This window comes from Vombatus ursinus, unplaced genomic scaffold, assembly GCF_900497805.2.
Source record: "Vombatus ursinus unplaced genomic scaffold, bare-nosed wombat genome assembly UNPS02015255.1, whole genome shotgun sequence".
Lineage (NCBI taxonomy): Eukaryota > Metazoa > Chordata > Mammalia > Diprotodontia > Vombatidae > Vombatus > Vombatus ursinus.
The window spans coordinates 14,312,681-14,373,628 of NW_020955033.1; the positions used below are offsets into that span (position 1 = coordinate 14,312,681).

Consider the following 60,948-nt stretch of genomic DNA (forward strand, 5'->3'; position numbering starts at 1 on the left):
ACTTGACACTTATTAGCTGTGTGACTCTGAGCAAGTCACTTAACCCTGATTACCTCACCAAAAAAAGCAAATATATATATGTAAATACATGAAACCTAGGTGAAGACCTCTGTTGCATTAATATGCTGAAAGGCATCATGGCACTGTGGCTACAGAGCCTAACTAGGGGTTAGGAAAATACAAGTTCACATCCCACCTGTGACACATACTGCTGGTATCTCTGATTTGATCCTTTAACCTCTCAGGGCCTGAAGAAATCTCAGAGACTCTTAAGTTGTAGAATAACTGATGATCTGCAGGGGTAGGGGAGTTTCCTCAGACACATAAAATCCTTACACTGATGAACTCTACATCAAAGACTACCCCCTCCTCCCACTAGGTTTCTTGTGCCACTTCCAGGGGACGGAGATGAGGAGTGGAAAGAGTTTTGGTTCTAGATTTAGGAAATCTGAGAAGTTGCTGCCATCTGTGCTGAGAGATGGAGTAAGTGTTAGTGAGACAGTTTCTCCTCTTTCTCTCACTGCCTTTTTTTTTTTTTTAACAGCAGAACTTCCTCTGGTTTATTCCTCAAATACAAAAGCAAAGATTTGGCACCACATTTTTCTCTAATTTCTTGCTTTCAATGTGGTCAATTTTTCTGTCTATTCTAATGTGAAACCCTCGTCCTGGTTTCATCAATCCCTCAGAATCTCTCTACTATAGGACCCTAAGGGATAGGCCTGATCTAAGAAGAGATTTCAACAGGCTAAATCTTGGGCATCCTAAATGACCCTCCTTTTCAACGTGTGTTGGAATAGAAGTAGTCTTCTTGAGGGATGCCTCCATGAACTCAAACTGAGCTAGTTTTCAGGCCTCCTCTCGGGTCAGCCAGCATTAAGCCTGTTGTTTATGGGACAATCAACTTTCTATATTGCAATCCTTAGTTTCCTCTAGCCAGTAATAATAATACTTAGCATTTATATAATGCTTTAAGGTTTCTAAAGTGCTTCACAAACATCATCTCATTTTATTTTCACATCAACCATGGTGAGTGCTATTATTAATCTCCATTTTATAGGTGAGGAAACTGAGGCAGAGGTTAAGTGACTTGCCCAAGCTCAAACAGCAAGTAACTGTCTGAGGCTAAATTTGAACTCAGATCTTCCTGAATCTAGCTACTAGCCTCTATCCATTGTGCCACCTAGCTGCTGCCCCAGGAGATAACTAATTTTTTTGGCTTACTCTCGACCACATAGTTCAGCTCTTTCTTGGATCTTTCAGTTTCCTTCTGGGTGTCTCTGAAGTCTATCTCTCTCATTCTCTCCCAGGATGACATAACCTTTGGACAAGGATTCAGCTCAGGCAAACTCCTGGATGTGCCAGCAGCAGCTCAGCACTTCCACCTGCCACTTCCTGCTTTTTCCTCCTTTCAATCTTTCCTTCTCTTTAACAGTTCAATGACAAACTCTACAAAATGCCTATAGCAAGAGAAGCTCGATAGTGCTGTTGTCTGCTTTGAGAATACAGGGTCTTCAGAAGATTATCAGATCATACGCTCTTAGAGCCATAATCCACCTAGTCAATCTTGTCACATACTAGTTCCCTTGGCAAAGTTTATATTCTAACCTAACTGGACGTTTCTCCCTCAGGGTTAATCTCCCACTTACTTTGAAACTGGACCACTGGAATAGACTTTCCTAAAAGGTCACACGGATGTAAAGGGATACTTAGTTAAAGATGGAGGAGAAGTGGAGATTTTTTCCTTCTTTACTTGAGAGATGATGCAGTGGAGAGTTTTAATACTTAAACTTTTCATTTCCAATGGCTTTCAATAAGTGTACTCTGATCCTTAATGTGAGCATGTACTTTTAGGTGATGTGAAGTTAAGAAGGATATTCAAATTTTAATGAGAGATAGGGGCCCAAGCCAATCTTTAAAAACTTATGAAATGTTGGCTGATCATGATTTTAATATTTTAAACTTTAGGAATCTAGGCAGGTCTTGGGTGCCGTGAGTGCTGCACAGAGATTTAGGCAGAAAACCTGTGTTTGTGATTGTGGGAAAGAGGCCTGGGACTGGTTGCCCAATTAAAAATAACAAAAAAACACCTGGTCCCATATACTGAGTTCACAATCTGGGGGACTGTACCAGACCTCACTTGTGGGAAGCACATGAGCATTGATAGTTCACCTACTTGTTTTCTTCCTTCCAGTGTCCATGTGAGGGGGAGATACACTGATATAGAGGGAAACTACCTGGTAGCAGCAGAAACCTCCCTTGAATTAGATTTAATATATCATAGCAAAGTAGTTTTACCTATAGTTTGTCACAAAATGACTGTTCCCTATTTGTGGGAATTGTTTCTTATTAGTGCTTAATCTGCATTTTTAAAAATCGCTTATATAACATGATTGGTTCTGGCCCCACCTTTTCAAGGCCAGGCCTGTTATATTTCCCCCTCAGGGTTCTCTGAGAGGTGTGTCCGCATGTTTGCATGTATGCGTGTGTGTGTGTGTGTGTGTGTGTGTGTGTGTGTTTTTACTCTGCTATATGTTTCCATCCCCCACTGGCTGTGTTCCTCTCATTTCTAGGGACTTAGCCTTTCAAAACTCCCAAGATAGAGACTGTGTTTCCTTCACAGGAAGATATGAGTAAAGGAATTGCCAAATTCCCTAAGAAAGAAATGAAGCAGAGAGTGTAGATAAAGCTAATAAGCTTTTTTGAATGGTCCCACAGCCAATCAAACAACTTCCTCCGCAGTGAAAGGTTAGCTGACTGGAACCTGAAATAGAAATGTTCCATGTCGAGATATTATCTTAGCAAGTTTATAGCATCTACACATGCACAAGACCCCCATTACACTTGCCATCATCATCTTTATAAGTGTATCAGCACCAAATTCTGAATTCCAAACAAGGCAATGAACGTTTCAACTCTTTTAGTTTTAAAAAGTTATTTCTTACCAAATTACTATGGGATTCTGCAGAAGGTTTCCAATTTCTCCTTCCATTACAATTTGCTGATCTTTGCAGGTCTTCATCAGTTCATTGTAATGATTTCCTTAATTGTGAATTTTTGTCAATAAATTCTTCCAGGTTTTGTTTTTATTTTTTAATTTTCCAAATTTATTTTGTTTTCAACATTCATTTCCACAAGATTTTGAGCTCCAAATTTTCTCCCCATCTCATCCCTCTCCCCACTCTCTTCTATCTCTCCCCCCTCTTCTCTTATCCTCTTCCCCTTCTATTTTCCTGTAGGGCAGGATAGATTTCTAAACCCATTTCCTGTATTTCTTATTTCCCAGTTGCACGTGAAAACAATTTTTTTAACATGTGTTTTTAAAACTTTGGGTTCCAAATTTTCTCCCTTCCTCCCTCCCTATCCACCCTCATTGAAAAGGCAAGAAACTTGATATAGGTTATACATGTGTAGTCATGCAAAGCACTTCCCTAGTAGTCAAGTTGTGAAAAATTAAGTATATTTCCTTTCATTCTATCCTGTCCCCCATTTATTATATTTTCTCTTTTGACCCTGTCCCTCCTCAGAAGTGTTTGCTTCTGATTACTCCCTCCTCTAATATGCTCTCCCCTCTATCATCCCCGTGTTCTCTTGTCCCCCCTGCCCACTATTTTCCTGTTGGGTAAGATAGATTTCCATACCCAATTGAGTGGGTATGTTATTCCCTTCTTAAGCCAAATCCTATGAGAATAAGATTCACTCATTCCCTCTCACCTTCCCCCATTTCCCCTCTGCTGTAAAAGCCTTTTCTTGTCTGTTCAATGTGAAATAATTTACCCTGTTCTACCTCTCCCTTTCTCCTTCTCCCAGTATAATCACCTCTCACCCCTTAATTTTATTTTCCAGATATCACCCCTTCATCTTCAACTCACCCTATACTCTCTATCTATCTATCTATCTATCTATCTATCTATCTATCTATCTATCTATCTATCTATCTAATCTACATATTTTTTTCCCTCCAACTACCTTAAGACTGACAAAGGACTCATGAGTTACAAATATCATCTTTCCATGCAGGAATGTAAACAGTTAAACCTTAATAAGTCCCTTATGATTTCTCTTTCCTTTTTAACTCTTCATGTCCCACTTGAGTCTTGTATTTGAAAGTCAAACTTTCTATTCAGCTCTGGTCTTGTCATCACAAATGCTTGAAAGTCTCCTATTTCACTGAATGGTCATTTTTTCCTCTGAAGGATTATACTCAGTTTTGCTGGGTAGGTGATTCTTGGTTGTAATCCTAGCTCCTTTGCCCTCTGGAATATTATATTCCATGCCCTCCAGTCCCTTAATGTAGAAGCTGCTAAATCTTGTGCTATCCTGATTGTGTTTCCACAATACTTGAATTGTTTCTTTCTGGCTGCTTGCAATATTTTCTCCTTGACTTGGGAACTCTGGAACTTGGCTACAATATTCCTAGGAGTTTTCCTTTGGGGATCTCTTTCAGGAGGTGATTGGTAGATTCTTTCAATTTTTATTTTGCTCTCTGGTTCTAAAATATCAGAGCAGTTTTCCTTAATAATTTCTTGACAGATGATGTCTAGGCTCCTTTTTTGATCATGGCTTTCAGATAGTCCAATTCTTTTTAAAATTCTCTCTCCTAGAGATCCAGGAGATTTTCCAGGTCAGTTGTTTTTCCAGTGAAATATTTCACATTGTTTTCTATTTTTTCATTCTTTTGGATTTGTTTTACAGTGTCTTGATTTCTTATAAAGTCACTAGCTTCCAATTGTTCCATTCTAATTTTTAAGGAAGTATTTTCTTCAGTAAGCTTTTGGACTTCCTTTTCCATTTGGCCAATTTTGCTTTTTAGGGCATCCTTCTCCTCATTGACTTTTTGGACCTCTTTTGCCATTTGTGTTAGGCTATTTTTAAGGTGTTATTTTCTTCAGTATTTTTTGGGGTCTCCTTTAGCAAGCTGTTGACTTGTTTTTCATGATCTTCTTGCATCACTCTCAGTTTTTCCTCTACTTCTCTTACTTGCTTCTCAAAATCCCTTTTGAGCTCTTCCAAGGGCTGGGACTGATTCATATTTTTCTTGGAGGCTTTGGATGTAGGAGCTTTGACTTTGTTGTCTTCTTCTGGTTGTAAGTTTTGATCTTCTTTATCACCAAAGTAAGATACTATGGTCTGACTCTTTTTACTCTGCTTGCTCATGATCCCAGCCAATTACTTGAGTTATAAACTCTTTGTTAAGGTAGGGGTTTGTTTCCAGCATGGAGAATGTACTGTCCCAAGCTTTGGGGATTTTGTACAGCTATTTTAAGAGATACTCCTAGGGACCTGTAAATTTTCAGTTCTTCCAAGGTGATATGATTAAGGGTGAAGTGTTTACTCCTTTCCTGGCCTGTGCTCTGGACTATGAGTGACCACAAGCACTGTTTTCTTTTTTTGGAACTGTGAGGAGGATTTCCTCTCCACTGCCACTACAAGCTCCACCATGCCAGTGCTCTTTCTTGTCCTAGTACCACCAGCCAGAACTGAGACTCAGATCCAAGTATGGGCAAAGCAAGAGAATTCTGCACCAGCAAAGAGATCCCTGCAATCTCCCTCTGATCAGTCACCTGATTCCCCCTCAGTCTGTGGGCCAGAAGCTCCGGAGGGAGCCACTGCCCTGGGCCAACCTCAGGGACTGGGGCTGGGACTGTACTTCCATTTCACTGCAGACACAGACTTTTCCTACTGACCTTCTAAGTTATCTTGGGTGTATGTGGGTTGAGAAGTCTGGAAACTGCCACAACTGCCTGTGATTCAGTCCTCTGAGGCCTGCTCCAGGTTTGCTGAGGACTACATGCCCACACCAAGTAGCTCTCCTCTCCCGCCTGGCGTGATGTACCTTTCTGATCAATCATTCAGGTTGTCTTGGGATGAAAATTTGTTTCACTCTGTCTTTTTGTGGGTTCTGCTGCTTTAGAATCTTTTAGAGCCATTTTTCATAGGTATTTAGAGGGGTTTGGTGGAGAGTTCAAGCAGGTCACTGCTTTTACTCTGCCATCTTGGCTCTGTCCCCCAGGTTTTGTTTTTAAAGCAAATTCTTTTGTTTTCAAACCATACAGTTCTGTTTACAGGATATGTACTGGGAGAGGGATGGAGAAGAGAATGGTGGAATTTCTGTCTGCCCCCCAGTGATACCTTAGAACAGGTTAATAGAAAACCTCACTTGATAACTGAGCATTAGATTAGAACTAGAACAATGGACAGAAAACAACTCAAGAAGACAACAGAAAATACCAAAACAAAACCAAAAGATTGAAAGAAAAACAGAAGAAAGTCTAAGAAATATTATACCAGAAAGAAATGACTTGGGAAATATTTTAAGGAGAAAAAAACAATTTAAACATTACCAGACTATCTAAAAACTATGTTCAGAAAAAAAATGTGGTTACCATAATTCAGGAAATTGAAAAATGAAAATTTCTTATAACTCTTAGAACCAGGAGGCAAAGTGAAAAGAAAGAATTTACCAGTCACTTTTGGAAAGAAATCCTAAAATGAAAACCCCAATATTATAGCCAAAATCAAGACCTTTCAGGTCAAAGAAAAAAAAATTAGAAAGAGCCAAAATGAAGGTGTTCCTATATTAAACAGTGACAAAAAGGATTACACAAGATTTAGCAAATGATGTTATAAAGAAGATAGCTTAGAATATGATATTTCAAAAGGTAAGAGATAAAGGTTAACAACCAAGGATTAAACTATCCCAAAGAATTAAGTAAAATCATACTAGGAAAAAATGGACCTTTTATGGAACACCAGATTTCCAAGCATTTTTAATGAGACAGAAATGAGTAGACATTTTGAAATGAAAATTCAGTTACCAAGAGAATCATACAAACATTATCACCAAGAGGAACACCAAAACATTTGTTTCATTGAAAAAAAATGTGGGATGCATTGTTCTGTTTTAATGGTCTTTGGACAAGACACAGATGGGAGACACAGGAATATACTAGAGAAAAAAGAAGGAAGAAAAGAAAGGAAGTCATTATTGCATAATAGAGGTACATTCAGTGAATAGTATGTAGTCTTGGAAGGAGTGGAGGGAATGGATATCCCATGAACCTCACTTTTTCACTTGAATCAGATATGTAGAGACTCACAATTACATACATCTACCTTCCCACACCTCATCCTTGAAATTTCAGTACAGAAATACCTTAAATTCAGAACGCAAATAGGGAAGGAAGAGAAACAAGGGAGGGAGTAGAGTGGTCTAAGAAAAAGGGCATGATATGTAAGAGAATAGTCCTAAGCAAAACAACTCAAATGTTTAAGGGAAGAATGTAAAGGAACCAGTACAAGAAAAGAAGAAAAGAGTAAAAACTTATTTAATGAATATGTAAGACAAAAGAACTGAAGCTAGAATTGGAGTCAGAGGATATATGTGCAAGATGACTTGTAAGGTCCTTTCTGCCTCTAGATCTATGACTCCGGCTACTCTGGAAAGTTTTGTCTAATTAGATTATTGAATTCAATGTCTTACTCCACATCCCCCTGCCCCACCCCCCTCTCAGTTAATTAGATTTCAGTTAATCTAATGTTTGTATTCCTTGCTTTCTCTTCCAGATCTGTTATTTTGTCCTGCATATTCATTAGGTGACGGTTTAGTTCTCTTAAATCCTGGGGTTGTTATTCAATTTTATTTTTGTCATTCCCTGATATTTGTTCAACTCCATTTATTCTCTCATTTTCCATACCACTGATGTTTTAAATCCTTGAATGCTACTTTGTAATTTACCTAATCATTTCTTTCTCTTATTCTGCGACTTTGAAAACACATTTATCATCCAATAGTGTTCATCTTTTGTATTTCTTCTGCACTATCCATTATTGAATCCATTTGCATAACTGAAGGAATTTTATCCTTTGAACATTTCATATTACAGAACATTTTATTGTGTTATAATGCAAGTATGTTCATTACAGGATTGTAGAAAGCATGCTGGGATTGGAGTCAGAGGACCTAGATTCAAATCCCAGGTTTGCCACCTGCTATCTATCACCTTGGGCATTGATAGCCTCTTTGGGCCTCATTTTCCCAATTTATAAAGTAAGGGGATTGGACTATATGGCTTTTAAGGTCCTATGCAGCTGTGTTTATCACCTTAAATGTTATTTTAAAATTCACTACCACTAATAAATATACTTTTTCTGTTTATTGATAGGAAAGGGTAGAAGGGGATAGCCTGGAATATTGTCCCTCCAAATCATAATTCTTAGAATCCCAGATTTCCTTTAAGACTCAGTTCCAAGAACCACCTCCTGCAGTCGGACTTGTCTGCCACTCCCACACCCAAACTTTACCCCAGCTCCTAGTGACTTCCCCTCTAAGGTTACCTACCATTCATTTATTCTGTTTATATTACATATCTATCTTACATACTCTATTTTACATATATATAATATACATGTGTGTGTGTTATAGGTGTATATTGTTTCTTTCGTTAGAATGTAAGTTCCTTGAGGGCAGAAACTTTTTTTCTTCTTCTTTGTATCTATGTCACTTAGCATACTGTGTGACACATAGTAAGTGCTTATTAAATGTTTGCAGATTGATTGCTTTCAGAAAGTTTACTGATAGAGGTGAAGAGTGGGGGTTATATCCAGGATCTAGGATTGGAAGATCCAGGGAAAGATCCTTCCAATCCAGTCAATGCTCTTTCTACAGCTTTCAACCTGGGTGGGGAACAGTGGTCTAAGAATTCCTTGGACTTTGGCCAGAGCAAAGGATTGTGGCAGAATTTATTTATTTATTTATTTATTAGGCAATTGGGGTTAAGTGACTTGCCCAGGGTCACACAGCTGGTAAGTGTCAAGTGTCTAGTCTGAGGCCGGATTTGAACTTAGGTCCTCCTGACTTCAGGGGCAGTGCTCTATCCACTGTGCCACCTAGCTGCCCCATGGCAGAATTTAGAAGGCAGGTAGATGGTCCTCCTGCTCAAGTCTGACACTAGGGAGGAGGAACCTAAGGAAATCTTCACTCTTCTTGTAAGATGGTAGGTGGCTAGCACTGAGGCTAGTCACACCTGGAGTCTTCACCTTTGTGCAGGTCCCAGACCCAATCTCCACTGAAGTCATGCTAGCCCCATATGCTCTTTAAACTGTGCTTTGCTGCCTTCTGGAGGAAGAGGTGAGGTGGTAGATAGTCTCCCACTGGTTGGAGATGGGGTAGTCCTGAAGAAATTAAAACACAGTCATTGCCACATGATTTCAGAGTCAGGGCAAACTCTGACTCCAGAGTAGCAGGCTAGCATGATTTCAGAGACAAAATCTATACTTTTATCTTTTCATTTCTACGTGACTGTACCTAGGGATACAGACAAGGGCATATTTTCTTTTTCAGTTCTTTTCCTTCTTTTTCTGTGGTATTGCAAGGTGGTTGGGAGAGCAATTCTAAATTGTTGAGGGGAACAGGACATAGCTAGAATCTTCTGGACTTTTATTATGCTGTCATCTTAGAGGAATTTCCAATATAATCACTTCATCTCCGGGGTTTTTACATCTTTTGCTTTTATCAACCAGTCAGTTTTTAGTCAAATTGAATTTATTTTCCTCCTACCCTTCTGCAAAGATTTAGGTCTTTCACCTGAAGACTTTGGTATCTCTGATAAATATCACTGCTCTATTTTGGAACTGTGCTAAAAGGTGACCAAAAGATTCACGAGAGGCAGCTAGCTGGTGCAGTGGATAGAGCACCAGCCCTGGATTCAGGACCACCTGAGTTCAAATCTGGCCTCAGACACATAACACTTACTAGCTGTGTGACCCCTGGCAAGTCACTTAACCCCCATTGCCCAACTAAAAAAAAAAAGAAGATTCATGAGACATTTGGAACCCAGAGATCTCACTGCCAGGCCTATTACTCAAAGGAGACTAAAGACAGAAAAAATAAAAAGGCTCCTTAGGTAGTACAGTGGGTAGAGTACAGAGCCTGAAGTCATTTTCCTGAGTTCAAATCTGGCTTCAGACCCTTACTAACTGTGTGACCCTGGGCAAATCACAATCCTGTTTGACTCAGTTCTTCATGTGTAAAATGAGCTGAAGAAGGAAATAGCAAATCACTCCAGTAACTTTGCCAAGAAAACTTCAAGTGGGGTCATGAATACTCAGACAAGGGATTTCCCATTGATTGGAGAATGGTCAAACAAATTGTAGCAACTTAATTCTAATGGAATATTACTAAACATTTAGAAAGGACAGGTATGACATTCAGATTCAGAGTCAGTAAACACTTATTAAGTGCCTATTATGTGCCAGACACTATGCTAAGTGCTGGGGATACAGACAAAGGCATAAGACAGTCCCTGCCCTCAAAGGACTCACAATCTAATAGGGGAAGAAAACACATTAAAAAAGAAGCTGAAAGGGGAGGAGCTACCTCTTAATAAGGCACCTGACCATAATAGTAGGGCATTACTGCATTATTATGCTAAAATTAAAAAAAAAATACTATGAGCTTCACAAGATTGTTGGGAGAAAAAATTAATTAAGCACTATGTAAATATGAAGTATAATTATTATTATTGTTCTTCTCCCTCTCCTACGGCTAAATGATTATTGCTACCCTCTCCCCATTAAAGAATGCAGTTGACTAATTTATAAATACATACATGTTTGACAAAGATACCTTAATCTGAAATCCTGTAAAAACAATACAAATAATTAGAGATATTTTTGAGATATACTCTGGCACTTTTTGTACTTGTCAAAATCAACATGGAAGCAAAACGGAAAACAAGTGGAAGTAGGAAAAAGAAACTGTCTAATGAGGACCAGAAAGCTTTGCAGTTGCCAAATGTACAGGATGGAAAAACGTGAGGAAATATTAGCTTTAATTTATATAGTTTACTTATTGACTAAGCACTTCAAGGGGCAACCTGATGAAAAATATAGGTACATTCTTATTCTGAAAATTGTATGAGATATATGGCATTGTTTTCACATAAAGCAAGGTGATTTTGTGTAATTTAGTGTACTTAAAGAATCATAGATTTATAACTGGAAAGGATCTTAGACATCATTGTGTCCAACACTTCATTTTCCAGATGAGGAGACTGGGAATCTGAGAGGTTAAGATGCCCAGGATCACATAATTAAAGTGTTAAAGTGGGATTTGAAAACAAGTTTTCCTGATTTCTAGTACAATTCCTTAATCACTACTTCAGTCAAAGGGGACTTATAAAAAAAAGAATCTAGTCATTTTATATTAAAATAAATCTTTATTTTACTCATCTCTAAAATGATGATATTAATGCCTACAGTGACCTACCTTTCAGGGTTGATATGAGGTTTAAATCAAGCAATCAACCCACAGATATTTATTGAGCACCTATGAAGTGCCAACCATGCTAGTCACTAGAGATACAAAAGCAAAAATGAAACATTCCCTGCAGGAACATTCTGGAGAGTTATGTAAATAAGTTTATGCAAAATATATGCATGTAAATATTTTGCATGAAGGTCACTAGCAGCTGTGGGGGCAGTGAGGGCATGGATCACGTACAGTTTCATGTCAAAAGTAATATTTTAGCATATTTTTTGAAGGAAACAAGGAATTCTAAGAGACAGCAGCCCTCTCAGGTACGAAGAGGAGCCTAACCTTTCACAGACTGAACCCTGTCTATCCATCTCTTGCTGGGCACCTTCCTGAGGGAAGGTGGCAAAGGGCCAGGTATCTTTTATCTCACCCAAAGCCATAAACTCCAGTGGTTCCCCACTACTTCCAGGATCATATACAAAATCCTCTGTTTAGCATTCAAAACCCTTCATAACCCAGGCCCCTCCTACCTTTCCTGTTTTCTTACTCCTTACTTCTGAGAATGTACTCTTTGATCCAGTGACACTGGCCTACTTGTTATTCTACTCTATTTCTTGGTTCCAGGCATTTTCTAAGGCTGTCTCTCAACCCTGGAATGCTTTTCCTCCACATCTTTGACTACTGGGTTTCCCTGACTTCCTTTAAGTCCCAGATAAAACCCTGTCTTTTATAGGAAGCTTTCCCCAAATCATCTTAATTCTTAGTGCCTTCCCTCTGTTAATTATTTCCTATTTATCCTGTATATAGCTAGTTTGTATATGTTTGTTTGTTTGTTGTCTGCACCCTTAGGTCATAAGCTCCTTGAGGGCAGGGACTGTCTTTTACCTTTTTTTTGCATCCCTAGCACTTAGCACAGTGCCTGGCACCTAATAAATATTTATTGATTAATTCCAGATATAAAAGACAACTAGTACGAAGATGGGGAGATAGAAGATAGGGTATGTTGTGTACAGGGAACATTAAGAAGGTAGGATTATAAAGTGTGGGAAGATGTGTAATATAAAATGAGGAAAAATAACTGGCAGTTGCATCTAAGATGAATTAGTGAGGGGAATCGATTTAGGGCAGAGAGACCAATTCTGATTCCACTGCAACAATCCAAGTAAGAGGTGATGAGGTCCTGGGCTAGGGTGTGAGAAGGCGTTGGATAGCAAGGATGTTGTAGGGATAGAAACAATAAGTTTTGGTAATTGATTGGATATATCAGGTGAGGGAGAGTGAGGAGTTAAGGATAAAAAGGCGATTATGTTATAGAGTGGGTATAGTGCTGGATCTGGAATCAAGCCCTCAGTTAAAATTCTCTATCAAGCAGTGTGTCTGTGCAAGTCACAAAAACTCTTTGTACCTCAGTTTCCTCATCTGTCAAATGAGGGGATTGGACTAGGTGTCCTTCAACATTCTTTCCAGCTTTAAATCTGTGGTCCTATGATAAGCACTGAGGTTGTATACCTAAGAGTCTGGAAGCTTGGTTATGCCTTTTTAGAAGAGGAGTGGGTTCTGGGGCAAAGATAATGAGTTCAGTGTGGAATATGATGACTTTGAGATGCCCACAAGCCATTTCAGTTTCAAGAATTTAATAGGGAGTTGGAGATGTGGACTGAAGCTTGAGACAATACTAGATTTATAGATTTGGGAGCCAGTTGTATGATGATTAAATTCATGGAGTTGATGATGTCACCAAGTGAGAGAGTGTAGAGAAAGAATAGAAGATGACCTAGGTCAGAGCCTGGGGAAAAAGATATAGGGGGCTTGATGGCAATGAAGAACCAGTGAAGGAAACTGAAAAAAATCAGTCAGATAGGTAGAACAACCAATATAGGACAGTGTCATGAACGCCCATAGAGGGGAGGATATCCAGAAGAAGCTGCTCAGTAGAGTATATGCAAAATAAATGCTTGGTAATTCTGATGGGGAAGGTCCTAGCAACTGCAGCGATCAGGAAAGATTTCATGAAGAAGACCCCACTTGAGCAAGTATTGATGGAGTCTTGAAATTCTAAGAGGTAGAGAGGAGGAGGAGGGAATGTATTTTAGACATGAGGACTGAGCAGGGCAAAGGCACGGAAATGGGAGATGGGACATCTTGTATGAGAACAATGAGGAGAACAACTGGGTTGGACTATTGCATGCAATAAGGGGGAATATTTGCAATAAGGTTGGAAAAGTAGGTTAAAGGTCAGGTGTGAAGGGTTTTAAATATCAAACAGTGAAGTTCACATTTTATCCAAGAAGCAATAGGGAGCCATTGGAGGTTATTAAGAAGACCTGCCCTTTAGAAAAATCACTTTGGTAAATGGATTAGAGTGGAGGCAGTGAAATAATTGTATGAAAAATCTTTATAAACTTAAAATAAGTTTGCTTTGTAAATAAAAAAAACCAACTGTAAATGTGATTATTATTGATTCAACATATTTTCATATGGCCACCTATTTCAATGTGTAACACGTATAAAACCACTACAGCAGGTTAAGTGAATTTGTTTCATACTCTGGTTCTTAAATTTTTTTTTTTTACTTGATTTCAGAGAATAGAGGAGGGGATACAACAATGACAGCAACAAAAGGCCTGAATTAACTCAGCCTGAAAAGTATAACTATATACCCAAGACAAATTCTTTGGAAATTACTCTCCACCCTTTCTGCAATAAGAAAAAAAAAAACATGATACATCTTTGAGGCATTGGAGAGCTAGCAAGAGTTTGCAAGTGTCCTATTGTCAGAGAATTATGACAACAGTCTGAATCGGTTTCTAGAATTTGGTGTTAGCAAAGTTGCTCTGTGTGTTTCTGTTGAATAGTCACTCAAGATAATGATGTCATTGTTACCTAGATGGGGTGTGCCCCTGAGAGCAAGCCTTTAGCTTCACAGTCATTAAAAAAAGCACAAAAAGAAAAGACTCAGCAGAGAATGTCAAGCTGTGCCTTACACTAATGTCTAATACCATAATTATTTACAAGCAAAGTATTGATTCTAGCTTTTGAAATATACCAAGAAAACAGAGTATGGGACTATAACATGAAATGAATGACATATCCAATTGTAGATTATTTTAATTTTTAAGTTTAACAGTACACTCATTGCTAACAGGGCAGCTAGGTGGTGCAAATGGATTGAGTGCTAGGCCTGGAGTCAGAAAGACTCATCTTCCTGAGTTCAAATCTGGCCTCAGATACTAGTTGTGTGAGCTTGGGCAAGTTACTTAACCCTGTTTCCCTCAGTTCTTCATCTATAAAAATGAGCTGGAGAAGGAAATAGCAAACTACTTCAGTATCTTTGCCAAGAAACCCCCAAATGGAGTCAAGAAGAGTTGAACAGACTCAACAATAAACATTGCTAACGTATTTTGGTCAAGAATATGTCAATTTTCATGCTAAATGAAATGTTTCCAAATGGTGGTCACCATTCCAGACTTGCAATTGTTGTTGTTGTTGTTTTCCCAATAGGTTTCTTCCTCTACCCTTGTTAGAGCCAAGCCAAACAAAGCCGAACTGCAAGTTTCTGCCTTAGTGGCTTAGGTCGTTGTTTGCAGTCACAGAAGAGTAAAAGGAGGTAGAACAGACACCTGGCCACTACTTTTCAGGATCTGAAAATCTGTCTGACTCCCTTCCTCCCCCATCCCATCTTCCCACATCCTGCCTTGAAGTAAACCACACTGCTTCTTCCTGTCATCCTCAGTTTCAAATGACAATCAGTCTGATTCTACTATGTTCTCTCCCTTTAATCACTGGATTTGGTAGGAATAGAGAAAGGAAAACATTCAGTTTTCAGGAGTCTAATATAGATCAACTCTGATTGATCATAACTGATCTTAACTGTAACATGGGACCCTTGATTTCCAAGGAAATAAGATCACATAGTAAGATGTTTAACAGGTTCAAGGTATGACAGAAGAGAATTATGCTGAGTTCTATCTTTGGCATGGCAGCTAAATTAAAGAAGTTGTTCCATTTCTCTGGGTTTTAGTTTCCTTAGCTGCAAAATGAGGGTTGAATTAAGTAGATGATCAAGGTGAAGCTAAAAAAAAATCAATTTGATTAATCTAACTAAATCTAATTGATTGAGTGGAATGAACCCTGGCTTTGGATGGAGGAGGCCCTAAGTTCAGATCCCTCCCACTCCCCCCCCCACTTCACTACCTTTTACTGTTTGTTAGCAATCTTATCCTCTCTTGGCCTCTGTAAAATGGAGGGGCTGAACTAGATGCCTTTAAGATTTAAATCTATAACCCTTTGATGTAATTTGCAAAACATTACCCTATATATATGTATATATAGCGGTATATAGATATAGATATAAACCACTGGAGATACAATGACAAAATAAACAACAGCCACTGTCCTCTGAGAACTCCTAGAGAGCAGGAATTATTATTTTTTTTAACTTTCTTTGTATTCCAAGCTTATTTTTATTGGCTCATAGAGGACAAAAGTTTACTTCCTACTAAAAAAAAAACCCAAAACTGATCAAGGAAGTCGAGGTGCGCTCCAATGCTGGCTCTACTATTAGCTGTGTCAATTTGGACAAGCTATTTCATTTTTCTGCCTCAGTTTGCCCATTTGTAAAGTGAAAACGTTGGTCCAGGGGTGGGGAACCTGTGGCCTCGAGGCCACATGTGGCTCTCTAGGCCCTCAAGTTGACTGTCCTTTGTCCTCCAAACTTTACTGAACAAATCCCCTTAATGAAAGGATTTGTTCTATAGAACTTGGACTCAGTCAAAAGGCCACACCCAGGGACCTACATGATTCTCCAATGCCCTTTCCGAATCTGAACATTTAGTTATGAATTACAGAAATCTCTGATGTCCTTTTTTAACCTTCAAGTTCCAAGAGCAGGAACTGCACCCGGAAGCGCAAGGTGAGAAGACGGGCTCCAGCCAGCACCAGAATCGAGTGTTCCACAGCTGGTAGCTAGGACAGAAAGTCCCTTTACCTAAGGGAACTTGAACCTGTGAACTTGAAGCCTGTGAACTAAGACACACTTAGGTGAACTTAAAGGATAGGGAGTTAAACAATGGAAGGAGAAAGGGGGAAGGGAACAGCAAAGAAAAAAGTGGATCACCGCAAGATTGTGAGCCAGCTAGCCAGCTTTAGTGACCGCCTCAACTCCACTCCTTTACCACCTGAATGAGTCTCTTCTACAAGTTGGTATCTCTGCTTGGAGCAGGGCGTCTTAATAATCCTTAGCTCGGGAACGAGTGGGGTGTGTGTGTGTGTGTGTGTGTGTGTGTGTGTGTCTGTGTAAAGTAGGTGGCGTTTGCTCTTCAGAGGAAGAAAAAACCATAGCAGGTTAAAAAACTTTTTTTTTTTTTTTTGCAAGGTGAGTGGCAGCAAAAGGGAGTTCCCACCTGTGGCTTTCTCAGTGTCAGGAAGAGTTGACTAAATGCAAAGGAGGGGCCATTCTGTTTTACAGAAGCTCTGAGGCCCCACCCCTGGGTCGGAGAGAAAAGCCCCTTGGGCAGAAAGGCCGGAGATGCTTGGTAGCTTAAGAGAAACAAGGAAGAAAACCTACACCCCTGTTGCTCCTCCTCCAGCAGCAACTGCCACTTCTTGCTTCCTGGGCTCACTCTCACCTGGGCAGCAGCCGTGGCAGCAGCAGCACCTACACCTGCACCAGGCCAGGCTCCCACCCTCTGCTGCCTGGCTGCCACCGCTCGACCCTAATTTTCCCCACCTGCCTGCCCTCTCCAGCCTGTCCCCTCCGCCTCAGAGTCCTCTTTGCCCCTGGATCCCGCCCCGATGGCCGCAAACGGGCCGGAGCACTTCCGAATTACAGCAGGCTTCCGACTGCTCCTGCTGACCCTTTTGGTGAGTTCGGCTGCGGGTCACCCCGCTCCTGGGAGGATGCGAACACCGCTCCCAGCGAGCCAGCCGGGGAGCCCTACCAGAGGATGGATGTGTAGCGCTGGGGTCGGGGACCCGTGAAGGAATTGGGGAGGAGGGACGGGGTGAGACTTGGACAAGATCCGAGGAGAGGTGAGCCAGGGTAAGTAGAGGAATTAGAACCGGGTTTCTGGATCTGGAGGCAAACGGATATCTTTATTAGATTTTAATCAGTTTAAGTAGCTGGAGATAAAAGCATCTGACTGACTCCCAAATTGTGGCCTCTAGGTATAGGGTGTGGATGAGCGCGTGTCAGAGCCTAGATGCTGGAAGGGGCCTTAGAAGCCATTTTGTACTCTGTTCTTTGTACAGATGGGGAAACTGAGAGCCAGGGAGGTTAAATGACTTGCCTAAGGTCATCCAACTACTAATTGTCAAGAGTCAAAGTTTAAACTCAGGAACTCTGACTCTGGAGAGAGTTCTGACTCATTCTATTGTACCAATATACACTGCCCTTTGCTGTTTGACTTCCTTCCTCTACTGCTTTGGTACTAAATCACCCCTTGAGTCGGGGCGCAGGATTGGGGGTCAGGGACTGCTGCTTGAGGTGTTTGGCTGGTATCAGAGCGATTGCTGTTTTTATACCTCTTCCCAAGAGTGCAGCAGTGTTTCTGGGAGCTTCTCCCTCCAGGTCACTTCTAAACCCCAGGTAAAAGAAAGCTGGGGTGGGAGAAGGGAGGGAGTAGTTGTGGAGATTTTGATGTTCCTTTCGGAAGTGAGGTTATCACCCATCTCTTCCCCTGAACTTCAACTAGTGATTCTCCTCTCTTGCAGTTTTGGAAAGGGGTTGGCAGATGCTGGGGTGAGCTGATCTGAAGGTGACTTGGAGAGCCTGTGGGAAGAGGAAGGAGACCGGCTGGTAGAATTAGTTGGGGCTAGAGGACAAATGAGAAGAGAAAAGCTCAGCGGAAAGATGTGGAGTTTGGCAGCGTCCTAGATTTAGTCTCAGGAAATGCTTTTTCTGGTGGAGCTTCAGGCTTTGAGGCCAATGTCATCCTGAAAGGGGAGTGAATCCAGAAGCATTCACAGGGCCTTTGGTAACTGACCTGAGTGATTTTATCTGGAGAACAGAGTAGACTTGTATTAAATTTAGACCATCTGAAGAGCTCTGTGGATAATTTTGGAAAAGAGGCAATTATTGAGAAAACCAAGTGGAGAATAGGTGTAGGAGTAACCATTCAACATCTGAATTACTCAGCTACTTCTCTGCCTTTTTTTTTTGTTGTTGTTGTTTTTATTTTTTATACAAGTAGATATGAGTCTACTTATGACTTAATAAAGTGTCCACATCACCATTTTTTGAGTCTTGAAATAAGAATATTTGTGTGACCTGTTAGGAGCTTGTTAGTAGCTCTAGAATGGTTAGGGAAAGTTACCTAAATAATAAATGATTTTCCTATGTGTAACTATTTGTATGGATCATATATTTCACCTTTGCAGTAAAATTTGTGTTAACTCTCAACTTTTACACCTTAGAGTGGTTATTACATGTGCAGAAATGTCATCAGATCTCAATGAATGTTTTTGATATGTTCATAAAAATGTCACACATATTGGCAACATGCAATATTTGTCAAACTGTTATCTTAATCTCCATACCCTCTCTACATTATATAATAATTTAGAAGAATTGTCCATGGTTAAAGGTAGTGCATTTGGCATTATGTTATATTATGTTATATTTGGCAAATGGAGAGTAATTTAGTTATATGTGAACATTGTGGGTTTTCACTTATCCATAAGAATTCAAATCAGTGTTTCATAAACTTTGGGTTCAATTCAATTTCAATTCAACAAATATTTCTCTATACAGTAGGCACTGTGCAAGGCAATGATGATATAAAGAAAAAAAATCCCTATGAATAAAAAGGATTTTACATTCTACTGGGTGGGTACAACAGGGATGTAAATAAGAAAAATATAAGGAAAACAGAAGAGAGAGAATGAAAACTCCAGATATATGGAGGAATTCATATGCAACCAGATTGCTTATGTGAGCAACTGTGAGCAAAGCCTAGTGTCTGTTACTTCTTTCTAGACAAAGCTCAGGAGAATTCTTTTTTGATGGCTTCTAGTTTGAACCCTGGATTTCCTAAAGCATACATATAATCACAGTCTCAATCATTTGTTGAGCATTCAAAAGCTGGCTATTGGCCAAGTATGAACTACTTGAATAGGCTAGATTTATCTGTTCTCCTCCACCCCTGAATTCTTCCCACAAACTCTGTTCCCTTTCTAATCTTTGAGGTTTTGTGGCTTTGACAAGGATGAGTTGAACTATGACAGGTTTTGTTATTAGAAGAGTAATATGAATAGCAAAAGAATGGCCACACCTCATTCTCCACCTTGGTTTGGTGGTGTTCTCTAATGGGAAACTAGTGTCCTTTCCATTACTCAGGATTTCTCTGTCAAGGATTAAACCACCCAAAAATCTCAAGGCAAAATGAAAAGTAACTCCTGACAAAAAGGTCAGGGACCTTATAAGCAAAGAAACAAAAGAGCACCCAAACCCAAACCAAGAAGCTCCAAACAAACACTCCCCCCCACCAAAGTTACTCTTAATTGTTGCTCTACTTAAATATATATATATATATATTTTTTTTTTTTACAAAGTTACAATATCTATCCAGAATCAAGAGAATATCATCAAAATCATAACATTTTAGAGTCGGAAGGGATCTTGGAGATCATCCAGGGGCGGGGAACCTGTGGCCTCAAGTCCACATGTTGCCATCTAGGTCCTCAAGTGTGGCCCTTTGACTGAATCCAAACTTCACAGAACAAATCCCCTTAATGAAAGGCTTTGTTCTGTAAAACTTGGACTTAGTCAAAGCTGCACTCAAGGACCTAGAAGAACACATGGGACCTTGAGGCTGCAGGTTCCCTACCCTTGATTGTTCTAGTTCAACCCCTGCAGGGGAACTGATGCCCAGAAAGTCTCAGTTAACCCAGGAAGGTTATATGATTTGCCCTAGGTCACATAGCTAAGTGCTTGACCTAAGGTGATTCCTCTGCTCTCTGGAGCCCAAATCAAATGTTCTTTCCATTACATCCAGGTTGGCTCTGAAAAAAACTTAATTCTTAAATTTATAAAATAACATTAATTACTAATTATATGGTACCTTTTCCAAGGAGCTCAAACTGCTTTGAAAACTTACTTTTAAAAATATACCTTTAAAATAAGAGACAGTTATTGTAAATAAAACTCTTTCTTTTTAATGGTTGAGGAAACTGAAGTATTAAGAGTACAAAAGATTTTGTGCAAGTTTGTTTAAAAATTGAGCCCAAAGGAGATCCCTTGAGTTTTTGATTCTCAGTTAGAGTTAATGTGTAATTACTGTTTTTCAGTGATTCAGTTGTGTCCAATTCTTTGTGACTCCTGGCTCAGAATATACTGTCCATATTTTGTCCATTGTTTTGTTTTGTTTTTGCAAAAATACTACAGTATTTTGCCATGTGGATTAAGACAAATAGAGGTTAAGTGATTTGCTCAGGGTCATACAACTATTACATGTCTGAGGCTAGATTTGAACTCAGCTCTTCTTGACTCCAAGCCCAGTGCTTTATCCACTGAGTCACCTAGCTGCCTACAATTTTATAACTGTAAACTTATATAAATGTGAGAGATTGTTTCACTTTTTCTGAAATATTTTTGCCCTTCAAAGAAGATATATGCATACATAGCTCTGAATACTATAGGGTACACTTATGCAGTTATATATTGGATAGTAAACTCACTCCATCATAGATGAGTTATAAATACTAAAAAGTTGCCTGAGGCCATTAGATGTTAACTAATGACTTAGGATCACTATGCTATTCAAATATCAGAATGGGGATTTTAATCCAGGTCATCTTGATTCTGAACATAATACTTTTTTACTTCTAAGCTGAACCTATTATATGCATAATGAATGATGCCCAAACAATTGCTATGCTTTGTTTTTTGGGTTAATTTTGCTTTGTGTACTGAGAGGTAGAAATGCTTCACATAATTTAAATTGATATATGGCTAAATTATGGTAGAGTTAGGACTATAAAATATAGCTTTTTAAAAATCCACAGAAATGTACTTTGCTGAGATTTTATATGGCGAGTTTTGTGTGGGAAAAGCGTCCTTTATTTCTATTCTTAACATCCATGAGACATTTCAGACCTGAAGATTTCATTGTGAGACCTATAGCAAAAGGAGGCTAAAGACAGGAAAAAAAATACCCCATAGGTGGTGAAGTGGATAGAGTGCCAGGCCTGAAGTCAAGAATACTCATCTTCCTGAGTTCATATCTGGCCTCAGACATTTACTAGCTGTGTGACCTTAGGCAAGCTACTTAACTCTGTTTGCCTATAAAATGAGCTGGAGAAAGAAATGACAAACCACTCCAGTGTCTTTGCCAAGAAAACCTTATATGGGGTCACGAAGAGTTGGACACAACTGAAGAACAACAGTAATTTTGCAAATACACCAATGAGGATACTATATAATCTTGAGAGGTAAAAATGTAAGACAAAGTTAGATCTGTTTATAATATACATTGTAGGTTTGTGGTATATGAGAATTTGGAAGGAAAACTCATTTGATTTTGTTGAAAAGCCAATTTTGAACCAAATAATTTTCTAAAGTATTGATCTATATTTATGAACTTTATAAAATGTTTATAATTTCTTTACTAAACATTGTGTCAACTTGGCACAGTAGATACAGAGCTAGCCTCCCCAGTCAAGTTGACTTGTGTTCAAGGTCAGACTCTGCTCCATACTGGCTGTGTGATGCTTGCTGGGTAAGTCACTTAACCTCTCACTGCCCACTAAGGCTGTAAGTTAAGGAATAATTTAAAATCTTCATTAGTGGAGGATATTTCTTTACAAGGGAACACTCTGTATACTAATGAAATCATGAGTCTAGGTTAAACACTAAAGTATTCCCGACTCTCTAAGAAATAGAACAGATAACTTTATTTAGAACCAGAAGAGCTTTATACCCCTTTATTGTACATTTGAGGAATCAGAGTCCCAGAGAGGTAGAATAATGCACCCAAGTCACCCAGTTCTCCTGACTCCTGTTCCACTATACCACACTGCTCTTGTGATCAGATCGAAGTCAATTCAACAAGGATTTGGTGAATGTCTTCTGGGGGCAACGTACTATGCTACAAGTTGGGGCTGCAAAGACAAGGTGGTAAACAGTCCCTGCCCTTGTTGCTGTTACAAAACTTTCAAAACAAAGAAAACTTTTGAAAAAAGTCGGAAAGGACTAGACAGAACAAAATTCAGTAAATTTCTGAATATACTTTCAACTTTCAAAATATTTGAAGCTTATCTGTCTTGTTTTATCCCTATGTGTGTATTCAATGTAACATTAGTTCTGATTTTTGAGGCAGCTCATACAAATGGAGAGATTGAAAGTGACATTGTATGTCTATATCTGGCAGCAAGCAGCCACTAAACCATGTTAGTGTTGGCTGCCATCCTTGGCACATTATTTTCTTCAAGATCATATTCAATAATTTTTTAAATTAGCCATGGAAGGAATCCAATTATAAATAAAGAACTATTATATGGATTTTTGTTCTTCCACATTCATCCTGTTTTTAAACATGCACCACATTTTACTGTACACTTGTGTAACACTTTACATTTTTGGACATGCTTTCATGATTCTTGTAACACTTTAAGGTATTCAGGACAAACATCTCTACATTACAAATGAGAATATTCAGAGGTTGTGAATAGCTAGAGGTCAAATGGCTACTAAGTAGAAGAGGGGACCAGAATTTAGGGCTTCCTTTTATTATTCCATATACCTTTTCCAGGTATGTCCCTTCCAAATACTGTCCTTCCATTTTAGTTTGCTCAAGTGATTGAATTGGGCAGCTAGGTGGCCCACTGGATAGAGTGGTGGGCCTGAAGTCAGGAAGACTCATCTTCCTGAGTTCAAATCTGACCTCAGATACTTACTAGCTATATGACTCTGGGCAAGTTACTTAACCCTATTTGTCTGAGTTTCTCATCTGTAAAATGAGTTGGCAAAGGAAATGGCAAACCATTCCAGTATCTTTGCCAAGAAAATCCCAAATGAGATCATGAACAATCAGACACAACTGAACAATAATGAAAGACCTCTCCTTGGATAGTTGCAAACAATAGTTAATTTTGATTTTCTTTATAGGTCTTGAGTTTTTCCTGTGAAGCCTGCAAAAGGGTGACACTTTCTGTTCCTTCTAAACTTGAAGCTGAGACTTTTGTTGGTAGAGGTAAGAAAATGAAAGAGAAATTTTTCCTGACCTGTAATTTGATATATTTTCTTTAACTGTGATGTTTGAAGTCAGGGAAACTGTTAGGTGATAGATCTTTGGAGTTAGCATGGGAATCAGTTAGAAGTAGATTTAAATGAGTATAATTTTCACAAAACTTTTGTGCTTCATAGTGTAAGGATTCATTTTTGGGGTGGTGAATACTCTTTTAGATATTGTATGTCTCCTAGGTGAGCTACTTTCCCTCCATCCCCTAACTTTTAAAAGAATTACAGGTCTCTAGATACTTGGGTTTTTTTATGGGGGGGAAGGCACTATTCTGAATTTTTAATAAAATAGAATTTTTGTAGTAAAATATTTCCTTGTAAATGAGATCTGGAAAAATGACTTTGCCTTTCAAAAATTTTGTTTTGAAGATGAAAAACATTACTTTTAAAACTTTTGATTGGCATGGAGAGGGTGTCTAAAATACATATATGATTTAGGTCAGTGACTGCAAACTCAAATTACACTTTATATAACATGTTAGATGATTTCCTGTAAGGCTTCACTAGATTTAGGGGTCAGAAGACCTGAGTTTGAGTTCTGACTCAGGTTTTTACTAACCATATGACTTTGGACAAGTCACTTAAATTTTCAGAACCTCAGTTTCTTCATCTGTAAAATGTACGATAATATTATTTGTACATTCTACCTTGCCATGTTGCTGGAAGAAGTGTGTTTTATAACTCAAAGGCTATGCAATGTGAGGATGTTTTTTTATTTTTGAGGGGGAAGATAGGATTGAATTCTGACCTGCGAATTTTTATCAGTACAGAGAACTCTTAATTTGGAAACTCCCTTTACTAAACAGATAAGCAACTGTTCTATAACTTATATTCTTAGCTGTCTGGGACAATGAGAGGTCAAGGACAGGGCTGGTTTAAGTTAAAAATGAGTCTTGTGTCCTGGTCTTTTGGACTTTGAGGCCAGTGTTACATACACTGGGCTTATTTATTTATTTTTACTTATTTTTGTTGTACATGTAGTTTTATGGCATTGTAAAGGTAATTTGAGTTCAAATATGTTATCCTAGCGGAAAAAATCACTTCTCTAAAAGGCTATTAAATATTATTGGTTCATTATTTTTTCTATTCCAAAGGACAGTGGTGCCTAACACTTCACCTAGACTATAATGTAATAGTTCAACCACATTTTTTTTCCTTTTTGTGACACAAATGAATAAAACAGTTATTAAGTGCTTTCTATATGCAAAGCACTGTGCTTTGCTGTCACTGAGGATATAAATAGAAAAGCTAAACATGAGGACAGTCATTTTTTTTTTTTTGAGATCCTTATGGGCTGCAAGGCGTTAGGATAATGTTTCCTACTATATTAGAAATCCTCAGTGAATAACCCCAAGTGCTAAGTCTCTTTTGGGGAGACTCACACCTCTTTGGAGCTTTTTACAGTTTATTTTCCTTTAAGCTAACCTGTTTGCCTTAGTGAGATGAGTTCAGAAATCCATTTAGATTGATCTATGTGCTGTAAGGATTCACTGAGGAGATTTTGGATGCTCTCTGTGTTTCTTGAACTCTTTGGAAATTTTCCCCCAGACATTCAGTCAGAGTTCCCTATGTATTAGAGGAATCCAGAGATTCCTCAGAACTGAACTCAGCCTGCACACATGGGTCTAGAGGAGAGGGGCTGCTTATATGGAAAGTCAAAACCCTATCTTCTTACTTCTATCCCCAGCCCTTCCAAGTAGGTCTGTGTTTTTACATAAGAGCCAAGACAAAGCAGATTAGTTTCTCTCCTAATTATGAGGACTAGCTTTTGTCAACCTAGGTCTCTTCTCTCTTTTGGGTACTCTGTTGGAACCAGACATCCTCTGAGTGGAGAAGTTTGGTTTTTCTTTTTTCCTCTTTTCTTTATTGTCATTGGGTCAGGTCCTTTGCAAGGCCCAAAATGGGCCATAACCTATTAGGTATGACTAATCTTTGGAATTAAGAATAGAAATGAATTAGAAGCTATCTTAAATGAAAAACAATTCAGTTATCCTTCAAAACTTGCCTTTAAAAATCAGTCATTGTTAGTGATTTTCCTTAGTAATACATAAGTGAAGGTTATGTACAGATATTCAACATTTAGATATTGAAGTAGTGGGAAGACAGAATTGTGGTGGAGTAGCTGACCTCAGCTAGCTGACCTCAGAACCAGCAAGTCCTTGGTCCAGGTCCAACTTTTGGCACATACAATCTGTGACCCTGGGCAAGCCCACTGACTTATTAGTGTAACAGACAACTCCCTATGACTATAATACGTGCTTGTCTACATTGATAGAGGAAATTGCTTACCAGGGAGTCCCCTACATTAATTAAATAACAGGTCCATATTAAAAAAAGAAAGTAAAGTGAGACTTCAACGAATCTCCCACTCAAATACCTCACTATGTGACTTGGAAGTTTTGATTTTGTTTCCTCAAAGACTCTGTCAGCAGAACCCAAGGTAAAGTGGAACTTTAGGCATGGTCCTGTGGGTAAACAGGTGTCCAAGAATCTGCCTAGCTTAATGTGGAGAGGCCAATCACCAACCTGGCAGCTAGATGATGAACTTTTTGTTCATAATAACCTTTTAAACTAATAAAAATACAAATCAGCCCTAAATCCCTTTTCCTATGTTTGCAGTTAAAGTGTCACAGTGATAGATAATGGAGAAGAGAGTACCAAGAATCACAGTTATTTAGGATAGCTACCAATATTAATTTAACTGTTGGTTCTCTAAATATAGGATATTTGTTCTGTGACCAGTGAATTAACATTCTAACAGTGGAACTAAATAACAACTTGTCACTATAAATAAATATAACAATATGTCACTATAAATAAAACCAGAAAGACCTAAGTAAATTGGAATTGTATGGATGGACACAATGTGGGAAGTAAATAGATTTAGATGAAAGAGTCAATGTTTGCCAACAGGGAACAAAAAGAATCATTTCATGTAACACTTGGTCATCTTACTTCAGAGTACTCGTAAATAAGCAGACCACCATGAAGATCATGAAAACTTATAGATTAACATCTGTTGGAAATAGGGGCAAGGCGGGTAGTTTTTGTGAAGAATTTGACCTTGCCTTTTCAAATGTCAGAATTTACCTTGATGCATATGACTTCCTTGTGAAGTTGGGCATTGAGCAAGACTGTGAAATCTATGTGGTCCAAACATGTAGTGAGAGTGAGGGTTAACAAGACGGCCCAAGTGTTGTACTAGTCCCCACCAAATATTTAAAAGAATTTGAAGAAGGCTTTAGATTTTTCCTTTATGAAGAATTTATAGAAATATGGGGAAAATATTAGCATAGGGTGGAAGGGTTTTTTACTTGTAACAATTGAAGGAGTACCCACACTATTGGGATCAAGAATATTTTGAAGCATTAATAGAGGATTTTAACTTTCTACTTTGAGATCAGCATTCTCATTCCACTAACAGTAGAGCATTTGATAAATTCTTAACTTGCTACTCTGAAAGCTTACTTTCCAATGGATACTCTTGGCTGACTTCTGACCCCCCCAAAATATCTTTTTTTTGTTGTTGGCAGTTTAATAAAAGAAACCTTGGGAAAAGTGGTACTCTCATCATCATCATCATCATCATCATTGTCATCATCATCATTGTAATCATTATCATCTTATTAATATATGTTAGTAATTAATATCTTTTCACAATATCACCAACTACAAAAATAATAGTATGATAGGTAATCCTAATGGTCCTCACAAGTTTCTCAAGGCCAAGAAGAAAAAAAAAAAACACTTGGGAATGTTGGAAAATGTACACCTGCATATATTTTTTACCTTTCCCATTGTCCTACTGATCTATTACTTCCAGAAAACTTCCTGGAAGCATTAGGAGCATATGTTATGCTAACTTACATTAATATAGCTCTTCACAATTACTTCAGTGTATTCATGTGTGTTTTCACATTTGTCGCTTTGATTCTGCCTTACAGTTCCATGCCTTTCCCACTACACCATTCGCCTCCAGTGTGCCACATCTGCATCTATGGTACCAGATTCTTTGACTTTAACTTTGACTTTTTCCTCTCCTCCATCTGTTCAGTTGCCAAGTTTTGATGATTCTAGCTCTGAAACCTCTTCCACATTAGTGTTCTCCTTTCTTTTTACATGCCTTTGTTACCATCTGATGAAATTTTTGCAATAGTTTCCTAGAAGCATTCTGTGCCTTTGCTCTCTCTACCAACATGGGTGTGTTATGGTCTGAGGGGTTGAGACCCCTCAAAGACCGGAGTACAGGACAGGATCATCTGGAATGAATTCACAGATTCAAGCATTCTTTGAGTCAAGTTGGCAAAGACTTATTGTTAACGCTATATAGCAGGCAAAAATTTTTAAGGAGCCTGGGAGAGTCTGAGGATGGAGCTGGGGTTTATATGGAAAAGGGCATGGGAAAGGAATGCTAGGGATACTAATTAGGTAATCTAAAAGTCCAGGTGTTTTTGGGAGCTATGGATGGGAAAGTGTAGGGAGTATGCCAGACAGGGAGGGAATTGTCAAAGGGAGTTGGGAATCTGGTGGGAGGAAGAGTCCTTTGGCCAGCCAGGGACAAAACTCCTTGAGCCAGGCACCCCTCTCTCTCTATCCTGATTAGAGAATGCTCTGCAACAAGAGAAAATTTTCCTCACAGGACAGGAGCTTACTAAAAATTGGGAGGCCTCCAGAGACATGATCTTAGGGCTGGGGCTTAAGCAGCCCAGCACCCTCTCACTCAGCTGTGTGTCACTAGGGAGAGAGATAAGTGTCTTGCTGGGGCCCACTCATGAGTAATTGCTAGGCACAGTGTCCTTGGGCTGGAGGGAAACTGGCAGGGATAGTGTTTCTGAGGCCAGGGAGAAATTGGGATCCAACAACACCCAAACACCCCATCAGGTTCAAGTGCCACCTGACACTGGTTGTGTGACCTGAGCAATTCACATACCCTCCCAGTGCTCTGAGCAGCTCTCTAAGACTAGGTACTGAAGAAAAGACATTTGAGAGAAACAGTCCTTAAAGCTCTAAAGAGGATGCTAACCTGCAATGGTTGAGAGAATTTCCTTAACTGAGAGTCCATTGTACTAAAGATATTGCAGGTTCAGTTACTAGACCTAGTTGAGAAGAACAAAAGAGACAGAATGATCATGAAACTAAGGATGAATATAAAAAATACCATGGAACTATAAGAATAATATCAGTAAGGGAAAAATGCAAAATGAGTTGAAGCTTACAAAAACTGCTAAAGACAACATAGGGTATATCAGGAACAAAAAGAACAATATGGGACAGATAGATCCATTTTTAATTGCCTTGTGAACAGTGAGAAAGGAGAATCATACAACTTGAATTTGGTTTCCATCTTTTCTATGAAGGAGAATGATCTTCAAATAACTCATTATGCTATAAAGACCACATAATTCCTTGTAAAATATATTTTGCTTTTGTTTGCATTTTACAAATTGCTGTGATTTGTTTCTCCTTTAGTTAATCTAGATGAGTGCCTTCCATCTGCAAATATAATCCATTCAAGTGACCCTCACTTCAGAATTTTCAAAGATGGTTCGGTGTATACAACCAATCCTGTTGTGTTGTCTCCTGAGAAGAGAATGTTTACTATTCTACTTTCCAACACAGAGAAAAGAGAACAGAAGAATCTAGTTGTCCTACTAGAATATCAAAAGAAGGTATAAAAGAACATATCAATATTTTTCAATGTGTATTATTTGCTTTTCATCATTACGTTGTCTCTTTATTGGTGAATTATGCCTGTTGCCTACCCTTGCATGATGTTGACTTTTGGCCAGATTTTTCAAGTTGCTATTATTTCATTCCTCTTCTGTTTCATCAATCTTGCATCTCATTCTTGGTTCTTATGAGACAGGTTGCTTATGGAGAGTCTAATGTTTGGAAAAATAGCCATTGATTTCACATGTGTATTTTCTCTGTTTTCTAAATCCAGGTACTGAAGAAAAGACATTTGAGAGAAACAGTCCTTAAGCGTGCCAAGAGAAGATGGGCTCCTATCCCTTGTTCATTGCAGGAGAACTCTTTAGGTCCTTTCCCCATGCTTCTTCAACAGGTAATTACATTTTTGCTTAATTCTACAGTTCTTCATATCCCTGCAACTTGGACGCTGACTTTTCAATCACTTAAATATATCATGGCTACCCTCTTTATATGTGGTGTGTGTTTATGGACCTATGTATTTAGGTACACATGACATATATATTTTTGGATTTTCTTTTTAGAAAAGCTTTTGCCACCTTTCATAAAGTAGTAAAATCTTGATTGCTAGGTGCATGAAACTTCATAGTATGAAAGTGACTCCCAGAAATCAACAAAGAAGCCTCAGAGAATGGACACTGTCAGAAATAATAAAATGCAAAATTTAAATTGTATGCATTTTGATTGTCTACTAGAGAAAGGGAGTACTGTTATTGATTGGCAGTGAATATAAAAGCCAAATCCTGTGTCTTAACAGGAGAAGAGCAAAAAATAAAATTTTCAAAGGAGAGATCACACTGGAGAACAAAAGTGGGGTAGGAATTAGAGAAGGGTACCATGGGATCTTGGTGTAAGAAAATGAGATGGAGAAATAGTATGAATGGGAAGGGAGCAAAGATGCATATGAATGGAGGTATAAAAAATTATTCAAAGCAAAAATCCTTATGCAAAATCCTACTTGGTTTAGCATTATGACATTTAGAGAGTGATGTGGTAATATATAATGTGTTAATTTGTGGACATATATACTGGCATACTGGCAAGCTAAGATATGATTTCATAGTGTGTATACATACATATACACATACATATATAATATGTATTTATGTACACAGGTATAACAATATTCACAAATATAGTTTATGTATGTGTTTATGTGCATGTGTGCATACATATGTACATGTACACAAGTGTAGTTTCACTAAATTAAAGTGCCATTCTGATATGGGAATTCTCCAATCAAAAAGTGTTGCTATCTTTGAATAAGTGTGGAAAAGTAAAATATTTTTGAAAGCCAAGGAGTTTAAGTTTGAATTATACGTATTTTCTGAATGTCAAAGTTAGACATGGTATTAAAAGGCAGTAGTACATAAATTCTGTCAGCAAAGAGACTTTCATTTTGTTTTTGCATAATAATCCTTAGCATAGTTCTTTGCACCCAGTAGGAATTTTGAAAATATGTGTCCCAGTGTTTTAAAGTGTGATCCCACATAGTCTGTGGAACCTAAATAGGCAGAAAGATTTTGTGGCTCTTTTATAGAACTTTGTTTAGGGGATACCCTATGTTTGGTAACATTTTATAGTGTTGCCAAAACTAGTCTATTTTGATTATACTTGCCCTTGATGGTGCCAGTGAATAAAATGCCCTCAGGTTTACAAAGATTAAAGACAGATTGACTGCTATTACATGTCTTAATGCTATGTATGGGTTCCCATAAAACAAAACCTTTAATGATGAGAAAATGTAATTATCCTAGAGGTTTCTAAGGTACTACACACTCACCTAAATGGGAAAAGGTTTTCCTTTTTTTTTTCTTCTCTAATTTGTTCCATAATATGTTATGTATCTTCAGTGAATGAAAGATCATCTTAGCAGAATACAGTTACCTGAAAAGGCACTCATTAGATTATCATGGTATTCTCCTCCCTCAATCCTCTTCCAGTGATCAGAGTTAATTTCTGGAAATATTTTAAGTATCTTATTGAAATGAGTGTTAGATAATGTTAGCAATCTTTGGATGAGTGCCATTAAGAATATGAAATATTATTACAAAAGAGATTTCATGAGATGCCATCATGCTGATGTCATATAAGGCTTTTCATCTTATTCTAATGTAAACAATACAAATTTTAATATGGCTTGTACTTGGAATTCTATCAGTCAATTGAAAAGCATTTATTAAGTACCAACTGTGTGCCAGGTGCTGTATTAGATGCTAGAGATAGAAAATAAAAAATGAAACCGTCTCTACCTTCAAGGAGTTTACATTTCATGAGGGCAAACAACTTGTACACATGTAAGTGGAAATAGATACATATAGACATATGGAGAGACATATGCTATATGTATGCATGCAGGTAATTGTCTTTCACTTATATTAATACATAATAAAATACAATATAGCATATATTTAAGACAAATAATTTCTGAGGATACAGAGTGGTGGTGGTAGTGACAATAACAACTTGGGCATGGATCAGGAAAGGTTTTATATAGCAGAAATATGTAAGCTGAGGCCTGAAGGGAGTCACAAAGTCTAAGAGGCAGAGAGGTGAGAAGGAAATACATTTTAAGGAGAAGGAAAAGTATGTGCAAACGCAAGGAGACAGAAGATAAGATACTGTGTATACCAAAGAGCATGCATGGTAATTTGCGTGGTATGTAGAATGCATAATAATACCAAGAAGGTAGGCTGGAACCAAATTTCAGTGGGCTTTGAATATGAAACAGAGAAGTTTGTATTTTATCCTAGAGATAATAGGGAGCCACTCAGGTTTTGGAGCATGGGAGCGACCAGAACAGTGCTTTAGGAATATTTCTTTGGTAGTTGTACAAGAAGAGACTGGAGAGTAGAGGGACTTTAGGCTTGAGAGACCAACAAGGAGGCTATTGCAATCATTTCCACAACAATGAGTGGGGCCCTGAATTAGGGTGGTGGTCTATGACTGGAAGAGAAACAGGTACTAAAGATGCTATGTAGGTCCAAAGGCAAACATTGTTGAGGATTTAGGGACAAAAATTTGAACTGATTTATGATTACAGAAATGTCTATTGTTGAGAGATAATTTGAAAGTTTTATAATTAGGATTAGAAAATGTCATTGCATATTGTTGAAATGGCAAGGAATAGTATTCCTCCTTACCTCTTTAACACAGTTACTGTAGGAAGAATGGATTAAAGCTCACAAGGAAGTTCATGTGATTTTTTTAAATTTTAGTTTCACTAAGACAGTGTGTTTTGAATGTTCCTAAGAAGTCAAAAGACACTGATAAAGATAGTGAAGAGGGGCAGCTAAGTGCTCAGTGGGTAGAGCACCGGCCCTGGAATATGGAGGACCTGAGTTCAAATCTGATCTCACACTAGACATTTGACACTTACTAGCTGTGTGACCCTAGGCAAGTCACTTAACTCCAATTGCCTTGCCAAAAAAAAAAAGGTAGTGAAGAGTTCATGGAGAATGAGAAAATTTCTTAGGAGATGACTGCTTTAGATTTTGATTCAGTATATGGGGAAAATAGTCATTTGATCTTAGAATTTGTAAGAAAGAAGGTGAAAAAGCTGGGGACAATCTGACCTGCACCACAAATTTGACGAGTATGTTTCAGAGGGCTCAGAGAGAGGATAGGTGGGATACCATGGTCTAAAATTCCATAAGAGAAAGCAACCTAGAAGCTAGTAAGAAGGAAATGCCAAAGACCCAGAGATATAACTCCACAAAGGAAGTGAAATTGTTCAAAGAGGCAAGAGTAAATTTACAAGATACTCAGAAGTCAACTTAGATTAAAACAAAACAAGATAAACAATATGTGTAGATGATGGAAATAAGGGCAGGTAATGAACACGAAATTGTCATATAGTCCTATAATATCAAGAGAACTAATGCTCAGAATAAGCTGAGGCTAGGCATTCATAAGGAGCATCCCCCCAAAAAAGGTTGTTTTGAAGCTATATTGGGGGCAAAGAGGATTAAAGAAGATCTAGGATGGCACTTCATAATGAACAAGATGATAGAGTATGAGGGAGAGAAGGTAGAACCAATCAATTCTTTTTTTTCTGTTTTCTCTGCAACAAGAATGATACATAGACTATCAAGACCAGAGCAAAAAATGACTAATAAAAAAGTTGAAGCTCAAGATAAGTAGGGAAAATAATGAGAAAGTACTTAGCTATATTTGATGAATATGTGTCATTATGTTCCAGTGAAGTACATCTAGAGGCATGAAAAGAAGTTATGAATATGATAGTTAAGTAATTATATGTCATCTTAGACCACAGAGAATGGGATAAGTGCCATAGGACTAGAGAAGTACAGATGTTCTAATTTTTGAAAAAGAAAGAGAATTGAATCAGCGACCTATATAGACCTGTGAATTTGAATTCAATTTCGGGCAGAATCTTACAGCGTAGTATTTAAGGAATAGTTATCATGTAGAAAAAGAAGCGGTGAGTCTAAAGGGCCAAGTATTGCTTCATTAAGAGCAAATTATATTTGATTCATGCCATTTCCTTTTTTGATAGGGTTTCTAGACTGATAAATAGGGTAAATGTTGTAGACATAATTTGCTTTTATCTTAGATAATCATTTGACAATGACTCTGTTGTGAATTTTATGGACAAATCCATAGATAGATTCCAAATTTTGTAAATGATTAGAAATAAAGACTTAGAAGAAAGTCTCCAGTGTAGTGCCCCCAGGGATTTGTGCTTAGTTCTGTGCTTTTCTTTTTCACATTTTATCAGTGACTTAGATAAAGTTTTAGTTGGCATTCTTATTAGATTTGTAAATGGAACCAAGATGAGAGGCATAGGTAACACCCTGGATCCAAAATAGATCTCTGCAGGTTGCATCACTGGGTTGAATCTGCTGAGATGAAATTTAATAGGGATAAATGAAAAGTTTTACAGCTGGGTCCAAAAAAGTTTAAGATTAGAAGGCATATTTAGATAATGGTTCATCTGAAAACGTCTGGAGATTTTAGTGAACTACAAATTCAATAAGAATAATCAGTGTGATACATTGGCCAAAAAAGTTAAGATTTTGTTAGGACTATGGATATAATAATCCAGTTTTAAAGTGGCCACCATACAAAGTATTTCATTCAGTTCTGTATGTGCATTTTAGGAATGGTATTGATAAGCTGGAGGGTATCCAAAGGATGGCAGCCAGGATTATGAAAGACCTTGAGGTCATGCTAGATGAGAATTAGTTGAAGGAACTAGAGATGTGTAGCCTAGGTAAGAGAAGACAGGTGGGGGGAGGGTAGGCAAAAAAATTGTCTTCAAGTATTGAAAGGCTGTCCTGTGGAATTAGAGATTATACATTTTCTTAGCCTCAGGGTGCAACACTAGGAACAGTGGGTGAAAACTGTTCTGAAGCCAGCTTGATATCACTGCCTCAAAAAGTCACATGGGTTTTCCTTCACTAGAATTCTTCAAGTTAATACATTATGCTGTATTTTCAGGACTATTATAGAGGGCTTCCTTCTGTTATTATTATCATCTTGTTTAAGCATAGGTTGAACTAAGGCATCCCTGAAGATGCTTTCAATTCTAAATTTTGTAAATTTTTGAAAAGATGGTGATGTTGCCATTTTCTGGGGTCCAATTCAATAAATAAGTTTATTCTTATTCATGTATCATTTGCTTTTATGAAGCAATTGGCAAGAAAACATGGTCTGATAGAGAGAATGTTGTACTCATTATCTGGAAGATGAGAGTTCAGATCCCAATGCTCATGATTCCTAGTCATTCGACCACTGGCAAATCATAAGCCTCTTTGAGCCCTAGTTTCCTCACTTGCAAAATGGAGATAATCCTGCCAGTACTATCTAACTCACAGTGTTGTAAGGATCAAAGCACTTAGTGTATATAAAGTGTTCCACCAGCCTTAATGTGCTATGTAAATTATTATTTCTTTGGAATTATTTTCTTGAGTATAGCTTAGTAAACACACAGCCAAATATGTTTATAACACAGTACAATAATTGATATTCATAATTTAATAGTTTTCTGATAATTTAGTAGCCAATGATATTTTGCAATAATATCCTAAATATAACCAGACCCAATAAGATGTAACAGACACATGTTGAGGCATTATTCAAGTCACCTTTGAAGGCATTGGTGAAGCTGGATGCAAATTAATAACTCTCCCATAAATCAATTCACTTGCTATCCCATTTACAATATTTTTCTTGTGGACACAGCTGACTCCCTGTAGCAATCTTTCACCTGACCTCATGTTTTCACACAACAATTAATGGAAGCAAAGTGTATAATACTTTTTAGAAATTTTCCATTTAAAAAGTTTGAAGTGAAAAAATTTACTGGAGCTTAACTACAGGTATCCAGAATCTTAATTCTTCAAACATTCTGGACAAACTGAGGTGTTGCTTTACAACTCTTATATTTCTTATTTGGTAATCTGCTGCTAATCTTTTGGTTTTGTCATTTTAAAATCTGTTATTATTTTGTTAATCTTCAGTGTTACCTTTATGCTGTCACTGTCCTAATACCTTAGAGATTATTACATGGCACTTTTTGATTGAGATTCTTTTTTTCACCAAATATAATGTTGTAATAACTCACAAGATAATATATTGATCAAAAGTACACTTAGTCATTTCTCATTCTATCTTGATTCTTTCATTTTTTTTCTTTATAGGTCCAGTCTGACTCAGCACAGAATTACACAGTCTATTATTCAATCAGAGGGCCTGGAGTTGATCAAGAACCTTTAAATTTGTTTTACATAGAGAGAGATACTGGGAACCTCTTTGTTACTCGTCCTGTAGATCGTGAGAAATGTGCATCTTACGAGGTACATATTAAAATTATTAATTTTATGTGGAGTTACAGTGGTTCTACTTTAGTGGGCAGACCATCCCTTTTTTTCCTTTGGCTTGATGAAAAGAAAACTTTTCAACCTTTACCGCCATCCCAAAGTAGAATGGGTTACCTTGCAAGTTAGTATGACCTCCCTCGTTGGAGGACTTCAAACAAAGGCTGGATGACCACTATTGGTGTCTTTAAGCTTTTTATCTTTCAGTCTAAACAAAATGATATGAGGGAATTAAAAAAAAAAACAACAACCCACAGCCCAGCCACTTATCTAAATTCTTCTAATTGACAGATCCAGAGGTAACTTAAGATTATACTTTTGTCATAACCATTTTGAAGATAATAACTTTAAAATACACAGGCATGTTCTAATTTATTCATTTTTTCCAGAACCATTTTTCTTTTAATTACACTTCTAATTTGATTTTACTTTTGAATTATCTATCATTTTTTGTAAACTTTTTTATTTAGAAAAACCTTTATTGTATATTCAAATTTCTTGAATATATTTCTTTTCTATTTTTTTCTCTTAACCAGAACAAAGCATGCAATACAATTCGTTTTGCTGATTTTACAGATTCTAGCCATTTTTATGCATAATGTCATTTCATAATTTCTGTTTGTCATATACATTGTAAATAAATGTGTGTTGAATATAAAAGTGTATATCTCACAGGTCTAAAAACTAATGCATTTTAATGATGTAGTCCTCTCTGACTATGATATTTATAATTCCTAAAACTAGAATCATTAGGTTTTGTTACATTTTATATTAAAGATCTAAAGATATGTTTCTTTCCTCCCTTTTTCCTTTTTTTTAAATAGATAATTGCCTATGCATCAACTCCAGATGGTTATTCTGTAGACCTTCCACTACCCCTTGAAATCAGAGTTGAGGATGAAAATGACAACTACCCAATTTTCACTGAAAACCCTTATCAATTTGAAGTTCTTGAAAATTGTGGAGCTGGTAAGCATATCTTTTAACAACAGATTATACTAAGATAGAATGTATTTCAGTGACCTGTATTATTGCAGGTAAAGGAAATACACTTAGGAGAAAATATGTATTTTGTAAAATGGTGATTCTGAGGCATGAGACCCAAAAATGGGCTCTTTGATTAATCAAAATGTCTATCTAATGAGTTGTGGTAAGATCAGTGAACAAATACTGGGCACTCCAGAGAGGTTTACCAGACATGATATTAACTTTTTTCTTTAAAAAAATTTCTTAGTCTATAGCTTGGATTTTGTTTCTTTCTTGTTACTATTAGTTAATAAAGATGTAATTGAATTAGAACTATCTGGAGAACATCAAGTAAATTGATGAAAGGAAATAGAAGCTAACAAATGATACTGGCCCCTAAATAGCATTATTTGGTTTGGAAAGACAAAGACCATAGGACAGGGATATCAGCAAAATTAATGATGTTATGAAGTGCGCATATGTTCACCAAATACTGAAATATTAACAGTAGGAGGTTACCCCCTGAAGCTTGAAAGCAGGAGTACTTAGTAAAAATGAAATGAAATGTTTCTTTTTACTTGACAGCAGTAAACTTACATAAATCAAAACTCTAAAAAATAGTATTGGCTTAAAATATAATAGATTTATTAAACTCAACTTACTATTGAGTATGTTGGACATACTGAATATGTATATGGATATGGATACAGTGCTAGATTCTCTGAGGGATAACAGAGGTAGAATATGACTACTGCTAAGTGTTTATTCAGTAAATGAATGAAAAAGCATTTAAGTGTTATGTGCTGAATGCTATTCTGTTCTGTAAATACAAATACATATTGAGACAATTCTTGCCCTCAGTAGTTTCTGTTCTAATGGGGGAGACAACATGTATAGGAGAAAGAATTCAATTATGGTACTGATGAGGCCCAGGGGGTTCAGAAAATGACAAATTCAATTTCTTTTGCTGTGGCGAGAATGGCAGAAGGTACAGGTCCACAGCTTCCCCTTGAATATTTTATAAAGGAATGAAGCAATATGATAAGTACCAAGAGCACTAGTCTGGGAGCCCAAATCCTAGCTTTGTGTCCAAGTTCCTACACTTGCTAGCTACATGACAGAGAACAGATCACTTAGACTTTCCAAACCTCAATTTCCTCATCTGTAAAATGTGACTAATACTGCTTGAACAACTTTACCAAGAAAAGTGCTCTGTAAACCCTAAGTATTACATCCAAATGTGAATGATGATTATTAGTGTTATTATTAATAATAATTAAAGCCAAATAAATTATTAATGAACATGTAATAATTTCTAAATAATGCAAGATAATACTCTGTTCAGTACTGCAAATAGTGTGATTATAGAATATAAGCACAATAAGAGTTCAGAGATAGGAGAAGGCTTAGTGAGTTAGAATGGTCAGAGAAGACAGTTTGACTTTGGCCTTTGGAATAAGTAATATTTTGAAGGGAAGTGGGGAAAAGGCATTCCAGATAAAGGGAAATAATGTGAGCAAGGTCATATGAATGAATATAGAATCTTTACATTAAAAAATAACCCTGTAATTTAATACTTTCATTTTACAGTGAAAGATTTCATGAGAAATAAGGTTGGACTAGGAGGGTAGAGCCAGGTTTTAGGAGGCCTTGAAAAGTCAGCAAGAAAGATTTGGGAAATGCAACAAGTAGTAGGGAGTCCCTGTAAATTTTTTGAAGGAAGGGGAGAAGTACCTGCTATATGCCAGGCACTACTCTAAGTGCTGTGCAAATGTTATCATTTGATTCTCATGGTAACCCTGTGAAGAAGGTGCCATTATCATCCTCTGAGACAAAGGTTCAGTGACTTGCTAAAAGTCACACAGGTAGTAAGGAGCTAAACTAAAATTTGAACTCAGGTCTTTCTGACTCCAGGCCCAGCACTCTACCTACTGTGCTACCTAGCTGACAAAGTTTTTTGAGCAGAGAAATGACATAAAGAAAATATTGTTTAAAGAAGATCTGACAATAGTCTATGTCGTATGGATTAGAGCAGGTCAGCAAACTATAGCCTTTGCCCATTCCTGTTTTGTATGGCCCTTAAGCTGAGAATGGTTTTTATATTTTTAATGACCCCTGGATCAGAGGAAAGAAAGAAAGGATAACAGGGAGAAAACTATTTTAGTAATTTAGGGAAGAGAATTATAAGGGCTTGAAGTAAAAACTGGCAATTGGATTATTGAAGAAAGGATGAATTTGTAAAGGAAGGTTTAACCAGACTTGGTGGTTGACTAAATATAAGGAGCAAAGTACTAATCATCCACAAGCATTCATCAAGCCCTGATTATGTGCCAAGCACTATGCTGGGTTTCCCAGATATGAAAACAAAGAATGAAATAGTCCCTGCTCTTAGAGAATTTACATTCTGTTGGGAGAGACCGTGTGTACATATGTAAGTATATACACAATCAATCAATCAGTAAACATTTATTAGTACCTACTATGTGTCAGGCATTATGCTAAGCACTCAGTATACAAAAAGAGGCGAATATGAATAAAACAAACACAATGGACTTAAATACAAACTACTTAGGAAGGGAAGCACTAACGATAAGAGGGAAGTGGAAAATCTTCATATTAATGGTGATGCATGAGCTGAGTCTGGAAGGAGGGAAGAGATTCTATATCATGTAGATAAGGAAAGCATGTGAGCCAAAGAACATGCCAGAATTTTGTGCTTGGCTGAATAGATGTGTATTGGTGCCATTTATAAAGAAAGGAAATTTGTTAAGGGAAACCAGCTTGAGAGAAAAGTTGAAAAAACAAACAAACTGTGTTTAATGTTAGTTTGAACTGATAATGGGACATATGAGTGAAGATGTCCCAAAGTATGGAAATTTGGGGCATAGAGTCTGAGTAAGATGTCAGGCCTGGAGATGTCAATTTGACAATCATTAATGTAGAAGTAGTAGAAATAATTGACTCTTACATGGTCTTTAAGGTTTGCACAATGCTTTACATAAATAGTCTCTTTTGAGCCATGAAGGAGGTTAAGTGATTTGCCTGGAGTTGATCACTGTTGGAGGCACAATATCAATGTATTACAACTTCCTGCCTCCAAGTCCAGCTTTCTATCTGCTTTGTCATTCTTCCTCTTCAAGGAATCATAGAACATCAGAGTTTGAGGAAACCTTACATCTTAGCCAATTCATTCATTTTTCAGATGAGTCAATTGGGGCCCAAAGTGGTTGTGACTTGCTCAGGGCTACTCAGTAAGTAAGTGACAGAGTCAGGAATTGAGTATCAGTCTCCTAACTGCAAGATGGATTCTTTTCTATTATACCATGCTCCTTCCTCCACTTAAGATATGAAGATAAATGAGTAATAATAATTGCTACTTACAGGACATTATAAGTGTGGATTGCAAAGTGGATTACAATACATTATTTCAGTTGAATATCCCAATAACAGAAGTAAATAAATACTATGGTTATTATCTTCATTTTCTTAATTAGGAAACTGAGGTTTTTTAGAAATTGCATAGCTCATATATCATGACATAAGTAATAAGTATCAGGGATAGGATTCACAACCCTGGTCTATAACAGCAACAATATTTTTTTAAACAACAATAACAACTAGCATTTATATAGCTCTTTCTAAAGGAATGTACTTTAGAAATATTTTCCTCTTATCCTCACAACGACCCTGACAGGTAGGTGCTATCATTAGCTATATTTTACATATGAGGAAACTGAAGCAGTCAGAGTTTAAGTGAGTTATGCAAAGTCACATAGTGTCAGAGATTAAATATGAACTCAGGTTTTCCTGTCTTCAGGTACAGCACTCGGTTCACTTTGCCACCTAGTTGCCTGTCTCCAAGGTTCAGTACTCTTTCCACTGCACTATGGAAACGTGTAAAGTATATGTGTATTAAAGATGCCTTTTCAATTTGTAGGTACAACAGTGGGTCAAGTCTGTGCCACAGATGCTGATGAACCTGACACAATGCATACTCGCCTGAAGTATTCCATTATAGAGCAACAGCCACCATCACCTATATTATTTTCTATACACCCAGTCACAGGTGTGATCATCACAACATCATCTCGGTCTGACAGAGAGGTATCATAAATATTACAAGACTAAGTACTTAAAGAATAAACATTTAGGAATAACTCGTTTGGTGCTAAATATGTATTCTAGTAAAGGAATATGTACCTTGAATTTCACTAGTTCAAAATTTAAACTGAACTAGTAAATTCTTTTAAATTTTAAAAATTGTGTTAGCAGAATTTGTGAACCCGAGCAGTGAATCCTTTTATGATGCTAATAGCTAATTTTTAAAAGTTTAGACTTTTTTGATCAGTTATTCTGTAATATGTACAAATTGTGACAAATTCAAGAAATGTCATTTTGCTAAAAGTCAAAGAAAATCCACTTGAATACAAGAATGCAAAGAAAGGTTTGCTTCACATGACTCACAAGTTGTATGTTTTATAGGTTATTTGTATTCTTTGCTCTATGAAATACATTTCAGGAAAAGTAATTATAAGGCAAATACCACTTTATCATTGACTTCTATTTTAAAAGATATTTTCCCATAGAAAAGATTCTTCTAATTGAGTTAAAAAACAATCTCAACAAGAAAAGCAGTCATGATAGGATCATAGATTGGAAACTTAGAAGCCATTGAGTTTAGTGCTTCATTTTATAGATGAAGAAACTGAGGAACCAAAAGGTTAAATGATTTGCCCAGGGTCATACAGCTCATATGTGAAGCAAGATTTGAATCTAGGTCATCCTGACAAACCTAGTATCCAATCCACTGTGCAATACTATATCTCATATAGCAGAGATGAAATTAGTTTTATGGCATATTTAATATGATACTTAAAAAAATAAACAACAAACTTTGCAATAATTTCCTAACCCTGATATCTCATTTTTCCTCTGTTGCTCTCCATCTTTGCTCAATCCTTGGTATTTCTCCCATACCTGAGTATCTGTTAAGATAGTATTAGAACACTCACATTTCAGCTTTTTTCTTTTATTTTGATTTTTGCAATTTGCAATAAGCCTAGTTTACTTTAGCCTGTTTAGCCAATACATATGCCTATAAATAACATACTCCATTCTCTAAATGTTTTAGGTTTGAAGCTTTAGATTCTAGAAAACTAACTAGCTCATGTCTTTTTTAAATAGGTGTTTATGGTAAGGGAAAGAGATGCTATGTAGGACTTGCATGAGTTTAGTAAGGATGGGGATCAGGAAAGAAATACTACCTCAGCTCAAGTTACTCTTCATAGAAGACATGGAATCGCAGGATTTAATTGAATAAAGGAAAGGAGGAGTTGGAGTGGGAAGAAAGACATTTTAGGCAGAAGATTAATTTGGGGAGTCTGTTTCTCATCTGATGAGGCAGTAATCTTGTGAGTAGCATAATCCAGATCTTAAAATCCTCATTTTATGAATAGAAAAGTATGTTTAAGAAGGGTGGATGTTTAAGAGGGAAGATGTAGGGAGTTAGGACAAAGGTCTCCCGACTTCTCTTGCTATTTTTTCCCCAAACACATCAAAATTTACTTTTAATTAGTTAGGTGAAGCAGATTATTTATAACAGAGTAGAAGGAACAGAATATAAAGGGCTACTTTCCGTATTGGAGCAGAGCTTGAAGATCTGAGAACTGTTTCATTGTATAATGAAGAGTCTTATTAGGACAGTGTTTTTACTGTGGTCTTGAGAAAAGCACTTACTCTCTCAGGAAGTCAGTTTCTTCATCTGTAAAATGGGAAGTCAAATTCAACAAATATTTACTAAGTAACTACTGTGTAAGACACTTTGCTTGGTAGTGGAGGATCAAAGTGAATTAAGAAACATGCCCTATTTTTAACAAGCTTACAGTCTAATAGGTAGCATAAGGTGAGTACAAATAAATGATATTCAACAGAATGTGTTTAGCATGCAGGAAAGATCCAGACAAAGTGCCATGAGAAATTTGAGGAAGGAAAGATCACTTTCATTTGGTGGGGGAGAATAGGGAAGAGGTGGTACCTGAGTTTGGCCTTAAAAGAAGAGAGAAATTTCAACAGGATGGTTTGAGGAGGAGATAGAGATCCTGGCATGGGGGATGGCATAGGTGAAAGCATGGAAACTGAAAAGGGCAGAATGAGAAGGTGGAAAAATGAATAGACCAATTCACCTGGAAATACTATTTAGAAAGTTTGCTTGGCACTAAGTATTCTCCTCTAGGAATGGGAAATTATGAGTAAACTCAGCTGGTATAATTCAGATGGGCAATTCTGGGCTTGACTAAGCATGATTTCATCATTGCTTGCTCCCAGTGACTAGCACAGTGGTTGGCACATAGTAGGTACTTAATAAATATTTATTGACTGACTCTCCAATACACATTTATGTAATGGCACTGAAGCAGCATGAACTATGACACTGAACAAATGCTAGGGTACACCCCCACTTGCCATAATGAAAACACAAAGGGAGAAAAACCATGGGCACCATAACTACGTTGCTCCACCTTCATTCTCTCTGCCATACTTGTTCCTGCTACAGTCTTCCCCGTAACCATATTTTGGCCTATTGGCTCTAAGATATGCCAGTCTCTTTCCCTTATCTGCTACTCTAGATATCCTGGTACAAGTGTTAGTACAGTTAGCTACCACTTGTTTTGCCTATTTTTGGCAGTAATGGCATTGTGAAAACATCCTGGTTACTTGTAACTTCTGTACCCATTCTTCCTATATTTCCTAGAAGATGGATTCAAGTTGTAGAGTATATTGAAAGACAGGAAAAGGAGTTTATATTTTGTTTAGTAGGCAAAGCGAGTGATCACTGATTTATTTTGAGTAGGGGAGTGACATGATTAGAGCAGGGGCATTAGGAAAATTATTTGGCCAAGAGGATAAAGAGTAATTTGGAAAGGACAGAGTTTAGGTTTACAGAAAATCAGTTAGGATATTATTATGGTATGATGAAAAAAGGTTTAAAGATCTCAAAGGAAGTGGAAAGATGGGGAGGGATCCAAGAAATATCTCAGAGGTAGAAACAAAAGAACTTGCATTTGATTTAATAGGAAGAAAAATGTTCTCTTTGAATTGAATGGGAGCCTTAAAGGTGACTAAGGTTTTGAGCCTGGTTAAGGGTGAGAATAGTGGTACCATCATCAGAAACAGAGAAATTAGAGGGAAAGGATTTCAAAGGCATAAAAATGCCTGCTCCATTTACATCATAGAATTGTTGGGAGAATCAAATGAGATAGCTTATGAACCATTCCCAGAAAACTGAAGAGCATTACACAAATTTGAGTTTGTATTACAGTGGTAATAATGATAATTAACCATGTTTTGGGAAAAATGATATTTAATGTATATAGGTTGATTCTTTCAGCCTAGTAATGAACGTTTTACTTTGTTTTCAGCTCGTGGACAAATACAAATTGACACTAAAAGTACAAGATATGAATGGTCAGTATTTTGGACTGTCCACTAAGTCAACTTGCATCATTTCAGTTGGAGATGTGAATGACAACTTGCCGATTTTTACAAGAGCTTCTGTAAGGGCATGTCTTTGTCAAATGTAACCTCTCAAAAAAATGTTTAATGCCAGTGTTAAATGTTGTTGCATCCCAACTTGAGTCATATTGTCTAATATAATATAAGATTTATCACTTAGGATAATAGTCAGTAACTTGAGTAATAATTAGTAAGAGTTAAGTTGCCATTTGGATTACCACTGTAGTTATTTCTCCACTATAATTAAATTTAACACAATTTCAGTTTCAGACAGGGTCAGCCTTAGACAAATTTTTCTTCTATGTTGTCTTTCCATTTTTCCCCTGTTTCTTTTATTGTCTTCTCTGGAAAAAAAAATAACTCTGAATCAGATCTAAGTGCCTCAGGGACTGTGTCTTATGCAAGACATTTTTTGGTAAGAAGCTAACCTTGCCCCTTGAGACTATATATCTCCATGTACTTATCTATTCTAACATGTAAGATTAGCTTAACAAATCTTCTAGCCTGTAAATCAGGGATATAATCACAGTTTAAATTCATGTTTTATACGGCGTGTGGGTATGTGTGTGTGTGTGTGAAAAAAGAAAGAGAGAGAAAGTGAGAAAGTGAGAGAGAGAGAAAGAAAGAGAGAGAGAGAGAGAGGGAGAGAGAGAGAGAGAGAGAGAGAGAGAGAGAGAGAGAGAGAGAGAGAGAGAAAGAGACAGAGATTGAGAGATTTAGGAATCAGGAAAATAATTTTCACTTCCTTTATATGGTAGTGTTTTTCTATAGCAATATTTAGTAATAACAATTTTTTTTTCAGTATGTGACAGAAGTAGAAGAAAATAAAAGCAATGTGGAAATACTTCGATTAAGTGTAGAAGATAAAGATTTGATTAACACTCCTAATTGGAGGGCTAATTACACCATTTTAAGGGGTAATGAAAATGGGAATTTCCACATTGTGACAGACCCCAAAACCAATGAAGGAATTCTTTGTGTTGTTAAGGTAAGAAAGTAAAAAAAATTAAGAATTCAGTTTAAGAAATAAAAAAATATATATTTAGTGCAAATTAAAGATTTATTTTGATAGCTATAGGAGTAAAATATTCATATAAAGAATAAAATTATTGTGTTTGAATCATGTAATTTCAGACCTAGAAGGAGATGCTGGAAACATGAAGTTCAACCTCTCAAGAAGTGTAGTCTTCATCTCTAGAACCCTGACAAAGGGTCATTTAGCATTGCTGGAATACTTCCAAAAATGGAGAGTGCAGTACTTCATAAAACAGACCATTCTATTTTTGAATAGTAGATTTTTAGAAAGTTTTAAAAACATATGGCAAATACAACTCCTTGCAGTTTACACTTAGTAGTCCTTATTCTAATCTCTGGAACTACATGGTTGATCCCTCTTCCACATGATAGCTTTTCATGGTTGAAGAAAACTATCATATCTTTCTCAAGTCTTTTATGTAGGCTAAAACCCTTCAATCTTTATAATAATTTTTCTTATGACATGGTTTAGAGACCCCTCATCTCCCTTACTATCCTCACTTTTTCTAGCTAGTTTGTCAGTATCCTGCTTAAACTATTACATCCAGAGTGAAACGCAGTACATCAGATGTGCTTTGATGGAGGAAAAAGCACAGAGGAATTTGTCCTGAACATTATATATTTTTTTTTTTGCCTAGAGTGGACAGGGTCTGATTTCTTGCTTCATTTTGTATGAGAAGGGAGGTAATTTCTCACATCAGTATCATCACAGATTCTAACATATAAAAAAGCTTTTCCAAAACATGGTTTAAGGAGCTTCTCAAAGTAAAAGGGAACCTTGATTCTCTTTCATCATTGAGGAATTTTTTGCTAGATAAGAAGGCAGACTTCCCCAATGAAAAATAAGGTAGCTCCTATAACCTAATGAAAATTGACCTGGGCTGACCGCCACATTTTAAGGGAAATTCCCTTTCACTTCTTTACCTCATATATGATTCAGTGAGCTTGTTATAGTCTGTGAGAGCTGAGGGCAGAAACATTGAGGCCCCTTTTTTTATGGGATCATATTAGCACATACATTTTGTAGATGAGAGTTTTTGATTCTCAGCCTCAGTGAAGACACAAACATTTGAGACTTGTCTTGTTGTACTCTTGTGGAGTCTAGGCACAATACTGAGTGGAAAGAGTATGGAATTTGGAGTTAAAGGACCTAGGCTTAAGTTTCAGTTTTGCTACTTATTACTATGTATATGACCTAGGACAAGTCACAATCTTTTCAGGGCCTTAGTTTTCTCATCTGTAAAATCTAGAGTTTGGACTATGTCATTTCTAAAAAATTCTTTCCACTTCTACATCTATGATAAAGTAATGTAGATTTGCTAGTTTCTTGAAAACTGCTTCGGTCAGAAACTATGGATTGTTCTTACCACCAGCCGAGCATGAGGGTCAAGATACTGAATCAAACTTTCAACCATATTTAGCATGTTTGATGGAGAGGTGAAGCCAAAAGTATTTGGTTGGAATAGGAGAGAAAAAAAGGAAGGGAGAATATCCTTATTCTTTGTTATTAATACTTCTTATTCCCTGGACTTGAAAAAGGAAATTTGGGAGAATAGAACGGCATTTACATAGCTCAAAAATCACTTGATCATCTAAACCGATTATAATCAACAATGACAAATAGCAACTGAGGGTTGCATAGAATTGACTCTGATTTAATACCCTTGATTTTACAGGGCCTGAATTATGAGGAAGCACGCCAGGTAGTCCTGCAAATTGGTGTAACTAATCAGGCTCCATATTCTGGATCTGGTAGTTCAAAGACAATAAGCACGACTACAGTTACTGTTAATGTTAAGGATCAAGATGAAGGGCCTGAATGCAGCCCTCAAATGCAGACTGTTCATGTGAAAGAAAACACAGCACTGGGGACACAAGTCACTGGTTATAAAGCCTATGACCCAGAAACCAGAAGCAGTAGTGGCATAAGGTACTAATAAGTTTGTGTTGAAATAATTATACATTTATTATATTTTTTAAATTGGAGAATGTTAAGTATTTGTATCACAGTTACTCTTTGTAATACTTTTGACATTTTGTAAGATTCTGAATTTAATTCCTTATTAACAGGTATCAAGCATTAAATGATCCAACAGGATTGTTCACAGTTGATGAAACATCAGGTTCGCTCAAAATTCGTAGAAGTTTAGATAGAGAGTCAAATACCTTCAGACAAGGCTTATATAATATCACTGTACGGGCAGCAGACAATGGTAAGAACGTTAATTTTTTTTTCCTAAAAACTAAAATAGTCCAGGAAAGAGAACAGCAGAAATTGGTGTATATTATCAGTGCTTGCATCTTCAATGCCCCTCTACCCCCACCCCCCATTCCTGGCCCAGGGTAATAGAGATTCCTATGTTGCTGATTTATGTACACTTTCAATTTAATTATTTATTCAATTTCAAATCATTTAATTATTTATTTAAATATTTAATTAATATATTTAATTTAATTATTTAAAATTAAATTTAAAATTATTTATTTAATTTAATTTATCATTAATAAACTTTGTACTGCATTCTGAAAGAAATACAGTGTCTTGAAAGTCTTGGTGCTGTTTGAAGCTATTAAAACATCAAGACTTTTGAGAAACCATGTATTAAGGGTTGCCTTCAAGTGGAAAATAAGTCACAAAAGGACTTGCATGTTTGGTCAGGATGGAGGGTAGGGAGTAGGTAGTCAAGCTTCTTGTCATTAATAGTCTACTAATAATAAACTGAAAGGATATGAGAACAATCTTAGATCATAAAATTGAAACTAAAAGTGATGTCAAAGATCACATATTTAGAGCTAGTAGGGAACTTAAAGATTGTCTGGTCCAGGGATGGGGAATCTGTGGCCTCGAGGCCACATGTGGCCCTCTAGATCCTCAAGTGCAGCTCTTTGACTGAATCCAAACTTCGCAGAAGTCCTTTTATGAAGAGGATTTGCTCTATGAAGTTTGGATTCAGTCAAAGGGCCTAAATTGAGGACCTACAAGGCCACCTGTGGTCTAGAGGCTGCAGGTTCTGCACTCTTGGTTTAGTCTAATGAATTTGACAGAGGAAGAAACTGAAGGATGAAGTGACTTGTCTAAGGTCACACAGGTGTTCCCAGTTTTCCTTTACCACTCAATCTATCCTCTACCCTATTGCTAGACTAATCTTCCTAAAACACTGCTTTGATCAGGTTACTTTTTTATCTATATGGTTAAGTTCAGACCACTTAGCTGGCATTCAGCCCCTTCCCCTCCCTCTTTACAAGTTCTTTTCAATTATTCAACTATGTGCTCATACTGCATTGCATATTTTGTTTTATTCTGTCATTGAATTTGCTCATGCTACTTTACCCACCTGAAATGATCTATCTACAACAGTGGTCTCAAATTCAAATAGAAACAGGGCCATTATTCTGTACATAAGGATCCCTGTGGGCTGTGTTTCTGACTTTGTTTTGTTGACTTTGTTTTAAAATATAATGTTATCTATGTTTTATTGTATTTTTATTTATTCTGTTAAATATTTTTCAGTTATATTTTAATTTGGTTTGGCTGCACTTGGCAGTCTAGGCCACATGTGGCTTGTGGACCATGTGTTTGGCACTTCTTATTTCTATTTTACCCATCTTTCCATATTTAGTTCAAACTCTACCTACTCTGTAAACTCTTCTTTGTCTACTCAAGCCAGAAAAAGTTGTACCCTTCTCCAAATTCCTATGGGAGTTGTTGACTGTACAATTCATTTTATAATGAATCATTTTTGTCTTGTAATGTCTCTTGAGGGAAAAGACTGTCTTATATTTTATATCTCCCACTTGCAAATGACACTTGTGCCTTGCACGTAGTAAGTGCTGAAATATGTTCACTGGATTTTGTTCACCAGGAAATTATCAAATGCTAAAGGATACATTACATTTTAACCAGATGAGACAATATACTGAATAGTCTTGTGAACCTTAATGCGCTTAATAAATGTCAGTTGCTAATATGTTATCACCATCATTGTTACTATTATTTCTGTGTTCTAGGTGGCAGAACATGTACCGGTACCCTGAGAGTTGTTGTTGATGATGTGAATGATAATGGTCCATCCATACCTACAACAAAAGTGATAATCTGTAAAACGCAAATGGGCTCAGCAGAGATCGTTGCTGTGGATCCTGATGAACCTATCAATGGTCCACCCTTTGAATTCACCTTGCCAAGCAATAATGAACGTGTTGGTGGTGGAACATGGAGACTTAGCAAAATTAATGGTGTGTATTCATAAATAATTTCTTTTAAAAGACTTTATTCCATGGAACATCATCAAAATAGCTAGGATTTATATAGTGCTTTAAGGTTTATAAAGCTTTTTACAAATATTTCATTTTAGCCTAAAAAAATTCCTTGGGAGGTAGGTTCTATTATTATCTACATTTTACAGTTGAGAAAATTGAGGTAGATATCTTAAAGTAACACAGTTTGCAAGCTGTCTGGAGCTAGATTTGAACTTAGGTCTTCTTAAATCCAAGGCCAGTGTTCCATTCACTACATCACTTAGATGTACCTAAATCTTGGTATCATTGCCCATTTTGACTTCTTGTTTACAGTGTAAGAACAACATACTCATAACATTTATAGTGGAGATTAGGCAACATTTTCACTTGTTTTCCTAGGAGGTGTTGTCCTCTTTAGCCTGGTTCAAGAATCCCTGAGGATTTCATTCACCCTCCTTGAATCATCCTGGTCCAAACAAAATAATCATCCTAAACCCCAGGTCTAACCAAGCCACTTTTTATTTTATTATTTCCTATTATTTCTAGAATAAAATATAACCTACTCAGCTTAGTTTTTAAAATCCTTCATCTTCTGGCTCCAGTCTACCTCTCCAACTTACTTCAGATGATTCCTTTTCATATATTCTCCATTCTAGCCAAACTGACCCACTTGTTCTTCCATCTCTTAACCTTTGTACAGACTGTCCTGAATGTTTAGAATGCTCTCTTTCCTTACTTACATCCTTTTCTTGGAATCCTTACCAGCTTTCAAGGCTCAACTCAGATGTTACATGCTAAGTGAATTCTTTCTTTATCCTTTCAGTTAATGCTTTCTTCACTTGTCATTATTATCTTGTATTTATTTAGATATGTAGATGATGTATTCACCCAGTAGTAGCTCCTAAAGGGCAAGGCTGTTTTTTTTGGCTTTGTATCATCCACTTTTTTTTGGTATGGCCCTGTCATTTTATTATTTTAGGGGTACTTGTGGGGAAGAAACTCCCTCTAATCATGTAGATCATTAGTTGTTCTACAACTAAAGTCTTAGAGAGTTGCTTGGACACTGAGGTTTTAATTTACTTGCCCAGGATCACTCAACTAGTATGTTTCAGAGAGCAGACTTGAACCCCAGATCTTCCTGACACTGAAGTTGGCTCTCTCTACTGAACTGTCATTCACATAGTCAGTACTTAATAACTGCTTGTTGAGTTGAACTAAATCAAATGAACCTAGAAATCCAGAAATTTAAATATTTCATCACTGAATGCCCTGGTAATGTATATATGCCAATCTTATTTTCTTCTTTTATTAAAGCTATGGAGCTAAGTGGTGCAGTGGATAGTGTGTTAGGACTGCAGCCAGGTAGATCTGAGTTCAAATCTTCTCAGCCATTTACTAGCTGTGTAAACCTGGGCAAGTCATTTAATCTGTTTGCCTTGGTTTCCTTATACGTAAAATGGGGAAAATAATGACATCTATCTCACCGAGTTGTAAAGAAATACTTTGTAAACTTTAAAGCACTATATAAATGCTATTACTATTAATATTACTAATGATGATGATGATGATGATAATAATTACTAAGAATCTCAAATTCCTATCAGATGTTCAGCTTCTAAAGGAATTGTGGATATTATAATTAAGAAGAAAAAACTTGGGGGATATTATAGATGTTTTTAAGCATTTTAGGGGGTGTTCTGTGGAAGAAGGGTTAGATTTATTGTTTTTGGCTGTGGAATGAAGAGTAGAGGATAGAAGTTACAGGCAAAAAAGTATAGGCTTGATATGAAAAAAATGGGGTTATAAATTCCTTTGGAAATTTCTGCCTCTGAAGGTAGTTGCTCTTTGAATGTTTTCAGGCAAAGGCTATTTGACCACTTGTTAGATACGTTGTAGCTACAATTCTTTTTTTTAGGCATGGATTGTACTAGCAGGACAATGAGGTCCCTTCTAACTTTGAAATTCTGTGATTCTGTTTTGGATCCTTTTATCTTCTTTTTGCATTCCAACACTTGCATTATATCTTATATCATTTGGAATATCATTATTATAGTTGATGAGAATTCCTGAGAGAGATATAGATGTTTATCTGAATGTTTTATAACAAATACTGCCTTTTATTTTCTTTCAGATACTGCTACACGCATATCCTTCCGCAATGATCCTGCATTTGGGATATATGAGATACCTGTTTCAGTCAGAGATAGACTTGGCCTGTCTACAACCAGCGTAGTGAGTGTTGATCTGTGTGATTGCGTTGTTCCAAGTGAATGTAGATCTCGTACATCTCCAATACGAGGTGCAAATGATGTAACACTTGGAAAGTGGGCCATCCTCGCCATGATACTGGGTGCAGCATTACTGTCTTGTAAGTGTTTTGATTTACTTCAAATATAAATAATTTTAAGTCATTCTGAAAATTAGTATTATATTTAAAGTGTACATACAATGCAGCAACTATATATAGTCTTACAGCCAACCAATTCTTAAGTATATAATTAAAAGTATGAACAATACATATTGTGACTTTAGTCTGAGAACAATGTCATTTGTCATTTTAGGGCAAAATTGTCTTATGATTTGAATTTATTTACATAAGCAATTCTTTGAGAAATTTTCAAGATCTTTTCCCTGAAGGAATGCTTTTATTTACATAGAAAAAAACTTTCTCCAAAAGTTAGTCTGAATAACTACGAGAAAAATTCTGGTTTTATAAATTAAGCTGGTTTGAATTAGGTAAAATTTTGATCCATTAGGGAGGTATACTTTAGCACATCATTCCTTGTGTGTCTCATTGCTTATGCAAACAAGACTAAACTCAGGTTGTCCAAGTAGTCAAGTTGAAATTAATTCCATACATATTCATCCATATAATTCCATACATTCCATAATGCTCTTTTAATATAAATTATTCAAGTGGTTCTTTTCTCCTCATAGGTATCCTATTTACATTAGTTTGTGGAACTTCTGGCTCCTCCCAAACAAAAAAAACCTTCCCTGATGATTTGGCTCAGCAGAACCTTATTGTATCAAACACCGAAGCCCCTGGAGATGACAGAGTGGTAAGTGGGTTATATTTTAAGAACAAATATTTAGCTAAAAAAGCTTCATTTTTTTTCACAAGAAAGTCTTATTGATAACCAAGAGGTATTCATCTAGTAATAGGTCATTGGTGTCTTTACAATATTTAGTTTTCATAACATGATGCTACTTAATAATAAAACAATCCTCAGACATTTAATTTAACTGTTTAAAGCCCTCCTGCAATGCTTCCTTGTGGTATTAAGGTGACCATGGAATTTTGAAGATTATTCACAGACTGTGTTATTGAGCACAAGTTGTGTCAGCTTCTGACAAGTTGGAAAGGTTTTGAGTGTGGGCCCAGCTACGGGCTCACAGATTCTCCTTATGCTGTCCAATAAAGGATATCATGCTAACATCATGTAACCAAAGGCTGCCAAAACCTTCATTTCATAGGATATTTGGTCATCTCTCCATGATAACCTCATGATAACTGAGTAACCATTAAGATGATTATACCCTGGTCACATATGTTGCAAAGGATGATAAAGTAGAGAATGTCCTAAGATATTACACACAGTTAAGGTTTTACATTGATATCTGATGACTTTTATGTAAAAGTGGGCACAGAAGACGATGAAATTTTTGATGTAACATACTATTTGGGATTAAGAAATGAAATAAACTAAAGACTGGCAGACTACTTAAGTTTTCTATAATCCAGTTTAAACATCTCTAGTTCCTTCAAGTGATCATCATATAGCATCTGTTTCAGGCCCTTCATTATCATGGTTGCCCTCCCTTGCATTTTATCCAGCTAATTAATGGCCTTTCAAAATTTTTTAAATTTCATTTTGAACTTAAATATATAGACAGAAAAAGAACATTTCCATGTATACAGAACATAAAAGAGGATTCACTATAAAACCATGAATTTGCATTTCCTACTTTTAATGTCCATCTTAAAATTTGTTATCCGATGTCGTCCAACCAGAGAAAGACAGTCACCTCTTTATTCCTGGATCCTATACTTCTCTTAAAGTAGTCTAAGACTGAATTGACATTCTTAGCTGAAATCTCACACTGTTGACTTACAGAACTTTAAATCCACTTCAAACTCCATTTTTTAAAAGATTAACTTCTGTGTAGCCCCCGAAATTGCTTGTACTTCTGAAGTTGATTCATTGTACCAAGTGTACAATTTTACATTCACCTCTATTAATGATTTAGTTCAAATTTGCTAGTCTGTCGAGACCTTTTGAATCCTGACTCTGTTATCCAGTATATTAACTATTTCTCTCAGCTTTGTGCATTCTATAAATGTGAGAGGAATGCCTGTCTGTGCTTTTATTCATCACTGATAAAAATCTTAAGTAGCACAAGCCTCAGCACAGATTTTGAAGTGCTCTGCTGTAGAACTCTTTCCCAGTTTTCATCAAACCATTAATGACTACTCTTTCATTCCTCCATTCAACTAGCTCTAAATACACTTAATTGTGTTTTCCTCCAATCCACATCTATCTATATTTGTTCACAAGAATAACATCAGAGGCTTATTAAATGCTTTGTTGAAAATCTAGGTAAGCTATAGCTGTAGTATTCCCTTGCTCTGTCAATCTAATTTTGACAAAAAACAAAGGAAATAAAATTAGTTTAACATGATACGGATTTTTTTGAATCTCAGAATAATCTGAGTATTTATTTTCTTTCTTAAAATTGGTATCTTTTGTTCTTAAAGGGCTTTCATTTCTAAATACATCCCTTTCTTCTCTCATACCCAACAAGCCATCACATGTATTAAAGAACAAAAAAAAAAGAAAGAAAAAAACTAACACACCATCTAACACAATATATTATATTCTTAATGAAGTCATGTTGGCTCCTTAGGATCAAAATTCCTTCTCTTTCTGTAATTTTTTCCCTACTTATCAAGAATTTGTTTTGTTTCTCCTCCTTGGAAGAAAAAGAAAAAAAAGTTTTAGATGTTCAGTAATCACATCTCTAGTTATACTTCCTTTAATTTTTCCTAGAATTGAAGTCAAAGGCTATTTTTCCATTTTCCATTTCCATTTTCCATTTTTTGAAAGTCGTAATACCATTTGTCTGTTTTAAGATCAGGTGACTTGAACACATGGTTAGTGAGATGCAATCTTCCATAACTCCTTAAGTCATCTTGATTATTGTCTGTTCTCCATTTCTGTTCTGTCCTTATTGCATCCAAAGACTATGCTTCTTGGTAGAAAAACAGTTGCAAAATGATAGTTGAACAGGCCTGCCTACTCTCACTAGTCAGTTGTCTTTTCCATACCCTCCTCAAGCAGCTTATCTTTGGCAGCAGCTAGTTACTGATGTGGGAATCATTTCAGAGGAAATTGTCTAAGTCTAATCAGGTCATTGACCAGCAAAGGTAAACATTTAATGCCAAGTTGGAAAAAGGGATAAATGTGAGAAAGTAAATATGAAATTATAGCAGTTCCAACATGACCTGTTTAACCTAGCTGTTGGTTTGGGCAGATGGTAAATCGTGAAAGTATGATATTGATTATATTATAATTTTTATAGTTTAACAAATTCAAAGCAATCACCACTATAAAGAGGCAGGAAGAAGCTACCTCAGGCAGCAAATATTTGATCTCTTTGCCAAACGGAGAGAAAAAGAATAGCCAGGGGCAACATTGATAAAGAATATAAGCTAATTTGCAAAACATTATGGAGGAGGAGGATTGTGGACAAAATCACTTCATAAAGCAATGAAAAGTTGAAGGGGGATAAAGGACTACAAAGAACTCAGTGTCAGACCCAACCGTGATATTCAGAGCATTTGTAGTTGATACTGGACAGCGGACAACAAATGGATGCACAGTAAACCCCATCTACTAGCTTATTTTGGTTTTTATGTGATTAACAACAACGGTAATAGCTGACTTTAATGTAGCAATTAAAGGTTTGCAAAATGTTTTAGATAATTCATGTGAACTCATATGAGCTTGACCATCATGTCTAGTAGGTGCAACAGATACTATTTTCATTTTATGGGTGAGGAAACTGAGACGTTGTGGCATGCTTGTGGTCACTCAGCTAACAAGTACCACAAGCTAATTTTGTACCCAAATTTACTTACTCCAATTCTAACACTCTATTATGCTCTTCTACCTTTCAATTATTAAATATATTTTGATGAGTGGGAAAAAAAGGATATCAGGGCACCTAAAATTTTGGTCATCCTATTATCTAAAATTGTTATCAGTACTTTAATACAGAACTTTAATTTCATCAATGAGGCACTCCTGGTGCAGAAATTCCACTCACTGATATAGATTAGCATGTGGTCTGTGTTAGTTTTAGTGCTACAGTGCTGAGAGGTTAGGTGACTTGTCTGGATCACACAGCTAGTATGTATCAGAGGAAGGACTTGATCCAAATCTTTTATGAAAGTAGGGATTGTCTTGCTTTCTGTTTGCAGTCTCAGTGCTTAACACAATTCTTTACATACAATTAGTACTTAATACATGCTTTTTCATTCATTTTCATTCATTAATTCCTTATTGACTCCGAGGTTAGTGCTTAGTTCATTACAAACACAGCCCCTGTTACTAGTTGATCTTGAACTTTCTTGATTAGAAGACTATAATTTTACGTTTGGGTTTTTAGAGAATCCTTGCTCCTGATCATTTTTTTTTAAAGTTGATGATAAGAAGTGTTAGTCAAATCCAACAATTGTTCTATGCGAGGAACTTCCCAGTAGGCATTGAGAAGATAATAAAAATGAAGAAACTGGTCTTGCCCTCCAGAGGCTCATAGTTTAGTTGTGGGGAGACAGTCACAGAAAATTTAATATATGGGAAAATGTGATAGGTTTTATAAGAAATCTAAAACCAAATCTTCATAGGGCATTTTCTGAGAAATGGTGAGGAACGCTTCTATATCTGCCATACACTAAGTGAAAAGATTTCAAACATAGCAAGAGAAATTTGTGTTAAGATGTCTAACTACTTGACTCTGAGGGGTAAGACCCAGAAATAATGTCAAGGGAGACTAGAGAATCTCCTCTGAAAGTTTTAAGAAAAGGAATATCTTTTTGGGATACAGTGAATACTGGTTTTAATGCCCCCAAAGAGGGGAACAGACAAGATAATACCTATGTTTAAATGCCTTTCAGACTTGGGGCATCATGAGCCAGGGCAGGATGGTGTCTACTCTTGACCAACACAATGCTTTACATCAACAAAAAACTTAATGAATGTGCACTGAATTGAATTGTATGTCTAATTTTAGTGATTTTTTTTTAGGCACTAATTCTAGAAATAAAATTATTTCTGGAAATTTAACATTTACAAACTAGAAAAACATAGCATTATCTAAATGATGGGTTTTCTTCCATGTATCCTTGTTCACTTTCTTCCTAACCCCAAACACAATCTCTTCAATTTTTCTTCAGTATTGCACAAATGGATTGACTACGCAGAATGTGAGCACTGGTTGCACATTAATATCAGGAGCAAAAAATGGGCAAGAAAGCTTTGAAATGATCAAAGGAGGGCATCAGACTTTGGAATCCTGTCAGGGAGGAGGGCATCATACCCTGGATTCATGCAGGGGAGGACATCACACCCTGGATTCTTGTAGGGGAGGACAAGTTGAGTTGGACAACTGCAAATACACTTATTCTGAATGGCAGAATTTTACTCAACCCCGTCTTGGTGAAGTAAGTCTTTCCCAATTTTTTAAAGATAATATAGAGTACATCTAAGTTATGATTCTTTCAAACTTATAAATAATGAGCAGTAGATTTCTGATTCAATAATAGAAAATTAGCTTATATCTTCCTTAAAATTATTAGCCTTATTCACAGAGAAGTTACATTTCCTCCCTTGAATTTTGGATTTGGTTATGTCTAAGGAAAAAAAAATCAGATACATTAACTTACTCATTCCATTTATGTCCTTGACTGTTATTTGTACCTTTTTTTTTTAAGTAAATTATCCCAGTTTGTCGAGTTTGGGGAACCAGAGTTTGAAATCAAGCATGGTAAATGTAGTACTTAGCATATTTAGTAACTCTTACCTCTATTAAAAAGATCTGAGAAAAAACCTGGCTCAAGATTAGTTAATTATTATTTCTCTTTGTTGTGATTTCTGAAGGAAACATAGAGATAATATGTAAAAAGTTCTTTGAAGGCCTTAAAACACTATACAAGTCTTAGTTATTATTGAACAAGAAAATTTGTATATGTGCATGTATGTATATTGCCTCCTTTCTGATTATTAGAAGCATGCTAAAGATTGATTTTATAGTATAATCATGATATATACACCAATCATGTGCATTTTTTGTATGTAGGAATCCATTAGAGGACACACTCTGATTAAAAATTAAACAATGAAAGGTAAATCAAAGAAATAATTTTATGTTAATAAGCTTAGGTGTCTAAAAAAAATAATAATGTGTTGTTCATTTTCCCCTGTGCAGAAGGTGCAACTGTGCAATCAGAATGAAGATCAGACCCATGCTCGAGACTATGTCCTTACATACAGCTATGAAGGAAAAGGCTCCACGGCTGGTTCTGTAGGGTGTTGCAGTGAGCGCCATGATGAAGAAGGGCTTGACTTTTTAGATCACTTGGAACCCAAATTTAGGACTCTAGCAGAAGCATGCATGAAGAGATAGATAACTGTCTCTCTAACAATTCAGTACTGGGACTTGGAGTGGAGTTGTGGTTTTTTTTGTTTTTGTTTTTTGGAGACTTCAAAGCTGGGATATTTTAAAACTTGAATACAACATATTATAGGTTTTTATTCTTCATTTGAGAGAAGCTGTTTTGCCAAAATGCATGTTCACATCTTAAATTAAGCATAAAAACTTACCTATGGTCACACTTAAAACACAAAAATTACCTGTCTTCCTTAGAGGAGATTGACAGATAGTAAAATGAATGAACTTGGCATTCTTTACTAGTGGATAGTAAAGGCACTTGGCAGTTTGCAAGATTGCACTAGAAGTATTATAAATATAGTCATATTTTGTTAATTCATGGATGAGCATTCTGAATTAGTAAGTCTGCAGTAAGTACCTTTTTTTTTTTAAAAAAAAAGCACTACAGTTTTATTATTATCAAGCACTTAAAATTACAAAGTTTAGGAAAGCTTTTTTGAGAGGCCCTACTTTTAATTATTACTTTGGTCACTTAGCTCATCAAATGTGTTCAGCATTGGTAATTGTGAGGATGCGTAAAAACAGTTTTCTTCATTATTTTAAATAGTCTTCTCTAGTCTTGGTAACAATTTGTTTAGCATACCCATTTTGAGCAGTGCAAAGATAAGCTTCAGTTGAAAGACTGTCCATCTAAATTATCACTTATTACAATTTAATGGAGTCCAGGTTTCTGATGATTTACTGTATAAAAAAATAATCAGCACTGGATCTACATTTTATCTTTTGAATGCCATGGAAATGTAGACTTCAAATATATTTTCAAAAGTATTTGCATATTTTTGGAAGTTTGTTTTTGCAGTGTTTTTCTTTGATATAATCTTTATATCCTGAATGTTATATTCTTTATTTAAAATGTTTAGCCTAAAAATAGTTATAATATGGGCTAGAGGAACCTAAAACTTCTAAAAATCTTTCCTCAACACCCGTCCCCTTTGCCCTATCAACTCCCTTTGTTTTATGTAAAGCTATATTTTCTTGATTTTATGGAAATATGTGTTATTATAATTGTATCAAATGTCTCTGGTGACTGTTTTGCTATGTCTTTTAGAGTCTTTAATTTTGCCATTAAAATGATAAAAATAAAATTTACTCCATGCTTTCAGTAAAACCAACTTTTTTTTTAAAAGGAGAGACAAAGACAATATGTGAATATACAGCGTTTAGAATTCAATTCAACAATTTATTAAATACCTACCTTGTGCAAAACATTGTGATAAACAACAAAGATGAAAAAAATCACAGTTCATTACATGTACCCAAATTCCTAGAAAATAAGGTAGGGTGTGACAACAGCAGAAGAGAGATGAACATAGAGTCTTCTAAGAAAATTTGAGCCTGGAAATAACACTTTCAGTTAGGTTTATCAAAGAAGGAATCAGGGTAAAGGTTCACCTCAGGTGAACCTTGAAGAATTTAAACAGATAGAAATGTGTATGGAGTAATTCCAGGGATGGAGACAACCTGTGTTTGGAGAATGGGGACGGTAGACCAAGATTGGAGAACAACTAGTTTGGTGTGAACATGGTGGGTGTGGAGGGGCAGAAATGTGATATAATGCTGGAAAGACAGATTGCAGTCAGAGTATGGGTGGTCTTAAATGGAAAGCAAAGGAGACTGTATTTTAATGGAGAGGCAATGGGTAGTTACTGCAGGTTTTTTTAACAGAGGTGTGACATAAAATCAGATTTCTGTATGAAAATGGAATAGATTATTTTAGCAACTGTGTGAAGGATAGGTTGAAAACACCATACACTGTAAAGCAGGATTCTGATTAGGAGGATTTTTAGATTGAGCAAGATAGGATGAGGGCCTGAATTAAAGTGGCTGCTGGGAATGTACAGACAACAGAAGCAAGAGATGATGAAGTGGAATTAAGGAGACCTTGTAAGTCATTGCTAATAAGGGAGGGTACATGAAAATATGCAAAATATGAAAGACATTTTAGGGAAAGCGGATGTTCAATTTTGAAAATGTTGATTTTGGAGTAGATGTATGAAATCACAATTAAAGTCTTCATTAATTATCATCAAATTCCATAGTTGTGTATCTGCTAATCATATTGATCATTTAAAAGTAGTTCCTAATGTTTACTTCTGTGAGTAATGAAAGGTTAATTACCTGAATTTTAATCCAATGCCTTCCCTCTGAGATGACCTCTAATCAACCCTGTATACAGGGTTGGACTAGATGATATCCAAGGTCCTCCAGCTCTAAATCCTATGACATTATATGACCTTGGCATAAATCTCAGTCTAAGAATGCTTCACCAAATTCTCTGTCATAATATTTCTGCTAAAATAGGGGCAGACAAAAACAGTCTTGTGACAGATTAAATTCTAATTCTATACAATGTAACAGAACTGTGCCCTGGACTCCTTTGTTTATAACATTTGGCATTACTATTAGATTAGTAAGATGTATGT

General features: G+C 36.6%; 1 protein-coding gene across 2 annotated transcripts; it reads left to right on the plus strand.

The window, feature by feature from the left end:
• Positions 1–16,917: 16,917 nt before the first annotated feature.
• On the plus strand, positions 16,918–59,627 carry LOC114031797 (desmocollin-2-like). 2 transcript variants are annotated; one of them, XM_027846933.1, is made up of 17 exons: positions 16,918–17,116; positions 23,358–23,442; positions 28,959–29,158; positions 29,434–29,553; positions 35,864–36,019; positions 36,865–37,009; positions 40,944–41,110; positions 44,425–44,559; positions 45,321–45,506; positions 47,230–47,483; positions 47,624–47,766; positions 49,562–49,789; positions 51,924–52,160; positions 52,730–52,854; positions 57,252–57,518; positions 58,154–58,199; positions 58,283–58,375. In XM_027846933.1, exons 1-16 carry the CDS (start codon positions 17,048–17,050, stop codon positions 58,187–58,189), a joined length of 2,553 nt encoding a protein of 850 aa, XP_027702734.1. In that variant the 5' UTR covers positions 16,918–17,047; the 3' UTR covers positions 58,190–58,199; positions 58,283–58,375. The 2 variants fall into 2 exon arrangements, with proteins under 2 accessions (XP_027702734.1, XP_027702733.1); XM_027846932.1 differs by lacking the exon at positions 58,154–58,199 and having other exon boundaries at positions 58,283–59,627.
• Positions 59,628–60,948: the final 1,321 nt, after the last annotated feature.

Bases quoted from the DNA above. Each gene is read 5' to 3' on its own strand.
- LOC114031797 (XM_027846932.1), top strand. From the start codon at position 17,048: ATGGCCGCAAACGGGCCGGAGCACTTCCGAATTACAGCAGGCTTCCGA. The intron at 37,010-40,943 runs GTAAGCATATCT...TTCAATTTGTAG, and splicing joins TCTTGAAAATTGTGGAGCTG to GTACAACAGTGGGTCAAGTC. The intron at 44,560-45,320 runs GTAAGGGCATGT...TTTTTTTTTCAG, and splicing joins CGATTTTTACAAGAGCTTCT to TATGTGACAGAAGTAGAAGA.